This window comes from Chelon labrosus (genome assembly GCF_963514085.1).
Source record: "Chelon labrosus genome assembly, chromosome: 16".
NCBI lineage: Eukaryota > Metazoa > Chordata > Actinopteri > Mugiliformes > Mugilidae > Chelon > Chelon labrosus.
In genome coordinates, this window is record NC_140349.1 from 13,414,508 (window position 1) to 13,486,312 (window position 71,805).

At 43.1% G+C, this 71,805-nt stretch overlaps 3 protein-coding genes across 3 annotated transcripts; 2 read left to right on the top strand and 1 right to left on the bottom strand.

Moving 5' to 3' along the window:
- Positions 1-2,985: 2,985 nt before the first annotated feature.
- Positions 2,986-25,661, top strand: fam91a1 (family with sequence similarity 91 member A1). The gene is made up of 24 exons (XM_084563348.1): positions 2,986-3,261; positions 4,340-4,424; positions 4,871-5,022; positions 7,487-7,544; positions 9,540-9,607; positions 9,851-9,964; positions 11,045-11,135; positions 11,534-11,596; positions 11,802-11,908; positions 12,005-12,043; positions 14,188-14,300; positions 14,883-14,992; positions 15,481-15,593; positions 15,706-15,792; positions 15,995-16,124; positions 18,565-18,713; positions 19,274-19,408; positions 20,349-20,462; positions 21,072-21,144; positions 22,806-22,952; positions 23,377-23,478; positions 23,665-23,788; positions 23,932-24,001; positions 24,954-25,661. Exons 1-24 carry the CDS (start codon positions 3,190-3,192, stop codon positions 25,137-25,139), a joined length of 2,502 nt encoding a protein of 833 aa, XP_084419474.1. The 5' UTR covers positions 2,986-3,189; the 3' UTR covers positions 25,140-25,661.
- Positions 25,662-30,111: 4,450 nt separating this feature from the next.
- Positions 30,112-32,728, top strand: lratd2a (LRAT domain containing 2a). The gene has a single exon (XM_084563521.1). The coding sequence runs from the start codon at positions 30,708-30,710 to the stop codon at positions 31,530-31,532; it is 825 nt and encodes a 274-aa protein (XP_084419647.1). The 5' UTR covers positions 30,112-30,707; the 3' UTR covers positions 31,533-32,728.
- Positions 32,729-59,073: 26,345 nt separating this feature from the next.
- Positions 59,074-66,751, bottom strand: trib1 (tribbles pseudokinase 1). Its single transcript, XM_084562762.1, has 3 exons — positions 65,835-66,751; positions 64,720-65,012; positions 59,074-61,903 (listed from the first exon to the last, which is right to left on the bottom strand). The coding sequence occupies exons 1-3, from the start codon at positions 66,153-66,155 to the stop codon at positions 61,429-61,431; spliced, it is 1,089 nt and encodes a 362-aa protein (XP_084418888.1). The 5' UTR covers positions 66,156-66,751; the 3' UTR covers positions 59,074-61,428.
- Positions 66,752-71,805: the final 5,054 nt, after the last annotated feature.

Genomic DNA, 71,805 nt, shown 5'->3' on the forward strand with positions numbered 1-71,805 from the left:
AAGTCCAGTTAAAACATTATCCGGAGAGAAAGCGGGCAGCGTAGCCGGAGAAGGAGCATGACACAGAGAAACGTCGAGGCTCTCCGGTTAGGCGCTGTGGAGATTGCCATGAGGCCACTGTGTACATTCCTGCTGCTAAGAATAGTATCCTGGGCCAGTGTGACTCCAGCCAGGCCTCTCATGTGACACAGAGCTGTTTGGTACCCAGTTTCCAGCTTAACAGCTCTGCCAGGGTCCAGTGGAGGGAGTGTTTACAACGGCCTCTTGAGGGAGACTCATCACAGGGTCCTGACTCAGCCTTCGCTCTCCCACCCAGGCTGGTGTTTAATTTAGGTCTCCCTGAGCTCCTAAACCCTTTGTCCAGCTTCCTCTGCTGTTTACGTCCACCTCCTCATTTTTTCGTCATGTGTGTGACCTGGGATGTAGGTAAATATAGAGCAGAGCTGATAGGACGGCTTGATCAGGAGAAACAGCTGTAAGGACTGGGCTCAGTATTCATGAAGGCGTGGTGGTGTTTGTGCTGGTGCCTGGATGTGCACAACTGGAGACGACCGCTGACAGTGAATATGAAACAATGCGTGTAGCCAAGTAGCATCTAACATATTATGGACTCTACAGCTGCATATTTGTCCATAGGAAATCTCCTACTTGTCTATAACTCTGTACAGTTTGATAATAATATTTCTTTAACTACAATACACTCTTTGAAATGAGTAGTGGTTTGCAAGGAATCCCAAAAATCTCCTTCTAACCAAATCAGTTCTTCTCAGTCCAGGCTGATTCGGTAAAACCTGGTTCCTGGTAGTAACCTTGTCTTTCTTACGAACTGATTTTACTGGCAGCTTGCAAATGCAAATGGTATATGACCCTAACAATGAAAACTACTGAAAGGAAAATAGGTAAAGAATGCATATACAATGACAGAAACTAATCTTTCAAATAAAGTAAATACAAATTTATAAAATTGTTGTTTCAAGCACTTAATAAAACAAGTTTGTAGTTTTTTTATTATAGTCTTTTAGATCTGGATTAAATGTCCTGGCATGTCTTGGCATCTGCTTATGTCACGTTGAAGCTTGAAACTTTAATGATATAAGGGGTCATAAGTCATGAAGTCTGGCTGATACAGATATAGAGGCATGCAGATACGTAGATGAGAGATAAAAATGAATCAGCACAGAACATATTGTAATACTTCTAAAAAAAAGTGATTGCAGGGCATTCATAAATGAAATATTGTTTTTTGTGGCCTTTCCTTTTCCTTACAGTTATCCTTAAGTTGCTGTTTTCTGCAGCCCCTCTCTGCACTCTGTGCAGCTCAGCGGGGGTGAATTATTGTCGTGTTTGTTTAGCGACACATGACGAGGAACTGGAGTTACACGTAAGCAGATTGAATGACATAGCTGCAGGAAAGTGAGCTGTCAGCGAGTCAGACTTTGTGACACGAGAACGCACGCAGCTTCGGTGGACTACACTGATACCAGTTACTAAGTGACAGCTTCATGCTTGTAGATCTGGGTGCGTGCTATAGACTATTTTTAAAGGAAAAACTGCCTTTTAAGGTGCAGGAAAAGATTATGACTTTTTCACTTCTGTTTCACTTCTATTTCATCTTCCTGGCTCAAAATTCTCTCTGGGTACTCTGGCTTCCTCCCACCATTCAAATACATGCTAATTAAGTTAATTGTATGCATGTGAATGGTTGTCTGTTTCGCTGTGTTAACCCTGCAATAGACTGGCAACTTGTCTAGGGTTTACCCCGCCTCTTGCCCAATGACAGCTGGGACAGGCTCCAGGCCCCTCCTGCGACCCTCTACAGCAGTTACAGAAAATGAATGAATGAATGAATAACACCGGTTCTTATGGCGATACAGATCAGGACCAAATGTGTGCAGTAGTTAATCTTCACTTACACGCATATTATTTTTATTTTTGGATCAATTACATTTGATTTAGCTGTTTCACATTATATCTGCAAAAATCATGCAGGACACACACAGATCAACCAACGTTTGTTCAAGAATATTGTGCACTATTGGAAAAAGTATTGTTTCCTACATGGCCGATTAAGTAAGTTGTGCTCATTGTAACTAATCTCAGCTAGTGAAATCTAGTTTGAAGACACACATCATTTAAATTTTGCCCAGGCAGAGAAAACGGAAACGTGGAACAGAGAGGGGAGAACCAAGGGATTAAAGAAGAAGTCTGGCAATACTGTATATTTTTACTTATTGTCAATAGGTGTCAAGAAAACTGATATAAGTATTGTTTGTGAAGCTGAGCCCCAGTTAGTGATATTTCTCTGAGCCCAACAACTACCCAAAAACCATTAAAAGCGGGGCGCGCTGTTGATCTGGATAGCTCATCTTGAATCACATTTACCCAGATTTACGGTCGCATAAACGCAAAGCACTTCTAATATAACAGTCGTGCACTAAATCCTCCTTCCTGACTGCTGTAATATTCAGCTTGTCTTGAAACGGGGAAAGAAATGCTGTGATTGAACTGTGTGATCAACTGTTGAATACCACAACTGTCGTGAAGCTAATATTTAAAACAGAACTCTTCCATTAGAATGCATTTGAGTTCACTAGTGTACCTAATGAACTGGCAAATGAGTGTATGCGTTCATATAAGCACAAATACACAGTCTACTCCTGTTTTCCTCTTGGGTTCTATGTAAAAGTATGTAGCCGAGATCTGTTTTAAAGGTTTATGTCTAATGTAGGAATAATATTAAATAATAAATGAGTCATATGTTACAGGAACAGGAAAATTATGGAATAAAACATTCAATTCTATCTTTTACTCACTAAATAATAAAGACTTTAGCCTATGAGAACAATAAATACGTTTCTGAAGACATGATTTAACGTGATACTGAGGAGATTTCATAAGCACAATCGTCTCTCTCCTGTGCTCGTGCTCCATTCAGGTCCACGGTCACGCCTCAACAGGAAGTGACGAATGTGGCCACGAGCGTGACGAACGGCTTGTTCGAAAATACAACAAGGAAGTGACCGTTTATTGAAAAGGAAAATAACCACCGGATAAAACATCTCTTCCTGCCGGGGGTCGCTTCGCTCGGTCGCTGGGTGTCGGGAGGGCTGAGGTCACCGTGGACTCGCCCGGGAGCCCGTTTCTGATCGTCTCGAGGAATTCAGCTGGTAGCCAGCTAGCTAGCTAGCGATGAACACGGACGTGGAATTTCACATCAGGCAGAATTATCCGTGGAACAAGCTCCCAGCTAATGTCAAGCAGGTACCGTGTTTTAACGTTTCCTCGGGGCACGGGGAGGGGGGAGGAACACCGCGGTGTCCTGGGGGGGGGGGGGAGTTGGGGGTGAACCTGTCAATGTCACCGCGGTGCTCTCCGTCACCCCGGCAGCTGTCAGTGTCGCACGACTCGCTCCCCTCCTCTGCAGGGGATTCACCATCCAGCCGGAGCCATAGCTGACCATCACTGCTGCCTCCGCGTAGCTGCACCATCATCACATGACACGTTGTTTGATAGGTGGCGCCACACGTTATTACCGCGTGCATGTCACCTGCAAACCATATATTCACACCTTTGTGTACTATGTGGTGTGTGCTTGCTATGTGTGCATACGCATGCAGTAGCTTTATTCTGGTGTTTGGTCTGGCTGCATTAAATGTGCATCCCCAGAAAAGTTGGAAACTGCAGGGGCTGCAGATCTCCAGATACCCACTTCTTATTGTGTATCAGCTGTTTTGGTTTTATGCACCAAGTTGTTTCTCTCCAGCACTTTAACTCTACCAGTATCATGTATTCATCACAGTGTAGCTTTACTTAAATTAAGATATTAATGTTCCTCACTCTGTGTATGTAGCTGGACGTGGCACTCAAAACTGACTGGGTCTTGTAATGACACTGGCAACAAAACAGTATCTGTCATGTCATTGCTTATACCTAATCTGTTTGATATTTTGAAGTTGGTGTTAGTGCCAATATACACCCATCAGCCACAACATTAAAACCACTGACCGGAGATGTAAATAACGTTGACCGTCTTGGGACAATACAGTGTTCTGCTGGGAAACTTTTGGACGTGGCATTCTTGTGGACACAAAGGCCTTCACAATATTAGGAAGGTGGTTATAATGTTATGCCCGATTGGTGTAAATCGAGAGCACTTGATTGGTGCATCTGTGCATCTTGCGCATTTCTAAGCAACCCCGGTAAATCTGAGACCAGGGAATAACCCTGCATAGAAAAGCTGCACTTATTCCCGTAGTGAATGAGTGAGCGAATCAGGTAGTGGGAGAAAACTGTCCAATACCAAAGTAATTCTCACCTTTGTGCTTGTTTTACTCTGCAGAGTTTGGGGAACTCTCAGCGTGAGTATGAGAAACATGTGCTCCTGTACAGCATCCGCAACCAGCTGCGATTCCGCAATAACCTAGGTAAGCAAGTGTGGGCCACACAACAGCGTTTAAACACACACCTTCTAGTGTATTCACATCATGATTGTATTTAAGATTAAAATAAATAAATTAAAGTAGAATCTAGTGTAAATTGTGCATATTTTATTGACGGGTTCATTTCAGATATCACTGTGATGCATGAAACTGCAGATTACGGCGTTGATTATAATTGATCATTGCATTATCCTTAAGCATACTTGTAACGTTCAAGGCATTGATTACAGCATATTACCAGTAAAGTAATGTGTCACTGAGAATGTGTGTAATCGTCGCTAGAAAACAGCTCTTAGTAGCTGTGTAATAAAACACACTCTTGGTAATCAATTGTCCGTTTGGAGGTCTTTTTTAAATCTGCATTGATCGGGTATGGATTGACTCTGAGTGATATATGATCTGCCTGTGACCTGTGTGTGTTTACGGAGCAGTGCGCCACGTGAGGAAGGATGAGCGCAAATATTACGAGGAGCTCCTGAAGTACAGCCGAGAGCACCTGATGCTGTACCCCTACCACCTGTCTGACATCATGGTCAAAGGGCTACGAGTCACGCCGTTCTCATATTACATAGGCATCATGGAGGTGAGCAACTCATGCTGCATTGCAGAGCGGAATAGTAAATGTGGGTGTTTGATGTGGAAATGCTTAGCGTCAACCACTTTTCTGTTATCATATTCTCTGTGAGCACCTCGGCATTCAGTCATTGCTTCCATGACAATGGGCCGTGCAGACACCGAGGAACACAGCGGTAATTCTTATTGTGCAGCAGCAAAGATTTTATAATTGGTTTGGATACATCCAGTCTGTGTTCGTTTTAACTGAACAATGTCTTCAATTGTTGCATCCCTGGAAACCACTGCAGAACTGGAGGTTTCCGACAAACAAATCCAAGAAGCCATTACAATTAACAGGATTTGAGCTTTTACGGCTCCCTGCTGCTATGTGTTTTTTTTTTTTGTTCCATGGAGATTAGCTGTACCACATTATCTGGTATGCCTGAATAGAGCCACTAGAAGATTTCACTTTGTGCAGTAGTGGTGATTGGAGCTAGTATGTACAGAGGATGAATTATCTAGAATGAGGGAAGAGTGAAATTACATGATATTTGCATATCAAATACATGCGATAGCTCTAAAGTAGGTGTATTTGACAACAAGGAAGACAGATGAAGTGCGGAAAATATTCAGTAGTTCAAGAGGAGAATAAAATAGATTTCCCATGTTGATAGATTTAGCATCAGTCCGTCACTAGGTGTCAGTCAGTGTCTAGTAAAGCCTCATATAGCAGCTCAGGGAGACACAGATGACTGATCCCAGGACAAACACACCCCGAAAAAAATCTTTGCTGTTTGCTCTGCAGTCCGTTTGGGCTTCGACTGCAAGACGGCTCTCACTCACTGATAAAGAACAGTCTGTTTGAGGTTGGTGCAGCCGGGCTCACAGAGAACCAGTCTGTCAGAGAGTTTGAGCAGCCGGGTTCTCCTTGACTCCTGGCATTTCCAGTTTGATCACAAAGACCGAGGCCAGGTGTTCACACAGTGGGAAGTGTTGCTTTTCAAAAGTATGTAATTTACACATGATTGTGTGTAAGTTAGTTACCTCTGCTTGCTCGCTGATTTATTGTGTAATTTCTTTAAATAAGGCAGTTGGAAGTATTTCCATTACTTCACAACTCTGTGTTTACATACGGTGTGATACATGGAAGCCCACGTCTGACAATGTGATGAAAAAATGATCCAGTAAGTCATTATAATGAAAATCTTTCCATAATAATCATCTAGTATCTCAAAATTATGAGAAACGTTCTCAAGATATAGGGTTATCTCAAAATAATCACTGTTTTTATTCATTAATTTGAGATAATAAGTCCTTATTTTTAGTCATTTTTAAATATTGATTGATTATTTTGAGATACCATGAGATTATTTTGAGATATTGAGACATTATTTTGAGATACTATGAAATTATTTTGAGATACTATGAGATTATTTTGAGATATTGAGACATATTGAGAAACTACGAGATTATTTTGAGATACTATGAGATTATTTTGAGATATTGAGACATATTGAGAAACTACGAGATTATTTTGAGATACTATGAGATTATTTTGAGATATTGAGACATATTGAGAAACTATGAGATGGTATGAAATTATTTTGAAATATTGAGACATTATATTGCGATACTATGAGATTATTTTGAGATATTGAGACATTATTTTGAGATACTATGAAATTATTTTGAGATACTATGAGATTATTTTGACATATTGAGACATATTGAGAAACTATGAGATTATTTTGAGATACTATGAGATTATTTCGATAAACTATGAGACTATTTTGAGATATTGAGACATTATATTGAGATACGGAGTCATTATTTGAAATACTATGAGATTATTTTGAGATACTATGAGATTATTTTGAGATACTGAGACATTATATTGAGATACTATGAAATTATTTTGAGATATTGAGATTATATTGAGATGTGGAGTCATTACTTGAAATACTACGAGATTACTTTGAGATACTATGTAATTATTTGAATAAAGTTTCTCATGATGACTCGCAGGATCTTTTTTTTCATCACATTTCTTGAATATGTGTTTCCATATTGTGCCGGTGCTTGCTGCCACATTTGATTTATCTATTTTTAGCGTACTTCCCGTTTCATTAGAACAGACATGACTAACATGCTCAGGGTTCTCTCAGTTACAAACATGAAAAAAAACGCTTTAGATTTCAGCGAACTTAAAAAGGCCTTCACCCACTTTCCAACGCGTGCTAAACTAAACTTGACTGAGCTTTAATTGTGACCACTAAATTGCCAAAGGCTATTGTCAGTGTCATATTATAATAATCCGTCTCAAGCACTTAATGGAAATGGGGAGTAGAAATTAGCGCGGCTGCCGAGATCAGCTAATCCTGTTATTAATCAGAGGCAGGGGACGTACCGTAGAACTGAGAGGAAAAATGAGTTTAATTCTTCTTTCTTTTTCTCCCTTCTTTGTCTTTTTTTTTTTTTTTTTGCACCTCCAGGATATTATGAACAGCGAGAAGAGTTATGACTCCTTGCCAAACTTCACTGCTGCTGACTGTGAGTTTTTTTTTCTCAGTTCTCTCCCTCTCTCTCACACACTTTTCCGAGATCCCGTTAACCTCCCAGACTTACTGTCTCACTGTCTCTGGAGAGACGTCAGACTTTGAGAAAGGTGTGAATGAGGATCAGGAGGTCACTGATGTTCACTTCAAAATTCCTTTTAAGATCCTTAAAGGTCATTTGACTCATTCTTACTGTGTATAACTTAATCACCATCTAAGTCTAAAATAAAAATATATAATTGATAGAAAATAAATCAGTTGCTCTTTGGAGTAAGAAATGAATGAAACACATCACATATATAAAATAAATCCTTTTTCTTTGAATGCCAGCCTTTTATCCAGGAGTAGCATATGTTGTTTGTGTACCTCTTGACCGATGCGTCTGATTTTTGCAAGCCTTTTTAATTTGGTTCTGTGTTTTGCTTTCTTTTCAACTACTGGCTATTTGAATTGTCTTCAAAAGCCTTCGTGTATTTCTTTCCAATAACAAACAAATCTCATTGAGATTTGTGCTGTTTTATATTAGAAAAGGTTTTGAAACCCATTGATTTACATGACTAATGAAGAGAAGTAATTGACTTGTGTTTCCATAACCAAACCGGAGCACTCGCCCGTGGTTTTTGATCGGCTCCTATAAATCCCATTTCATGGTGAATGAATGAAAATTGCTTCTTAAAAAAAACAACAAAAAAAAAACACCTGCTGCTTTACTGTGTTACTGGCTCTCTGTGGGGCCGTGTTCCTCAGAAACGAAACCCCGAATAGGATGAGCTTAAAGCTGAACTCAAGTGCACAGGCGGTTGAAGCGTTCTTTGACTTTCTGTTGTCTAGTGGAACAGGCTTTGGCACTGGCCACTGATCGACTGAGTCCTGGCAGCACAGGACCTTCATGCTGCGGAGACAGAAGGCTGTCGGCAGGCCGTCGTAGCCGTGCTCAGAGGGGCCTCTCTCCACTAATCTCCCTGGAGGAGCTTTGGAAGAGTGTCAGGCAGAAGTGGGTGGATGGAGAGGCGGTGAGAGTGTTTGTGAAAGAGTTTCGCGTGGGTGGTTTGTGTGTTGTGTCTGAGTCTTGGTGAAACAGCAGGATGCGTATATGGGGTTCGGCCGTGTTCGGAGGCTGAACGTCCCTTACTGGTTTTTGTCTGCATTGGCAGCCGTCCCGGCACATTTTGCTCTGCCCCTTCCAGGCCCGTGCAGCACAGGCAACAGGAGGTGACTTGGTGGGATCTGGAGCCTAGATTACTCAGATGATTCAGAGAATATGTGTTGATTTAATTACAGGTAAAAATGCACAGTGGTTCTTATAATCTGTAAGTGATCTCTCTGTGCATGCTGGACGATGGATTAGCAGTGTTTTGGTTGCACTGTCTTGGCTGCAGATTTAGGACACATATTCAAAAATATTCTCATAACTCTCATATTTACCTAAATGATTCTGTCTTGTTATGACATGAGTTTAAATTTTTACTAGTGACTCTCCAATATGAGGTTAGAAATACCACAAAAAGCTAATTCACTAGCTATGCTTCCTGCTGTAAAAATCGAGAGGCATGTTAGTAGCTCAGACCAGTTACTGACTGCCCCTTCCAGGCCTGTGCAGCACAGGCAACAGGAGGTGACTTGGTGGGATCTGGAGCCTTCTCAGATCCAGATAATATCTGTTGATTTAATTACAGGTAAAAATACACAGTGATTCTTATAATCTTATAAGTGATCTCTCTGTGCACGTTGGACGATGGATTAGCAGTGTTTTAGCGCGTGTATCAGGGGATTGCCTCAGAGAAGGTGTGCGGGTATTTGTGTGGACGTAATCTCTTGGCTAAGTTCGGATGTGTAATTTCTACTAGTGATGCTCCGGTTATCCAGTATGAGGTTAAAAAATATCCCAAGAAATAAACTAATTCTCCAACTTTGTTAAATCTCAGCAGAAAAGAAATAATCCAGAGACATGACCAGTTACTGACTTGCTCTCATTCCCATCACCCCACAGGTCTCAGGCTGCTTGGCATTGGGAGAAACCAGTACATTGACCTGATGAACCAATGCCGATCCTCCAAAGTAAGATATAATTAAAACCTTCATAGTAAACAATTGGGACATTTATATAAAGCAGATCATCGGAGTCAGAAAGATTTCATGTCTGTATTTGCAATAAAACTACTGTTCATTGCACATTTATTGTAAAAGTACATGTTTTTCCAACAGCATTATAAAATATAAAAATACCTCTGTAAGAAAAACATGGACACATTTCATGGCTCCTCGGCTGATTTATTTATTTTTTCTCTCTCTCTCTTTCAGAAATTCTTCCGCAGGAAATCAGCGCGAGACCTGCTACCTGCCAAACCAGTAGAGATCTCTGTGGAGCCGTGGTGGGTGGCACAGACGGGATACATCACCGAGGACGACATAAGGGTGAGATGGAACTTTTGGCTCTTTTCTCGTCTGTGCTGATCTTTAATTTAACAATACATGTCAGGAAAACTCTAAATCGTAAATCGTACATTCCCTAAGGGGGCTTTACAATCTTTACAGCATCCTCTGCCTGTAGGCTGTTGATTGGAGACGAGGGAAGACTCTCACTCTCCCCGAAATATGAAAGAAATCTCAGGAAGGGCATCTGAGGAGAATGAATGGCACACAATAGATGCAGTTTATAATATAAACATTAGAGATGACATAATGTAAAGAGGGTGAGAACAGAATGATCCGGGAGGATTTCCAACAACAGAACAGATAAAACCTGAGCGGCTTGACCTCCTCCGTCGTCGCGAAGACCTGGAAAAGGGACAGAATACTGAAATGCAGAGGGCAGTGGAAAAAACACACAGAAGGAGAGAGACAAGAGGACAGCTAATCCTCCGGAGGACGGAGGTCCAAATAATCCGGCATAAGGCACAGAGAGAGAGAGAGAGAGAGAGAGGAGAGAGAGGTCCATCGTCCAAAAAAAACCTGAGTGAAGAAGGAGAGTGAGAGGGAGATATGCACAAAGCTTAAATAGATATTTTATTATATTATAAATGCCCTTTATACCAAAGATACAGAGAAAGGAAGGAGCAGTTTATTTTCTGCAAACTTTTATAAGCATGTATTGTATTGTATTGATTGTACTAAATGAGAGAATGATACATGCAGGATTTTAAACCCTCAGCTTTCATTGAAATTCATACTCACAACCCACCAAGCTACGTCCCATGAGCCCCTGCACTGCATGTGGAGTTCCCACATTACTAAAAATAAATGTCTATAGAGTTTCCAGCAATTCCTCTTCCCTTTCACAAGAAATATGAAAGATAAACACTGGGAAAGCTTATCACAACCACGCAGTTATGTAATAGGGATACGTATTCCTAGTGTTACTGCTACTGTGACCAAGCAATTTGTGGATGAATAAAGTTTATCTAAGTCTAAGTCTAAGTTCTTTATTTCTATTTTCCACTGGAGGTGATTTATTTTTCTTAAACTGTCATGTTTTATTATTGGGTCAAATTGCAGATCTGTTCTCAAGCGGAGAAGAAAGCCATCGATAAGATGATAGACGCTGGACCTCAGCTGGCTGGATCAATGGAGTACAACGTTGTCTTAAGTGAGTACTATAGCATACGCTAATGAGATAATAAATGGCTTTTACTCTGAATAAGAGGCGCCAGATGTTGGAGACTCAGGTCTTTCATCAGTGTCTGCTTTTGAAAGGTGGAGCGCAGGGACTGAGGTTGTGTCTGCACAGTTTAAATGTTAATCAGAGGCCGGTTGGACAGTGATGAACCTCTGCACTGGAGCGCCGGTGACTGAGTGGGAACAAATGGAATTAAATACAGGAGACGGGAGGCAATCTGAACATGAGTGGAGGTTTAATTGAGTTCCTATTGGGTGGAAAAGTTTGTGTCATAAGATTAGTTTAGTTGAACGTAGCCATTGGCAATTAGATCGACTGTGCTTCCAAAATGTATTCATTCATTTATTTATGTATTTATTTAACCACAGGCTTGTACAATCGGGGCTTCATCTACCTGGATGTTCCCATATCGGATGACAGCTGCATCTCAGGTACACCATTGTGTCATGTCACGTTGACTAAACACTGTATGTACATAAACACTGTATGTACATACATTAAGCGTGGGAACAGCGGTACTGTAATGGACTGGCACTCATCTGAATGAATCGCCCCGCTAGTGCCATTACAGATACATACAGGATTAAACAAAAGATTGCTCGTGTTGAAATGTTTGCCTCCATCTCTATCTTTCAGTGCCCCCGCTGGAAGGTTTCGTCATGAACCGCGTCCAGGGCGATTACTTTGAAACGCTCCTCTACAAAATCTTCGTGTCCATTGACGAGCAGACGAACGTAGCGGAGGTAGGCTTTAGAAATGTCTCCCATTATACTCGCCACAGTTTGTGTGTTTTTATTGATGAACTAAACCATGTTGTTTTTTTCCTCTGTGCCTCTCAGCTGGCGAACGTGTTGGAGATTGACTTGGACTTGGTGAAGGTGGGTGTCCACTTCCTCCTGCTCAGTCTATACATTACAATAGGACCCTCACACTGAGGTACACGTTTTTCATTCACACATGTGGGAAATAAGGACTCCCTTTCAGAACCAACTCTGACAAAATGAGGAGGTAATTTTCTCTGCTTTCACTGTGGCTTTGAAGAGACTTTCAGATAAACTTCCTGCCTGTCTGTGGGTTTAAAGCAGCGTGGAGACTGAATGAAAGAAAGGGAGCGGCCTTAATGTTTTGGAAAATAGGCATTTTCTGTCCAAATGCGTGATATTATTACTTTTCTGTGCTCGCGTTTTGTCACATAAATATCTATTATATCTTTTTATAAAAGTAGCTCATTGGCATTTCTGTGTTTTTTTTTTTGTTTTTTTTTTTGTCCTTGGCATTTGAAATGAAACTGAGAGCGAGGCGGGGAAAAACGGCGGGATATTATGTCGCCAACAAGTAGATATTTCAGCACAGTTTGGATACATACTCACCCAGATATATACTTGAGGGCTGCGACACACGCATCGTTTCAGATTAGATCCATCATACCGCAAAGCCGAGTGGCACCGTTCCACTCGAATTGGTGCTCGGGTTTGACCCAGTTTCCCCCAGTTTTCTATTCACTCGCTGTCAGACTCGGAGCCAAACTCCCTTGCAGCGTTATGACCTCCGGTGTGAAGAGCTGAACTCCTCCCTGTCCCTCGGTCTCATCTCATTCCCGTCGCTGAAAAGCAGCACTTAAGAGGAGTGGGCGAAGGCGGCGGAGGCAGCGGTTCTCCAGCAGAAACCCTGTAACTTCAGAGATGATTGAAGCGTCTGAGAGGTTTCCTTTGTGCCGAACTTTTCCCATCATGAGTCGAGCTGAACTTTCTCTTGCGCGTTGACGCCTTCATGGTCATTTGAAAGAAATTTCCACACGATGCTTCTTTTGATATGATAAGAGGACGACTAGTTGACCCCTGCTTTCACCTCCGGGTCACTAAGGTGCGGAAAGCAATCAAGCCCACTATCCTCGTCTGAGGTGGTCTGAATAAAACATTTAACAGCGTGGCAGATTGACGACTATATAAACGAAGGAAATAATGAAAAGGAAGGACGGCTGTTACTGGGAAGTACTGTGTTACTTGACTGGTTGAGTCAGCAGACAGTAATGACTTTTAATAATACATCCTATCGGGCATTATAAGATTTATTTTTCACACTGTGTGAATAAAATATTTGTTAAGCTGGCTGTTCATTGTATTGTGAAGTCATACATTAAATCGGAAATACTAGAAACTTGTTTAATTCCCATTAATACATGACTACTTAAACATAAATAAATCAGATAACTGTGAGCGGTCAAACTAAATTAGTAATTAGTAAAATCCTACAAGACACTTTTTCCGTTGTCATAGCTTTCGCTCATTGTCCACTTAAAGCAGACATGTCAAACTCAAGGCCCGTGGGACAATTGTATCTGTCCCGCAAGATAATATTTTATATCTATCAGCATTGGCCCGCAGGTATCTTGGGTGCGCACCATTAATACTACAAATCCCAGACTGCATTGCAATAGCTGAACTTTTGGCATCAGGCAGGTACGTCAGTCAGCTCCCCCTCCCAGCTTTATTGACAATCTCATCAGTCTCATTGTTGCCTCGTTTTATTCTGGCATCAATTCAAAGCGATAACAGCGAATTCCAATTTCAAACGGCTCGCTGAAGGAAACATTTTCACTCCCAGACTACTCATGAACAAACTGACTGCATTGCTTTTTATCAGCGTTTCTGAACTGGCAGACGTGACACACACCCTACTGAATGCAGAAAAAGCTCAAAAAGTGAGAGGCCTCTTACCTTGTTTAATCAATGAGCTTGGTTTAATTCTAAATTCTTTATTATGGCTTGTAAAAAGTTAAATCCGTATTTTTGTATGAATGATTTCTGGTAATACATCTGAAAAGACCAATTATGTCTCATTTTAAATAAACATCCATTCTGGTTGGCCTGTGATTTGGACCCAGTTCTTAATGTCTAGGTGGGAGACAGGTTGATGATATGTATTTAGTATCTTGTCTTCTTGACTAATGATGTGTATACATACTGTATATTTTATGAGGGGTGAATCATCGTTTGACTGTCTTTCTCCTGTGTTTTCCCAGAATGCAGTGTCCATGTACTGTCGCCTCGGCTTCGCTGTAAAGAAAGGCCCGGTGTTCAGCTCCGAGCAGCTCCACCCCACCTGGAAGAACGCCCCATCTGTTAACAGACTCAAGTATGTGCCGCCATCCGTTCATCAATCAGTTACATCCCACCTGAACTAGTTATTGTCGTTTTCTTTTTTATTATATTTGAAGACACCGTTGTTATAAATAAGCCCTCAAAGAAAATTAACATAATTAAAGGGACAGCCTCAAGGAGCGCCTTTTTCGTCATCTTTGACGCCATCTATGGCTGTAAATGGTAATTGCAGGAGTGTTTTTGAACCTCACTTAACAGACATCCACACTGTTGACTGTGTGACATCGCCAGTCAATTATACATTAGCTATGACTACTATCTCTAGCAGAAATATAACTTCTGTTTGAGGGAACATGCTGCGATTTTGAGCGGGAGTGTCTCCACAGACACCCAGTTCAAAAAACAAAACACCATTTTATTACCTCATTTAGTGACAGATAGTGACTTTAGAAACTTACACTGACTTGAAAGTCTTCCCGATCGCCACTTAAACTTTATAAATAAAGATTCAACCTGTCACAACAGAAACAAACTTCTGACATCATCCACAACCACAAAACGTTCAGTTAATTGTTTGGCAGTGGTGACGGCACCGTGACTCTGTACTCTGTTGCAGGAGCACCATGGACCCCCAGAAGATGCTGCTGTCCTGGGAGCAGGGCAGTCCTGTCATGGAGGGAGGCTCCTCAGCCACAGACACAGACACCACTAGTCTGGAAGATCAAGGTCCGTCTGTCCACACAAACACACACACACACACATATACAAACCAGCAGGCGAATTCCACGGTGTATGCAAATAAACACACATGCTGATTTGCGCACACAGAGCACTTTATAAATGTGACTTCAGAAGTTTGAAGCTAGAGTGCTAATTAATCCCTAAGAAAGCTCAGTCAGGCTTCTGAAAGTCATTCTCACTTTAATTGGTGTTTATCTAAAATTGTCTCATTTTTGGTCTAATTTTAATTTTGGTATGCAGTTTAAGCTGCCAATGTTGAGTAGATAAAGATGAGATATAATCATAGTGACTGTTGAGCGGCATTCACATGTAAATCAGTTTAAATTAAACCGAGAGAATACGTGATTTGGGCTGGTCTTTGTGAGCAGTAAAAGTTCTTAACAACACAAGCTAATATCTTTCAATTTAAGAAGACTAATTGACAATTAGTTGTGCTGTTACGTTAGTGTTTCTCTTCTTTTTTTTTCCCACAGCAGACACAGCCAGTGTCAGCAGTCTGAGCATCCCCGCTGCACCCACTAAGAGGATCGCCTTCCTGTTCGACTCCACCCTCACAGCCTTCCTCATGATGGGCAACTTGTCTCCGGTTAGTGACTACAGCACACTTAAAGTTAGAGGTCTCGGATCAGGGTTATCAGACTCATTTTATTCTCAAGAAAAAACATAAAATAAATGTCTGTGTTTCGTCGCACAATCAGAACCTGAAGAGCCACGCAGTGACCATGTTTGAGGTGGGTAAGCTGTCTGACGAGACTCTCGACAGCTTCCTGGCAGAGTTGGAGAAGGTGAGAACTGAAAATATAAAGTTTTATTTGTGTCATCCATTAGAACCTTTGCTCGAAAGAAGGAACACTGAGTTACTGTTCTTTAAACACTAAAAGAACAGTAACTCAGTGTAACAAATGATGTGAACATGCTCACATGAAAGTCACGTACAGCCGCACAAACTGCCAGCTGTAACATCTCAACTTGTTTTGTTCCTCTCAGGTGGAGAGCACAGCCGAGGGCGAGGCCCAGCGTTACTTTGACCACGCTCTGACCTTGAAAAACACCATTCTCTTCCTGCGCTACAACAAAGAACTGACTCAGGACCAGGGACCTGATATCCCAAATATAGGTAATTATGCAGCTACGCCGCTTATTCCCCTTTTGTGTAACCGCTATTAGCCTATATGTGTTCATTCATGTGGTGAACAACACTGTTATGAAGCTGGCATGCTGGATGTAGGTTCTCACTGCCCTCCCTCCCTTCCTTTCACAGCAATCTAAAAAAAATAGAAACTCATATTTTTGGCTACTCTCTGCACACAGTTCTCTTTGTATTGTAACTGCGTGTTTATTTTGTAGTTTTCTATCAGTAGTTGAGGTCATCTGAAGCCATTCAAAATCTCTGTACGTGATAGCAGACTGAGTGGGAGATGGAGGTCGGTGGTGCAGGCTAATTCAAAGAGGAATGTGCTTGTTCGTGTGCAAAAGAGATGCACAAAAGACACGTACGTCCGCACAGAGCACACGTTTACTTTAATCATTATATATTAATTATATTAGTATGTGCTAGTAGTTTTGTTGTCGTTCGTGGCCGTGCACATATGTGAATGCGTGCCGTAGCTCTTTGACCTTCTCCTCCGATTTCAACTTATTCTGATTTGTCATTACAGCCGTTGCTGCAAACCACTTCTGTGAAAGACTTAACCTTGTTGTGTGGTCTTAGAAAATCAATAAATATTTTTTTTAGGTTGGATCTCTTCTGGAAGCTACGAAGAAAAAGTGGATCCTCTGTTTGTGCAGACTGTATCATGGTGTCACTCGCTACTGTCTGTCGTGGCCTCTCCTGTGTCTGCATAGTTCCTCTTAAATATACTCGTTTTAAATGACCGAACACAGCGGCATACTGTGATGAGTGCAGAGTAAGCCTGTTTTGTCCAGTCCGTGCCTCTCAAGGGGGAGCGGCAGAGAATATGTCCTCCAACTCAGACAAAGCAAATCTCCATGTTGCTACTGTTGCGCTACCAGATGCTCGTTTGTATGGTTTGGCTCCATGCCTCTCTTCTGATTGTCTTATCTTTCAGTCCTCCTCAAGCTGCTGCTTTTCTGCTGAGGAGTGAGCGTCTGGCTAAAGCTAAACTAAGCTACTAATGACACAAGAGTCTAATGGCGACTGCTCATTTAGGAAGTGAAGAAGACATGTCTCACCAACAGAAATCCATTTAGTATACTTCACTTATTTTCCCCCAGATTTATTTATTTTGCTTCTTGAGTAAAATATTATAGAAAGTTGAATTTGGATTGGCATTTTCCTGCACAGAGGCATGGAGTAAATTATGGCCTTGACCACGGAGATAAATTACTGTTTTTCAACAAAGCACTCAAACTTGATCTTGTCAACGTGAAGCAGTACGAGAAAGCAACTGCTCGTCTCTGCTTTGTGGGGTAAATATAGTCGGCCCTTGCATCATACATCTGTGAAATATTTTAATTATTACTGTCAGCAGTTCATAGACAGCACTTGTCTCTTATAAACTCAGCAGAAGGCAAGACGTGATTATTAAATCCAAGGATGCCAAGCTGACACTTGTGTCCTTTGAGAGGGCGTTCTTCACGTCACATATCGGAGACACACTTTTCTTGACGCCACAACTCAGGAAGAATCTTTACTTCTGGATTTGAGCCACTGTTCCTCAGCTACGTTACTGTCTGATACATTCATGATGACCATGAAGGATCTATATTTGTCATTTGTTTCATTGAAATGGACTTATCCCTACTTTGCTTAAATTTAGATGAGGATGTACACGGATCAGGCATAACTTTATGGCCACCTTCCTAATATTGTGTAGGTCTCCCTCGTGCCACCAAAACAGTTGTGACTCATCAGAGAATGGAGATAGGTCTTCTGAGGGTGTCCTGTGGTGTCTGGAAACAAAATGTTGTTAGTGGGGGCCTTTTGGTCCTATGGATTAAGGGGAGGGGATCTTTACGGATCAGGCCTGTTCCAGTGCATCCCACAGATATTTGATCAGTTAGGGATCTAGTGAATTTGGAGGCCAGGTCAACACCTTGTGCCGTTCTTCATGTATTTTTAGTTGTTCCTAAACTGCTTTTGTGTGTCTGTGTCAGGCTGCATCCTGCTGGGGATGGCTGCTGCCATTAAGGAGTGTTATTGCTATGGGGTGGGGGTGTCTGGTCTGGTCTAGGTGGGTGGTACATGTCTAATTAACATCCACATGAATGCCAGGTCCAAAGGTTTCCCAGCAGAACATTTTATTGTCACAAGATGGTCAATGTTATTTACTTTTCCTGTCAGTGGTCATAATGTTGTGGCTGATCAGTGAAAGTTGGTCTATTGTTGGTCAGGTAAATATACAGCAGATAGATAGCTTAACTTAAAAAAAAAGGGAGAATGTAAAGAGGAGGAAACGGTAAGACGGAAAGTGAGAGCCACTTTAAAAGAGACGGAGCAGTTCAAATTGCATCCATCTGGCTTAATCATTTGTTCGTGGTTCCTTAGTCTGTTCTGAAAAGAAGTTGTGACTTTTCCTTGTTTTTCCCCTCGCTAGGTTTCCCTTTGGACATGTTGCGCTGTGAAAGCCTGCTGGGTCTGGACCAGGCCACCTGCAGCCGTGTCCTCAACAAGAACTACAAACTGCTGGTGTCAATGGCACCGCTCAGCAACGAGATCAGACCCATCAGCAGCTGCACGCCTCAGGTATGACGCCTGGTGGGGCTGCGTGTTGTGCGTGTCTAAAAGTGTGTTTAAGGCAGGTAATGTGTCTGTGCTCGGTTTGCTGGTGTTTGTCTTCTCTCCCAGTGTACACATTTGCGTGCCCAGAGTGATTTGCGACCGTGTGTGTGCTTTGTGAGTGCTCATCAGTTGCCCCAACAACAAGGCAACACAAAGAAGAGAGAGAGAGAGAGAGGGAGGAAGGGACTCGAGGCTCATGAGTAATTCCTGTGCCTGGAAGCGCTCCAGCTTTCTAGCTGAGCTCAGAGGGACAGAAGGAAAGACGTTAAACTCTTGTTGTGCCGTTCACGCTGTTGCTTATTCTCTCACTGCTGCGACGCAGTCAAGTGGAATGCCATGAGTTCTGCTGTTTGTTTTCTGCTCGCATCTCTAATAGCAGCTTCAGTTTCTCGTGTGACAGAAGAAGAGCAGACACAGCTACTCTCATGTGTGAACTGAGATGGAAAACCATGCAAGTGTACATGTGCATGCATTATCTCACCCTTGCGTATGTACACATGTGTGTATTTGCTTTCTCCTTGCAGCACATTGGCCCAGCCATCCCCGAGGTGAGCTCCATCTGGTTCAAGCTCTACGTGTACAACGTGACCGGCCAGGGCCCGCCGTCTCTGCTGCTCTCCAAAGGCTCCAGGCTCCGCAAACTGCCGGACATTTTCCAGGTTAGCGCAAACTAATGATTAATCCGGTGCGGAAGCTAAAAGCGAAGGTACACGGTTGAATGAGTCAAAGTGTACCGCAGGTAGAAGAAAGCTCTTTGAAGTCCGATAAGAAAGGCCACACAGCAGCAGGGCCGGGGTAATTTTTCATTCATCTCTGTCGTCCTTTCAAAGTTTTGACCTTGCCGTCAGTTAGACGGGCAGGTAATCAGAGCACTGGCTGCCTCCTTCGTCCTCGTCAACCTTCATGTCTTGGCGACGCACCTGGTGCATCACAGGCGTACTTCACCTTGCACCTGCAATTTCCTCCTCTGAGGCTTCCTGGTGGGCTTGGAATTTTTTTTATTATCCTGGGAATGTGAGACGAGAAACAAAAAGGGAATTGATGCAGCGAATCTCCAGGGGGGAGAGTGTTATTACTGTTATTATTATTCTAATGTATCACTGTATGAGAACAATTGTCCTGTATTTTTCTGTTCATTTGAACAGTTTCCTCTACAACTTCCAAAGCTGTAGGAAAAACCACACTCTTCAGACCTTCATTGCTTTCAGAGCAGAAAATAATTAACCAAACAGAAGAGGAAAAAAATGACTTTCATCCATGCAAATTCCTTGGCATATAAAATCGGCGGCATGGTGGAACTTTAATTACTTTAATCCGTTAATGTTGGCATAGTGGGAGGTTGACAAGATGACATGTCAATTGGAGTAAAGAAAGGTTTCTCTCCTTCTTTTTTTTCTTTCTTCACCTCAGTGTGTTTTTTTCCTAATCTTTTACTTTGGCTGACATTTACCAGTGATTTTGTCTACCCTATTTATTTTAATTTATAAAGCTTTATGTTCTGAGAAAATGACAATATAAACTAAAATAAATGTGAGTCGAGTTATTATTATTGGCTGTGGAAGGATGCAGAGCTGAACAGTTATTTTTTTTTCTCCTCAGGTGTACGACAGGTTGTTGATCACTTCCTGGGGTCACGACCCCGGAGTCGTCCCCACGTCCAACGTGCTGACAATGCTGAACGATGCCCTCACGCACTCTGCTGTTCTCATACAGGTAAACTCACACATGCGGGCGGGAGTTTGTCTGTCGGGGCTTTCAGAATTATCTTAAACCCCTTTCGAACGTGATTATCGTTACGAGTGGGGAGTTGGGAGACGAAGTATTCCCCGAGGTCATTTAGCTCATCTTTGTGAATGTGGAATAGGGTTTGTAGTACATGAACACTTTAGAGGATCAACTGGAACAGAAATTAAAAGAAAAAACCTAATCCATGTGAAGCTTCTCAAACACGTTTTCTTCAGTAAAGTAATCCTGTGGTAGTTGTAGATTTACATCCAGGGGTACATCCATAAAAAAGTACTGGTAAGAGCTAATTTAGCATACGTTTAATTGCACAACATGTGTACAAAAATGGGAGGCTAAAGGCTTTCTGCATGTCATTCCCTGGCTTTCTTACTCATCTATCTACCTAAGAAAGGCCAATAGTCTTTTTAAAAAAAAGAAAGAATAGCTTTTTGACATTTATTTTACCTTGTGGTTGTTTCTGGCTCTGTAACGTTGTCTAATTACTCATATTTATACTGTGAAATCACTGTGTTTAAGTATGAACCATGGGCCGTATGTGCCGTCGATGATATAAACGTATGCGTTTGTAACGCTCAGGGTCATGGCATGCACGGCCACGGAGAAACAGTTCACATCCCGTTCCCTTTTGATGAGGAGGACCTGAAGGGAGGTAAGAAACTGTCTGTACATCACTCCAAACAAAACACTGAAAAGTGAATATGGCACTTGATAATGGATGTTTATTGACATAGGACAGGGATCTTAAATGATAAGTAGGCAAAATATGTTTTTTTCTTAGGTGAGAACATGAAACGATGATTCTTCTTCATTGTCACAAAGCATTTTTGAGAAAGCATAGATTAGATCCGCAAATTAGAAGGGCTGGGGGATGGATGGCGACAATCCTGTGATCAGTGTTAGTGAACTGTGCGCATGGACGCTAAATAAAATGATCTGCGTTAACATGCCCCAAAACTTAAAGGCCCTGCCCTCTGTGGAGTGTTGAATACACCTGAAATACAACAGTAGAAGAAGAAGAAGGAGCAGTGTTTTCCCCAACTTTAGTGGCAACACTGAATTCATTAAATAGGAGAAGATGTATAAGACTGAATTGGGTTTTCAACACCAGTCCCTTCATCGATTCCAGTTTTATTCATCTTCATCTTCAACTCGTCGTTTTTGATAACGCCTGGTTTCTGTCCCTCCCAGACACTTGTCACATCACCAGATGTTTACCGTACACTGGGGCAAACATGCAGACATTATTATCTAATTGACTTGATTCTCAAAGGTTTACACCACCCATCTCGATTTGAATGAAAATTGCTTCCAGTCAGGCCCGATGGAGACAGTCTGTTCTGATCGATGTGGTTGTGTGGTACTAGTGTCCACAGGAGACACTGTCCTTGACTTTCCATGCTTCCATTCTTTTAGCTGAGAAGAACTACCTTTACCGACATATAAACATTTCATAAACGCACTAATGAGCCCACGTAGGAAGTCAGATGTCTATTGATGTAGCTGTCAGTTGTCCCCGCATCCATCCATCCACCCATTTTCTGCTTCTCATGTGGAGTTGTGTCGTAGAGGCCTCGGGCTAAGCAAATTTAGTCCAGATGCCTCCCCAGCTGTGTTTCTCCGGCTCCTCCGTGCGTTTCCGAACCAGATGAGACGTATAATCTCTCCAGCATGTTCTGGGTCTACCTCTGCGTCCCACACCAGTCAGAGGTGCCCAGAAAACCTCCTGCGGAAGAAGCCAAATCCTGATCAGAAGCAACAACAACAGTCTCAAGTGGCTCCTTGAGACGCAGAGGAGCAGCAGCTCTTTTCTTGACGTTTGAGCTCCTTAACCCTCTCCGAGTCAGTTTAGCTCCCAACTGTGGATAATAAACATTTAAAAAGGACATAAATAAACACTTAACACATCCTTATAACTGCTCAGAGTGGCACGTCCATATAGGGATTATAAATTATAACTGTAGGGGTTAAAGTGGCTACATAACATTAAAAATAAAGTATACTAGTGATGACAGGAGTGTTGTCAGTGTCAGGATGTGTACAAATAATTATGTCAAGCTGTGATCCTCCTCTGCCGACTCAAGTATTCAGTGTTTTTGGCTTCAAGGGTTTTAACTCGTCAAACATCATAAGAAGGATTTGAATTCTCTGAAATCCTGTCTGGCTTTACAGTAACATCTGAGTCTCATCCCCTTAATACGTTCTTTCCAGAATAAAACAACCTTTGGGAAAACGTCATTCACGCAGCTTTGTCTTTGCAGTCTCGTCCATCGTTCACGATCTCATTCCACTTGTGTTCTCCTCCCCGTGCAGAGTTCTCCTACTCCAACATGTGCGTGCACAAGGCGCTGCAGAAGCTGAAGGAGTTCGTGGACCTGGAGCACCAGTGTGGCTACATCACCATGCTCAACTCCAACAACCGGCACCGCCGCAGGCCCAGCGACAGCACTGAGTGCAGAGGTGAGAGGGGACGGAGGAGACACGGGTGGATTAGTGACGATGTCCTCGTCTGTGATGGCCATCGACACCGATGGCGCAAATTGGATAAATATCGCTCACGGTCCAGTTTAATTATGCTGTTTGTCTGCGTAATTGTTTCTTTTATTGCGATAGCCTTTGCTAATGGACGTGGATCGAACAGTCTTAGCCTTTACCTTGAGACTGGACCTTGATGTTGATCAGGCGTAGGTTTTATTTAACGCACGTGTTTATATTTGCAATGCTGCACGAATTAACCTCCAATATATATCCTGCACACGGTGTGAAAACAATTTACAAATATGGACTTTAATTGAAGCCTTTTCCCAGCTGTAATCTGACTGTGATCGGTCTCCTAGAAACAATCCCTCAGTGCTTTAATGCAGATTTGTTGCCTCTCCTCAAGGAGACACTCATCTCGGTGGAGGCCTGGACACCAACGGCAGCACTGAGTCCTTTGAGCTTGTGACAGAAGAGAACAACGGGGAAAGCAAAGTAAAGACAGACAGTAGGTGTACTTCTTTGGTTAATGCATTATTTATTTTTTCCACTGGAAAATCTTCAAGCAGAACTCAATCAGACGTGTGTGAGTCGGCAGAGAGAGACTCGAAACCGGGACGTCCTTCTCGCTGTCTGGTGTTTTAACATATGTCCCGCCTGTTCCTCCTGTCTCCATCCAATCTCTTTGTTTCAGTCCTTTCATCTGAAGACGAGTGGGTCCCTCTTGAACTGTGCTTCGGCATGCCCCTCTTCAGCTCCGAGCTCAACCGCAAAGTGTGTCGAAAGATCGCCTCGCACAAACTGTTCAGCAACGAGAGGTGAAACGAACAAACAAAAACCCACAATAAAAATATGTCACGTCAGTTTAGTTTGAACCACTGAGAGGAGTGTAGGTGTGTGTTGCAACCGTGGTAGATTCAATCTTTTTTTTTTGTTTGTTTGTTTGTTTGTTTGGTTTCAGCCTTCAAGAGCTGCTGTACTCCAGCCGGAAGCTTTCGCTCAAGGTGCTGAGCTTCGTTCAGTCATTCCAGGTAAAAGCGCTCTGCCGTTCGTTGAGTTCGACACTGATTAGAATAGACGTTGATAGTAATTTAAGCATTTATCATTTGATTTTTGAGATTTGGGGCTACTTTGCTTCCATAACGTGTCTCCTTTCAGACTGGTGGAGATAAAATGTCCAAATTACAAATGCAACTCTTTATTTTAATGCATTTTATCTGTTCATCCATCCAGAAATTCATAAATTTGTATAATTACTAATTGGTTCTTATTTTATTAAATAATATCAGACTTTTCTATTCATAAAGTCTTTCACAAAACAAAAACTAGGGAAGTTTAATTGTGATATCTATTAGTTAAAATAGTAATAATCCAATAAAAACATACTGAATCTTTAAATACTGTTTTTTCTCATATCTCCGCTACACTAGCACCAAACTTTACTGTATATTCTGAAGGTTTTTAAAGACGTTCGTTCATATATTATTTATAGCTTCAACACTTTATTCCAAAACAACATGGCAAAAATCCCTTCAGCACAAAAAAAAGCTCACATTTAACCTGAAAACTAAAAATATTCACGTTTAAACATAAAATTTCAGAAAATCTCAAAAGTAATAAACAATAATTTAAGTAATCAACTGAGGAAGTTTTGTTATTCCCATGTAATCTGGATTAGACAGGGAAAAAAGCTACAAATTTGGTATTTTAGAATAAAATAGAGTGATAATATTTAAGCTGTGATCTAGAAGAGAAAAGATTTTCCAATAACAATCTGAAAACACTTATCAGCGACCTTCACTGCTCATTTCATCTGTTTTAAACCAGCAGTAGTTAAATCGTTTTATTTCTATTTAGTAGACCTCCCCAGACAGGAACTATTTAACTTCCTAACTCATCCTTTTTATAGAAACATATCCTTGTCCCGCATGTCCTCCTCCCCGCCTTGTGTCCTGATCTGTAATCTCTGCCCCGTGTTCGCAGGACGGCATCCAGCCCTGCGACCTGGACAACGGCGTGTCGAACCCTCTCAGCCAGCCGCCGGCGGAGTCCGGCGTCCCCCTGCCCGCCCTCAACCTCCTCTTCAAGGACGGGCAGCTGAGGGAATGGAGCGGGCGGGCCCCTCCTCCTCTGGACATCTCAGCCCTGCAGAAAGACCAGCCCACATAAACCAAAACTTCCGGATTCGACGGAACCGGCGTCTCGACGGAACGGACCACCCTCTTTTGCAGCGTCACGCCTCGCCGAGGAGATCCCTCTCCGTGGTCCGGCCGCGCGTCTTCATCTCCGATCACAAGGAAACGCCCTCATAAGCATTCTCGTCCGTCAGTATCAAGTCAAGGAAAAATAAGCCCTGTCAGCACTTTGTCATTAACCTACTGTATGAGGAATCATCCTTGCCAACACTAGTACCAACCCCCCCTTTTTTTCGCTGTCTCCCCCTGTGATTCCTCGTATCCGTAGCAAGGCAGTGTTATCTCTTAGAGTGGTGCTATTATCACAATATATAACATAACAGATGCAGGTAAAGAGCATTGAACCTGGAAGACCGTTTAACTGGAAACGGAAGCTTTCCACCCTCCGACCCATGGGTGTTTTGTGATCCTTTCAGATCAGAGTGTGAAGTGGTTGATATTGTGTAGATGTTCTAAAAAAATGACCCTCAGAATAAACATGGAAGTGTTGAACAGATTTCTTCAGGAATCATTTTAACATTATGCATAATCTAGGACCAGAGTCTCTGGACTTGCTGGGTAGTGACACAGACCCCGCCGACCTCCCCGTGTTGTCTCATGTTTAGTGATCTGATGCATGATACTGTCGCACAACTCGTACCATAACGGATACAAAAAAAAATAATTCCTTGTAATCGATATTGGGGGCATTTATTATTTGCACTGTGCAGCAGGATTCCTCCAAACCTGTGGTTGAAGTAATGTCGTAATTTTTATTTTTTATTTTTATTTTTTTTTTTTAAAATTGTTGGATCAATTGCAGCAGTGTGCACGTGATTTTAAAGTTACCAGAAGGAAGCATTTTTTTTTTTTCTTGTGGAAATGGTTAAAATTGACTGGGCATCTCAGACTCTGCTGTTTTTTTTTTTAATCATTTATTGTAATTTTTTCACACCAAAGATCATTTCATCTTCTCTTCATTATGATTTTTTTTTTTTTTACTTTTTTGCTGTCTTTTATCTTGCTGCCTTATTTCGCCAGCCAATCAGAGCTCAGCTGATTTGCTTTAGCTTTTTTTTTTTTTTTAATCGTTAGTTTCATTGCATGCATTTGATTGAGCGCATATAACTAATAAAAGCACTGGGTCACAAACCGCCGACCTCCATCCCATGATCTAGCGAGTCCACTAGAATAATAAAACGTTTAGATGTGTGTGTTTGACCCACGCCTGCAGCCTGCCAGCACCTCTCCCTCTCTCCCTCTCTCTCTGGATCATCTCCAGCTTGGCCGGCCCGCCACGCTCTCCAAGGGATTCTGTTTACGCCATGTTTTGAAGGAAGGGTTGGACTGTGGAGGGGAGGGGGTGGAGGGAAATGCTAATTCTTTGCTCAACTTCTCAGAGATTCAGTGGCCCCCCAAAAAGTGTCTGAAAGCCCGTCATGAATTTTCTAGCGTGGCTCTGAAAATACTTTTATTGAATTTAAAATGAAAACCCCTTAGAGTTTTTTTGTTTTTCTTTTTGTTTGTTTACAGGAATCTCCCCCTCAGAAGTTTTTGACCCACTTGTGGTAGCTGTTTCTTAAAACGTGACGCTCGGATAGAAAAAAGAAAAGAAAAAACAACAAAAAAAGCGGTCCTGTTGAAGCATGATGACTGTGTAGAAACTGTCGTGTGTGTGTTGTGTGTGTGTGTGCGTGCGTATCGTACACCTCAGTGGTGTGTTTTTAACACGCGCCTACCTTTCACAATAAGAGCCCCCCCCCCCCCCAGTCCTGCCTGCCTGTCTGTTCTCTCTAACCGCAGTTACTCAATTCATCCCAACAACCCCCCGTCCCCTTTGTCCTTCCACAGGTATACGCCCACCAGTGTTTAAAATGCTAGTTTTATATGTCCGCCTATATTTTAGGAAATCTTTGTTGTAGCTTGTTTAATGGGATTGTGAATATTATTATTGACTTGAGTTAACAATAACCGATGATGCTCTTAAATGGGTTTTAAAAAAAAAAAAAAAACAGACATTCCTTCACTTTGCCCCTCTTCTCCAGATACATATTATTACAAATAAATATGTAAAAAGTATATGAAAATATAAATAAATATGTAATAAGAGCAAACTCTTTCTGTTCTTCCTGAAAATGTCTTGTTGTGTTTTTTTTCCTGATCAGATCTGTTCCTTTGTGTCCAGGCTCTGACTTGCAGCCAATCACATTACGTGACGGTAGGCCGCTAGATGTTTTCCCGGCCAGGTGGAACAGATGGTGCACTAGACGTAGCGGCAGCCGTAGCTCTGTCCATCTGCCTCGAGCGTGCACTTTTCCCAGATATCCTTGCAGATTTGAACGGACGCTGAGCTGAAAAGCACAAACGGTGTGTGATGCGCGCTTCGTGAAGCCTCTGACTATCTATGAAAAGCCCTCGTTTTTGGGATGAAGATTAAGGCGTCAGCCTGTGGCTTGCTGTGCCCCCACCGGACAGGTGGAGCCCTGCCTAATTGACTATGTCTCCCAGGCCTCCCTGCTCCAGTAATTTCCCAGCGCCGCAAATTACAGTGTGTTACCGGAGGGGGGGCACCAGGGGCGTAAACTGGGTCATGCCACCCGAGGATAAGGCGCTCCAAGACGCGGTCAAATAGGCCGCGATGTAAAACCTCGCGCTCTGAAAAGATGTATCTGCTGAAATCATTCTGCACGTTTGTTAAATTTGACTCCCATCACATGCACAGTCGGCCTGGGACAGCTGCGGGGCTTCGTGCTGAAATAAGAGCAGAGCCGGGGAGGAGAAGAAGAAAGCACATTCACAGTATACGTGCGTGAACTTGAGCCAAAGCTGATGAAAGGACAGCGAATGGTGAAATTATGCCGCCTTCTTACTACACAACACGCCGCTGCTTTGTCATCTCAAGTGAAAGTAGAATCTTTCTTTGAATCTTGTTGCATCATTATCAGGTCAGTTCGTGGTGCTGCAGCTTATATCTCCCGCTGCTGGGTCTCTAAGAGGCAAACTTTCATTGAACTCACCTAGACTCTATAAGCGTACAAGCCTGCGCCGGCAAAGAAGGCAAAAGCCAAAACTAAATCTAGTCTGCAGCGTGTTGTAACAGTCTGAGGAGGAACGTGAACGCCTGTACCAGCTTTCAGGATAATCCAGCGAACGGCTTTTGAAACATTTCACTCAAAAGCACAAGTGTGGAACAGATATCAGCCACCTTGATTATTAAGACACATCATGTGGAAGCCATGGATGTCAGAACAAAGCTTCGCAATACAAACAAATGTCCCACTTCGTCAGATAAGTTTAAAATGTAACCCGGTGCTGCTGCTGATTTCGACACGTGTACGCTGACGATGCAGTCTTATTTGTGTTTTCGCTCACAAAGGACAGCTGCAGCCAAAGCAACAGATTGCACACAGGAGGTGGCACGTCGGCTCGACACTTCCTGTCTAACGCTTGACATTAAAAAAAACCTCTCTACGTGCTACTCAACGGGAAGTCTCCAGATCACAATCACTTTTCAAGTGAGCGTGTGAAATGAACTTGAGGCGTCTCTTGGAATTGTTTTGTTGTCTCTCATAAGGTTTAACAAACGCACAAAGAAGAAGCGTCAGCTAGAACCTTTATGGCAAATCAGACATTGCTTACCATTTCATACGTATCAGAAGGAAGGTGCAGAACTAAACCCACTGGAACTCACCCCCTGCCAGTTTAAAGCAGATTCAGGATTTTCAAGTCTGTACAGAACTGCACCCATAACGTCAACTTCCTGTGCTCATGTTAAATATGTTTTAAACTTGTCTGTCACGAGCTGCTGCTGCTGCATTGATCAGAAACGGTAAAAGCTACTTCAATGACCTCTCACTGAAACCATCGAGGGACTGGTGTTGAAATTTAGCTCAGGCCATCTACACACACTCGATCTTTTTTCCCCATCTCAATGAACTAACGAATAAATAAATAACCCTGCACAAAGAAATCTGATACTGGCTCAATAATCAGCCTGGACTGAACACCGTTACAGATCTATAACACCAAGAAAGCTCGGCCCTTTTAATTAACCTGATAGTCTAAGGAGTGGCGGCTAGCCGCGGCCTTCCCGCGTGTTTACACTAAACGAACCTTGGTAATCACTCCTTCCGTTCAGCATCCAGCTCAGAACTGGGGTCAAGCTCCGGCTCATCCGACTCACTCACAGCGTCTGTATCTCTGGTTTAACACATGCTTCCTTTCACAGCCTGTCAAACCTGCTCACACCCTCCCACTCACAGCAATACCTTTTCTCCGGGACAGGTGTTTTCACACAGAGGGTGGTGCAACAGCATGTGCCATTTTTTTTATTTTTTTTTATTTTATTTTGTGGGGGCTTACACCGAGCAGCACACTCCCCTCGCCTGTGGGAGAAAGCGGAGAGAAAATAGCCCATAACTGAGAGCGAGCCCAGGCAGACCAGGAGTCCCTACAGACGTAATGGAGACATTATGGTCCCACCAGGAGATGGAGAGGGACAATATGACTGTGCAGCTTCAGTTCGTTCAGGGACAGCTGGTCAAGACAGTGGAAATGCTCACAGATGCTGCTGGATCCCTCTGTGTCCTCGCCACTGCAGATAACCATCTAGTAGAGAAGGATTCATTCCACAACAGCTTTTGATCACAGATGTAAAATCAATAGATAAATGGGATTGGCTGCAATTTTCCATTTTATGTAAGTTTTATGGACATTAAAGAAGTCTAAGTCTAAATAAAATAAAAATTAAAACACAAAAATATCCAAAAAAATAATAATTGTAAAAAAAAGCTGCATGTGGACAATAAATAAAAAAAAAAACACAAAAAAAAATATTACAAAAAAATAAAATAAAATGTAACAAAATACTTAAATAAATATAAATGTTTTTTTTGTTTTTATCTTCTATTCTGGGCATTAAATTAATAATAAAAATAAATAAATACGCGTAGAACTTTTCAGCCAAAAGCAGCATTCATTTCAAGCCGATATTAAAAGTGCACTGCTGGAAATATTACGCGCACTTCCGCTTTAAAAGAGGAGCTGTGTGCGGAGAGTGGCTGTTGATGCCGAGCTGCAGATCCGCCTGCTCGACGCCGGTCGGCTGGATGTGTGCAGCACAGAGCGCAGGCTGCCTGCCGCCAGGACGGTGCACTAGTTTGTGCGCGGCGTAGGTGAACACAACCAGAAGCTCTGCGTCTCGAGGATTTGGATTTCAGCTGTCGGTGTTTCCGTGTATATGTGTGTCAGCCGGCTGTACGGACGGAACTTTACGCAAGGGAAACAGCAGGTGAGTCTGCGAGGCTACACCTGAGGGATATTTCCGCTGAAACCAGTTTTGCGTTCTCCTCCCAACTCCACTTGTTGATGGGGCGCTGAGAGGTTGTCGGATCGCTCACGAAACGGAGATAATCTTATGCGTAATTTGGATCGAACCCTGTCCGACGGCGGCTGGGCGAAGGAAGGAAGTTTGTGGCAGATGGTGGGGATGTTTGGCCACCGGTAACTGCTCTTTCGTGGTATCAGATCGCGTTACACGAGCTGCCGCCAGGTGAGCAGCGGCATGGGGAACCAGATGGACAGGCCGTCACATTTAAGTTACGCAGAAGTTCCCACCGTGGACCCGAACGGCGTGGACACGGAGGACGGTTCACGGATCGGCGTCTCTTATATTTTTTCTAACGACGACGACGAGTTGGAGGATGGCTGCGCCGTCGATGGCACGGATAAAGACCCGAATCAGGAAGAGAAGCAGTACGACAAGCGCGACGAGGTGGAGTGCGCCGTCTACTACAGAGATGAATGCATTTACGAGAAGAGCCTCAAGTCTGCCAACCTGGAGGTTTACTCTCCAGAGAACCTACTAAACAAATGCAAAGCGGGCGACTTGGTGGAGTTTGTGGCTACGGGTCAGTACCCGCACTGGGCTGTGTATGTGGGGGACTTCCAGGTTGTGCACCTGCACAGAGCTGAGGTTAAAAACAGCTTTTTGACAGACGCGAGTCAGGGGAGGAGGTGCCGGATCGTGAACGACTTGTACAAATTCAAAGCTCTCGGTCCGGGCGTGGTGGTGCAGAACGCGATGGAGCAGGTGGGCTTGAAGGACCGAGAGCTGAGCTGGAGAAACTCCGAGGGCTTCGCAGCCTGGTGCAGGTTCGGCAAGAGGGAGTTCAAAATGGGCGGGGAGATACGGATAGGCAAGCAGCCGTACAGGCTGAAAATATTCATGTCGGACAAACATTCCCACGTGCTGGAGTTTCAGAGTTTGGAGGACATGATCATGGAGAAGAGGAGGAACGACCATCTGGGCAGGACAGCCGTGTTGAAGGAGCTGACCACTCACTTGAGCAGCGCTGAGGAGATCAAGAGTGACCCCGGAGCTGAATGACCTCTGCCTCTTTTCATGCTCTTCAAAACGCTTTGACACTAGAGTAGCCTTTACTGAACATAAGCTGTGTCCTACTTCAATCTATAGCAAGCCTTCACTCATTTACTTTAGTTTTAATTGGAGAACCACGTGTCATGATGTCTACTTGAATGTTGTCCGTTTAATTATGAACGTGCGGTTCATGTTTTCATGGGTTTATAATGATGTTACTGCCTTAAAGCCACCATCCTCAACATCCTCTGTTGCTAAATGGCCTTAGCAATTATGAATTCAATTATCCGGGATAAATTGAATTGATGAACTTGTAGCTCCTACATGCCCCTCCAGTCACAGAATGTATAGTTTTCTATAAAAGCTTCACACGTCCGTCTCAAACCGTCAGGACTCTGTGCGCAGAGTGAATGTTTCTCTTGTTTCTGGTGTGTCTCGTCACTTGACCCTTTGTGTGGTTTTTAAGCCTCTGCTCGTCCAAAGCGTCAGAGCTGCTGGCTGCGAACAGGCCCGGCTTCTCTCCCTGCCTTTTAAACTCTCACACACCAGCACATGATCCGGAAGACGACGTGGTGGAGCTTGTCTGTGTGTCACTGCTCAAAGTATGTGTTAACTGTACGCAAAAGTTTTAAGTAAACCATGAATTATTGTCTCTTTTTGAAAACGAGTCTTCGTGTTTATACTGTTACACTGAAGCATCAGGGTGAGAGAGCCTCCGGGGACACGGCACCGTTATTGGTTCAGTTAACTCTGAATATATTTGCTGCATACTTCATGGTTTCCTTTTGTCATGCGTATGTCTCAAAGTATTTCCTGAAGATTGTATCTTGAAAGTCAGAGCTGTGTTTTGTTTTTGTTTTTTTAGCAAGTAGTCTGTTAACACTAGAAGACTGTGAAGTATCTTTTTTCTTTTTTAAAAACATTTTTCATGGCTATACCCAAAATGTTCTGTCAGAAATTTCAAGGCAAATATTTATTTAGTCTTTATTTGTCTCTCTGTTACCAAGCAGTCGAGTTTTCAGTCTGAAATCAGGTCAAACATCAGTTTCCTGCCTCGTCTCACAGGCCCGTGCACAGTCAAGTTTTATAAAAGGTTTATAAGTTATAAATAACGGCATTAAAGTTTAAGCCACTAATAAGAAGAAGTGTGTAACTGATCACTTAAAACTTATAAATCCTTTATAAAGATACACGTGTACGTTCATCTGTATGGCTCATTATTTGTGGCATATTATGGGCTAGCTTCGCCATTCCTCTAGGTGTTTGGGCTCACTTTTAATAGAGGTGTCACCATGGTAACCTAAGCTGCAGGGATAATCTGCTCTGCACCAGTTCAGACTATCAGAATGTTTAATGCCTGCGTCCTCATTAATCAACTCGGGCGCCACAATTTGTGATGATTCCAGCGGCCGACAGCCGGGGAGGGAGCACAAAAAAAAGTGGATTAATAATTAACAAAAGGTGCCCAAAGCAGCGTTCTTACCCAGGAGTCCTACGTCGTCACGGCCCTGCCTAGATAATCCAGAGACGGGCAGCGTGACTGTATTCAGCTGAAAGCAACAAGTAGTAAATCAGAGAACTCCTCTGTTATTGTTTCTACTGGAGCTAAACTGATTATTTTTTTCGACCATCTGCCCACTTTCGTGTTAAAGTACCCAAATAGCAGGTGGCAAGTTGACCATAAATATAAAAAAAACTCAATTTGTTTCTGGAAATAATTTCCACTGCATAATTTTAGTCGGTTTTGCAGATAGTAAACCAAACTGTTTTCACTGCCGCCCCGAAGAACACGATGAAACATTGTCACAGAGTTTTTTATTTTTATTTTTTTTACAGCCTCAGTGAGATGATACAACACAATGGAAAGACTGCTCGTGGTGCCTCCATGATGGCTGTGATCGCCTGTAATGAGCCGTTTTCTCCCAAGTAACTCTCTCGGCATCGGAATCGGTTGCTCTTAATTGTTTTTGTTTTGCACATATTCATTTATTCTAATAGTTTATCATCCCCCGAGAGAATTGGAAATGTTGCTCCGAGGCGAAAATTGATTTTTCCAGAACTGAGCTTCTAATGTAAGCTGAAATGAGATGGGATAAAAAAAAATTTTTTACCGAGTCCAAACTGTGTATAAACTGATGTGGCGAGAATGATTGATTGCTGTGCTGGCCTTCATCGTGTCATAGACTCACATTCTGCATGTCTTCACCTCTTAATGCCCTAGTTTTCAATGCAAAGTGACTGATTCATCCTTCTATATGTCTGCTACCTAAGCTGAAGGTTCCATACCTTCTGTATTAGGTTCTTTATCCGTCACGTGTTGCATTTTTCCCAGTGGTTGCTCTCATGTTCCTCGTAGCACCGTAATCAAATTAAGACACGGTAAACCCTCCTTAGGGCCTTGTCAAGCTCAGCCGTTCCTGAGTATATTAGACACTTTTATATCGAACCAAGAGCCATTTAACAAGGCAAGAGTGCAGCTGAGCAGATGTTACTGCTGTAGCTACAAAGAGGCAATATCCTCTTGTGTGGAAATGATGGAACAGCCTTCATGCGGAGTCGCAATGCAGATACTTTAGCTCAGAATTACTCCTGGTTGGCTTGTTTGGAACAGGAGACGGGTCTCGTTATCGTGTTTTTGTTTCTTCAGTTTGGTTTCAGGCTCCTGGCTGTATTAAGACAAGGGTTAGAACAACATTTGTTTTTGCTTGTGACCCCTTAGAATGAGGCAATGTCTAGATTGTGGCCTCAGCGTGGACACGGGAGGTATGAGGAGATTTCCTCCCAGGCTTAATCCAAAAGCCTTAAGTGAAAGCATGCAGCGTTTCTGTCTAGAATTAAATCCTAAAAACCTCATGTTATTAAAATGGGAAATAACCACAGGTATAAATTTAATATGTTTCCAACAAGACAGTGTTTTTAAAGCTGGAAATACGTACACAGGGGTATTTTTACCTTACTTTTTTAAGACTTTCAGCTATAAACGCCCATAGATTTAGTGTTACTCAACCAAATATGACTCTGAAGTTATCTGACCAGGGCATTCTTGTGGTATGTAGTCACGCTATGTACGTCAGTCACAGTCAAAACTTTGGGCCCTCATCCTCCAGAACAGCCTTTTCAGAGATAAGTTTATCAGATGTGTAAAAGAGGGATTTGTGTGGGATGTGTTTGTTGTCTTACTGGTTGGGTTTCTTATACTTTTATAGACAGATGCTTTGTAAATAAACTTTATTTCCTAAAGCTTTTCCTTAGACCTGTTGGAGGCTAAATGCATATGTCCCTGCAGTGCTGGTACAGACTGCACAGCCCCTAAATAATATCACCAAGTGTGTTTTATTTTTATACGCACCCCTCTCCTTGTAGTAGATGGGAAGTCCGCACTGCTCTCACAGTGAAGCAGCAGTCACGCAGAATTAACTGTCTCCGTGGCCGTTTCTCTTGATGGGATGTGAAAGCTCGGATGTACTAGCCGAGGCAATTCAAATCAACTGTCAGACCTTGCCTACAGGTACCTCCGGCTGCCTCTGCCTCCGTGTAGGTTTAGTTTCCATAGGATACAGATGGACTGATGAGATTAGTTTCAATTATAAGAGCGACGCGTAGACTTCATGCTCCGCTGAAATGAAATCTGAGATGTTTGCCGTTGGTGGAGAGCGGATGAGGAACGCGAATGCGGCAGTTTGACGAGCCGTGCTTTCGTAAAAACAATATGCTTCCTGTCTGTTTACGGCCTTCGTGCGTCAATCCCACATGCTGATTCATATTAACACATTAACAGCTCAAATTAGAAGTTCAAGATCCGTGTTTGGCGGCTCCTCGCTCATTGTCACCACGCAGGGGTTTAGGTTAGAAAAAAGGGAAGTGGTTCATTTTCAGTATGTTCTCCAAAAAAAAGTCTGGCAAATCATACAGTTTGATTCTGAACGTATCATTAATAAATTGTTTTATGCCAAAGTAACTCATCTTGCAGCTCAACGTCATGTTTTTAAGGGTAAGGTTGTTCAGATGAGTGAGAAAAAAAAGGATTTAGTTGCATATAAACATATATTTTTTGGAGGCGAACATAGTGATTGAAAACAACATACTCATTTTACATCTATAAGACAAAGCTCGTGGCCTGACTACAGATATTTGTGACTTTGTTTTCAGTCAAAAGATCCCATTTAAAAGAACAGTTTGACATTTTTAGGTTTACCTTTGCTCAGAGCTTTTGGGAGTTTTGCATTTGCTACGCTACGCTAGCTGACTGCTAGTTTCCAGACCACTCCTAATATACACAAAAAACTATAATCTTTCTCTGGCGTTTTTGAAACTAAAATATAATATGTGTCACAACCTTTTCACTGGATTTCCAATCATCACTTTAGATTTCAGTGCCTCCAAATACAGCCAGCTTCTTTTCCCACTACATGACCATGTACAAATACACAAATTTCCAGAAGAAAAACAACAAAAGCACCAATTTAGGGCACTAAATGGGGGCCCACCTGGGTCTCTTTCCTCTTCAATAGTGAATAAGCTCATTAAAAAGTTTAAACATGCATGTGAACACCGAAACACTTAAATGTTTAAGTATTCAAGTCCTGTTTTCTTTGCCGCACGACCTGTTTGGACAAACAGAAAGGACGCTGTGAAAATGCTGGTTGATTACACCTGCCATGCTGTGAGTGAGTAATAACCAGCCACAATGGCAACAGCAGCGGCTCTTTGTGCGTCCGAGTCATTCCAGGAAATCTCAAACATTGCCTCGAGGACGTTTATTATGCTGTGATGTCATTCTTGGAAGACTACTGGAAGAAAAAGAAAATGACTACACAGCGCGTTAGCCGAAAATACACTGTAATGCAATGAAGCAAAAGAAAATGATTAATCGCTGGCACTGTGAATAATGAGAGATTTGAGGGGCAGGCATTCTATGGCGGAGCCAATGAACAAGAGAGCAAAACAAGGCCGTGGAACCTTTTCTGAAGAGCAGCTAATGTGGCCACAAGTGGCAATTAGTGGATGATGGTAAACGCTAAGATATAATGGGACAGTAGCAAAAATACAAAAGACGCTTGGTGTTTCTTGGGGTCCTCAAAGGGGGCGGCCGTACAGTTTTCTTGGCCATTTTATAATATGTCTGAGTAAAATGCTGAAATTCCCAATGGCCTCATCCTGTCATCGTGCCTTTGCATCTCCTACATTTAGCTAGCTGTTAGCTTGATAAACTGTTAGTCTCATGCTCTCATGACTTAAGACTTTTTTTGTGTACACGGCTTCTCGTGTCGTAACCAAAAGCTCCACAGTTCCATTTGAGGCCAGAAAATCTTCCTGGAAAATGACTGCTTGGTTTATGGCACAAAGGAAGTGCGTCCCTGAAAGCTACCATTAGCTTGTTGCCAAGAGGGTGATGTAACAACACTTGGGTAAACTGTATCTTGCAAAAAAAGAATGATATGTTTTAGGAGATGGGGTGCCCATCGGATGGCCTTTCACTCGATGGAAAGAGTTAAAACAGACATTATTTGTCATTATTATTATCGGGTCAGTAAGTAACAGAACCAACTTTTCCTCTGCCTTTATCACTGCACTGAAATCAAGGGAGCTAATTGCTAATGCTAGTGCCAAAGCTAACATCCAGATGTTTGTTTCTTCTGCTCCTGAATCAAACATGACATCTTTGCTTTTCATTGATTTTCCATATAAACGACTACCTTTACCCTGCACCGATTTTTCATTTGGCAAAATCATAAAACAACATGATAGCAGTCCAGTTCACTTGCCCAACACATACTAGACAATTTCCATCTGCTTTCATGCCTATGTTAATAATGAATGAATGAATACACTACAGTAGTTCTCCTAATGGTTTCTTCTGATTCACCTGGACGCCAACCACTTCTTTAGTGTCTTGTTTGTGTGAAGCAGTATTATATACAGTAGGCAATAATCAAGACAGTTGTCATATTCTGCGACCATGCCTTTTCTTCTCTCAATTGATGTCAGTCTTTATGTGCATAGTGTGTGCTTTGTGACAGCTGTGCAAACATTAATCGGAACCGCTACAGGCGGAAGGTCGATGAGCTGTCTGTTGTAGCTTTAACTCAGTAATGTGAATTGAGCAGCAATATCCAGCTATTTGCTAGTGGTGGCTCAACGGTCAAGATCCATCCATTAGAAGCTTTGCCCGACGGAGTAATTTAAACAATAAAAGAACACCAACTCAGTATAACAAATGATGTGAACATGCTCACATTAAAGTCATGTACAGCCACACAAACTGTCAGTGGGACTCTCAGAAGTTTGGGAGTCATCGTGTCACTGTTGGGCCCCTGAGCGAGGCACTCAACACTATCGGTCGCTCTCTCTGTGCCGTGATCCCAGCTTCTTAACAAAACTAGCAAATGCAGATATAATAGTGTACACCGATCAGCCACAACATTAAAACCACTCACAGGACAAGTAAATAACATTGATCATCTTGTGACAATAAAATGTTCTGCTGGGAAACTTCTGAACCCATCATTCGCGTGGTTGTTACTTAGACATGTACCACCCACCTAGACCAGAAAAGGCACCCCCACCCCATAGCAATGACACTTTTTGATGGCAGCAGCCATCCCCAGCAGGATGCAGCCTGACACAGGCACACACACAAAGATGGTTTAGGAACAACTAAAAAAAATAAAAAAACATGAAAAACAGCACAAGGTGTTGACCTGGCCTCCAAATTCACTAGATCCCAGACTGATTAAGTATCTGTGGGGTGAACTGGAACAAGCCTGATCCACAGAGGCCCCTCCTCTCAACCCATAGGACCCAAAGACCCCGACTAACAACATTCTGTTGCCAGACACCACAGGACACCCTCAGAAGGCCCATGTCCATTCTCTGATGAGTCTGATGACCGTTTTGGAGGCACAAGCAAGACCTGCACAATGTTAGGAAGGCGGTCATAATGTTATGCCTGATCAGTGTATATGCTACAGGTAACACCAGGCCAAAAGTAAGAAACTCACTTTAAGTATGTTGAACTCAGTGTAACTTATGAGTTGAACTTTTTTAAGAGGATGTTTGCCTGAATTCATCTTCCACAAAAATCTCTCTTTAAAGGCAAATCTTTACATTTCTGAGGACGGTGTCATTTTTCACAGCTGTCTATGAATACATAACAGAAAACACTTGCTGCTTCTCTCACTCAGTTTTTCCATATCCATCACCGGGAAGGCTGCCAGAGTATTTTGCCCAAAATGTTGCCAGGAGCTGAAGCCTTTCATTTGTGGTCCGCAGTCGAGTGGCACAGCTGAGTGGCTTGAGACGCGGGAGAGACAGGTGGCTTCATTGTCTGCGTGGGCTTTGTTTATTTCCTCTCTTGTCCTGGTCTTTCCCATGGCGACGCTCGCTGGCAGCGACTCTCTGAGCGGGTCGTTTTTTTGGAGGTGGCAAGTCTTTGTGTTGACTGGGGGGGGAATCCAAGTCATGTTAATTGAGTTGTTTTAAATGGTCTCAGCTGGCTTCAGGGCATTCTGCATCAAGTAAGTAAACACTGGCTACTAAAGTCATGCTAAGATAAAGCTTTTACCTGTACTGCTCCGGCTAACATGATCTCTCTCACAGGTTTATTGAACACCGATATATAAATTGTGGTTCTAAAAAAACGCTTTGCAGTGTGATGTGATGCTGCTAAATCAGAATTTGCATGTAGTAACCCAACAGTGAAGTCTCTCCTGCGTTAACGCACCATTAAGCCGCTAAATTGGAGGACACAAGGGCAGAGTGTGCGAGTCAAAGGACGCGGTAAGCCAAAAATTTTCTTCTTTATCGCCCCCTTATCTGTTTGCACAGCTGCATAGGCAGCCAGCTTTGAAAAGTAAGGACAAACATCCCGCAAACAAATTAAACTCGACTAGAAACTCCTTTCTACAGCTTGATGGTTATTCCATTGAATGTGGCAATAACGTCATATCTGAGGTTTAATTACTAAGCGGTTCTTTCACATTACTCAATGCGTATGCCAACTTTTTGCCTTAATTATCCTCGTTGACAGATTCTTCCATTCACTCAATACGTCTTCATCATTCTGCCAAGCCATGTGTAAAATTGTGCCAGACAAAGATTAGCTGGTAATTCTTTTACTAACGTGTAAGTACAAGCTCATCTAGCATAAGCCTCCACTCATGCAGCCGGTGCTGAATAGCACTTAAGATGAATCAAAGCTTTGAGTCATTCCCTGATTCTTTTTTTTTCTTCCATAAATGCCAGACTGCGTGAGGTGAAGGTGGATTTGGAGTGCTGTTTCTTCCAGAAAAAGAAATCTCTCAACAGAGTGGACTAAACTTATTTATCAGCGAGTGAATCATGTATAAATATGCAATGCGTATCTGACAGATCTTGGGAACATTATCGCAGCTGATATGTGCTCGTCTGGCTGCATCCCTGCATTTAGATCCTCATTACTTGACTTCCTCTGCACAGTCTGTGTTGGTTTAGATCCCTTCTGGCTGCAGTGGTCCCACTGTCTAAAATAATCAGCCCATTTCAGAGTCTTCGGAGGCTGCTTAAAGTAAAGCTTACAAGGAAGAATGAGTCGCAGCGCTCCAAAAAATCGATTTGCATTCTGCCTCTCCTCCGCGTGCTTCTACAATTTCCGCTTAACAAACAAATTAACAGCAACTTTCGCGAGGCGGCCTGAGTAATTACTCGCGACGCTCTTGAAAGCACGGAAAATTGTGCCGCACCACAGAGCCAATTTTCACATTAATTATGAATGGATGTGACTCGTTGTAATGACTGTCATCTGCTTGCAGTCATATTCAAACAAAAGGTAATTCTCACCTCGCCTTTCTAGTTAAATCAGCTGACTTTTGGCCATTTGCACATGAGATGGTGGCAATCTGTCTGTTTTTAAACGATATATAAAGATATAATCAAAATAAAAAATAAAAAATAGCTCCTCTGCAAATGTGATCTGGGGTTTTTTCAAGGATATTGCCTAACTACTACCTCGCTCTTCGTACTTTCTGTTTTATAGGAGTGGAGCAGGTGATGCAAATAGGCCATAATGACTTATTCCCCGGAGCCCCTCGCTGAAACAGAGCATATTGGTCATATAATTTTGATGGCCGGTGGAGTGCAGGAGACGGGTAGATTGTTGAGCGACAGCTTTTCTCTGCCAGGGCGCTGCAGACAGCTGAGGGCATGCTCTAACTGGCACACGCCATCTGTCTGGAGATTTTGGGACCGCTGTGTTGCTCCAAATGCGTGTCACTGTCGTTTTCATCGCGGAATGAGTGTGGGGCGCCAATCGATCAAGCTGAGAAGCTGATCTTGGGTTGTTGTTAATTTTTCACTTCAGCAGCTGTGGCCAGGGTTCAGGGAAACTGAGAAGAGGAGTGAAGACTTCAGATAGAAAGAACGAAAGAGATTTGAATTTTAGGGCTGATAATCAGCCGGGACTTGGACGCCTCCTGTGACTTAATCAGCTTCAGGAGGTAGGCCGTCTCATCTCTCCCCACAGAGGTAAGGGCTGTGTCTCACCTGTCTCTTTAGAGAGACCATTTGTTCAGATACGGTGTCAGTACGCTGAGCTTCCTCTGCTAATGATTCCACAGGCGGTTGAGGTGCTGTCACTAACAGCTTTGCCAAAAGAGAGAATTGACTCCTCTGGTACGGTACATCACTCTGCAGACTTCTGACTGCGAAGAGGTCAGCCAGCATGCTCCATGACATATCAGTATTCATGAAATTTCAATCTATCCTCTACCCCCACCGACTCTCTCTTCCTTGATCTCTAGATGTGTCGGGGGAGCACATTAGACCAAACGAGCATCTAAGTACTAATCTCTGCTCATTTACATAAATGTGTGGCTTCCAGATGCCAGGAGTATGACTAGTAGGGGGGACAGCTGGCCGAGTGAACTCTGACCTGTTAACTCTGTGTCCCCATATTAGAAATGCCATTCATTTAGACCTGCTACTTTACTACAGTAAAACAGATACAATCAATTAAAAAAATGATTAAATTCCAGTGTTGACCATGAATTATAGTGAAAAACTCACAGAGAATTAAGATAATCTTTTATTCTTACCTCTTCTTCTTACACCGATCAGGCATAACATTATGACCACCTTCCTAATATTGTGTAGGTGTCCTTGGTACTTACAAAACAGCTGTGTCTCATCAGAGAATGGACATGGGCCTTCTGAGGGTGTCCTTTGGTGTCTGGCAACAGAATGTTGATAGTGGGGGCCTTTGGGTCCTATGGGTTGAGAGGAGGGGCCTCTGTGGATCATCCCACAGATACTTGATCAGTTTGGGATCTAGGGAATTTGTGTCTGTGTCAGGCTGCATCCTGCTGGGGATGGTTGCTGCCATCAAGGAGTGTCATTGCTATGGGGTGGGGGTGCCTGGTCTGGTCTAGGTGGGTGGTACATGTCTAAATAACATCCACATGAATGAATGCCAGGTCCAAAGGTTTCCCAGCAGAACATTGTATTGTCACAAGATGGTCAATGTTATTTACATCTCCTGTGAGAGGTTTTAATGTTGTGGTCGATCGGTGTACAGATTCCTATACGTCATTGTTTGGATTTTGTGCCCTCCAGTTGGTGGCTGCTCTTTTTATTGACCCTGAAAACCTTCTTTACAGTAGCCTGACAAAAGTCACTTATGGATTTAAAAGTTTCTGGAACTCTTTGATGGTGACTACCTGCGTGAAAGTTCACGAAAAACTACGTACAATTAAAGATTTTTTTTATGTTAGCATTCACACAACAAATAGGAACTTTTGTTGCATTTTTTTAAGGCTAGAATTAGGAGCATTTCTTTAAACTGTGGTTGTCTTTGCTGCATTTATGCGTTCAACCTGTCACCGTACTCGTGTCGCTAGAGGTTCCTCTTGTGCCTAGAAAACACTGCACCCACTGCAGTGTTCTTTCATTTCTCAGCTCCCGCAGTGCGAATAAACATGAAAGTTCTACGACTGTTCTAGGAACTGTTAAAAAAGGATGGAGAACAAAAACAGCTAAAACTTTCAAATAGACAGGACGGTGATGACGATGATTCGGGACGAAACATGGAGCGAAACTTCATTATTTCTTAATCCAAACTGTGTTGAGAGAGAGAGGTAAGGGAGAAATTGATTAAGACACAGCTTTAGATTTGTGCCTCCGGTGCTCACCATGTGGTCCAGCTCCTGCTCTCCAGTTGTTGCCAGGCGAGTGCAGAAACCTTCAAACACAGCACTAACCCAAGGCTGGTACGATGGAGAAAATTAGTGTGTCAACCAAGCTTTACCTGGGGAAAAAAATAAAAATAAATCTTTATCTGAAGGTCCACGCTGACATCATAAATGATACATGTGATGAAAGTAAAATCTGAGATTGCATTTAGAAGAAAATAATGTAATATTTTAGTGTTTAATTTTGCATTCTATCAGCTCTTCAGTGCGCCACAATATTCAGACGATCCGCAGCTTTTAATGGACACTGATGCTTTCCCAAGTCAAGCCAGGTAACAAAATCTGATAATTTGATTGTTTAAACACCCAAAGCATGAAAAAAGTTTTGTGTTTACTGTGAAAGCCCCGAAATTAAGATGCACATTATAAAACGGCGGCAAAACGAGAAGTAAAGCGAATTGCACTGTAATCTTCGTACTCATCAAGTGAAAAGAACTGGAGCAAATCTAAAGAACCCCCCGTTAACCCAGAAAATCAATTCTCTGTGGTATTTGCCGAGAGTGCTGCGCGCTTCCCAGGTAAGTTCGCTCTTTATTTGTATTCACAGTGTGGGTAAAGCCGAGAATAATGAGCTCGCACTCATGAGGTGCTTTCTCATCGCTCTCTGCCTGGCGGGTCAGCCAAACAAGAGGAAATTCCAACGGTACAAGAGGCTTGATTACGATAATAGCGGCGGCGCGCAAGACAAAGGGGTGAAGTCATTTGCTTGGGGGAGCGCAAGGCTTGAGAGTCTTATTCTGATTAACGCAGGGGTGTTTTAGCAGCATGTAATATCAGGAATGTTAATAACAAACCAAAGAGTCACGCTACGCTGCGATTTGAGAAACATCAAGTAGCCCAAACCTGAAGTGCATGTTGTTGTTTGATTCAGTGTTTCAAACTGACTAAAAATTTGGCACTGGATGTACATCATGTTAAACTTATATACTGAGGCTTTTTGTTTAAAGTGGGAGGTAAACTTTTAACTGTAAATCAGCTTTCTCTATTCTTCACCTCAGGGGAATACTTGGCGCCATATCTATCAAAAAAACGCAAGGTTCCTGCAGGGTCGCTGAGTTATGCAATCAGGTGTCTGGAAGAAAAAGCACATGTCCTGCTATTGTTTGCCGTGTTGATACTGCTGCGTTTTATTCACGCAATTTGGTTTTTATTTCAGTTTGATGCGAAGCAGTTTGCAGTTTTAGTTTTGTTTAAGAGCTGCCCTATAAATAAACCTTGTTACGTTAACGTTGCCCTCGCGCTGACATATATCTACCTGCAGACATTCATCACATTCAGCGTCTCTTTGCCACAGGAGGCTGCATTCATGGCTCACAGCTCAGCAAGATTGAGCCCGAGCTCTCAGGCCCAGCAGGAGGCTGGATGTGAACCCTATCATTAGGGAGAAAATGTCACTGTGTGTGTGTGTGTTTGTGCAAAGAGTACATCGGGGTGTATTTTTTAGGGGTCGTCCAGAACTATGCCACGACGGCAGCTTACCTGTCCTTGCCCGCCTGAGGCTTGTGCCGTACTGGATGCAGCGCAAGAATAAGCCTCGCATCCTCCGCGCCTGCACTGCAACCCATCAGCCTCTCACTTCGGCAGCAGGCGTATGTGTCAACGGCGAGAAGGTCCCTATGTTTGCAGAGGTCAAAGTCATCTGTCAAACCGGCGAGACGGCTGGCTGGCTCCGCGGAGGTAATTGGTAGCATTGCTGCCTTATAGGAGAAGCTTGACAAAAATCTTTCCGTGTGTCTGGGAGGTTCATTCAGGGAGCACAGGCTTTTTCCTCCTCTGACATCCGGCAACGCTGACAAGCAAACACACACAAACCGAGTGAGACAAACGAGACAAACAGCCGTGATCGCACATAACAGCAATCAGAGGCGGTTGACACTTTGTCCTCCCAGATGGAAAAAGCACAATATACAAGAAGCTTTTACTGTATCTGCTACCGAAGCGGCCAGAGAAGTCATCACTTGCGATGTAAATTGTGGCTGTAATGAAGCGTGTTTAAAGGAATCAGACCTGCAATTTCCCTCGATATGTGTTTGACTGAAGAGGTGGCTTGAAATGTGACATATTTGTGTCTTAGAAATCACCCCTGGAGATGTTTTAGCTCCGGGCCAGGGATAACTTCCAATCACATTTTCAGGCCAATTTTATGGTTGCCAGGATACAGGGCCTTCATATAAGGAGCAGTCCCAGTCAGACTTTATGAATAGACAGCTGAGGCAAGTGGTGAAAAATCAGGGAGCTAGTTAACCATCTTCCCTCTTATTCCCCCTTTTTAACTCCCCTCAGGAGGCCGTGATCCAGACAGCTGTGTCCGTTTCCTCGTCAATTAGTGTGATATCGAAATGGGTAGCAATGAAATTAAGCGGAATGTTGGCCAAGGTAGAAATGACCAGTATATGGTGAGGTTACCACCTTTAATAAAACACATTTTTATGTAAGAAAATTGCCTTTCCCCCCTCAGGTCTTCATACCATTTTGATGTCTTTGAGCTCATTGTGTTGGTGCGGCAGTCCACAGCTATGGTGAAGCTTTTTATAGGCCCCAAATGAGCATGCGGATCGGTCACATTCAGAGCTCACGTTCTACTTTCAGTGCTAAACAGTCACCGTGACAACATTGAACCTGGCACGTCTTTCAGGAGAGCAAAACACGTCCAAAAGGAGAGTAAATACTGAACTTGGTCAGGCACGTAACACTGAATAAATGCTGACATTGTTCTTTCTGTACTCTTGTCTAAAATGGCAAATGTTTGCAGGAGCATTCATGATAACTAAGACGAGAATACGTTAGTGTTGTGTTTTCAGGTTACTTCGCTGCCCTCAAAAGGCCAAAACAGTCACATTTTACTGCTTTAATGCAACGTAAGACAGAAACCCTGCATCGTTATTATATACAGAAATATATACCTACCCTGTCTAGTCACTGGAACAGTTATGTACTTTAATACTAAGCCAACTTGTATGGCTCACTTTTCCAGTTAGACCTCTTCTCCACAGAAGAACTTTTCTCAGCAGTAAAATATCCTCGGGGTGTACACGGAGACTCTTGTTCATCTTGCCCATTTAAAGTTCCTCTAAATGGCATCTTACACCAAGGGCCAGTGACTTCCAAGGAATTGCTCTCCTAAATGGTAGTAAACCCAGTCGAGGTCATAACGCTGCTAATTAAACGCAGGTCTCTTTGTTGTCTCTTAGCGGGGGGGCTTTTGGCCTGCGGCATTGAATCAAGGTTTTCTCAACGTCCGTCTTCACATCACCCTGTCCCCCTGCTGTCTCTCAAAACGAGCTAATCATTTGCACCTCGGCTTAAAGACGCAGTTACAGAGTTGCCCAATCCATCGCTTAGATTGTGCTTAAATGAAACTAATTAAAAGTTGAGAGTGGCCACCAATGGTGTTTAAAATGAGTGAGTATTTTGTGATGCTGGGATCTTAAGCGGTAGATACAGCAGCTGTTAAATTAGAGGAGATCCCTTCAGACAGAGGGATGTCAATGTGTCAGGTAGCTCTGCTGAGAAGGTTCACTCCCGTGGTCTCTGCAGAACTCTTTCAGGTTATAATCTTTTTTCTTATGGCTTTACTTGACATACAAACTGGCATCAAAATGCACACAACGCAGACATATATCAGGTTTGAACCCTGCAGACACGTCGTTAAGCTCTGCTCCTGACAGATACAACAATGAGAATTTCATTTTGACTTCTGTGTGATTGAAGATCTGCCCTGCCTGTTTTGATTTTGCTCGGCAGGCAGGCGCCGGGCTGCAAGGTGAGGATGGGGCTCAGAGGGCCAGAGCGGCTCCATGAGATGGCTCGGAGAGGTGCGACCTTCAGGCAAGTGTGGGCAACACTTCAATAAACAACTCTGACGCTCTCCTCGTGCCGTCTCATTCCCTCTTTTATGGTTCAGTGGAGAGTGATTCCAGGGGAGAGAGAGAGAGACAATGGGAGGGATGAGGAAATGGAAGGGAAAAGGGAAGTAACAAAGAGTAAACACAGATCACTCAAGGAGATGGATAAAAAAATTTAATGGAAGGATAACAAAAGCTGGAGTCAATGCGTTGATTAAATGATCAGAAAAGAAGAGGGACCTGCAGAAAATTGGAGATGTGTATGTCCATGCAATATTTAAAATGCAGTATTTAATAGAAAAATATTAAAACTAATTCTGTGTTTGCATAGGTTCTGAGATGTAAATCCATAAAACATGTAAAACTGTTTCCAGAACGAATATCCTGATATGGGGAACTGCACTACTAATGAAAATAATGCCAAATTTTAAAGCAACTATACCACAGACCACAAGCAGAAATGACCCAAGTGATAATGGGGAAGTAGGTCTCACTCTCATTAAACTGGGATAGAAAGGACCCATTTACTAAACCCATTTTTAAGGAAAAAAAAATATACTTAATGGAAATAAACAGGGCCCTGCAATTGAACCTTGGGGTACACCACAGCAGTAGCACACAGGTTTAAAGGTTAACCCTGAATGCTGACTACCTGATCCAGGTGTAAACAATGGTGGGCTCCATCAATCATAATACGGCGGACAGTACCAAGTAGTTTGTGCTCTTGGAGAAGCTGAACTAGTAGTGTGATGCATCCTAAAAGCATAACATTAGAAGATATTTTTTTTCCCCAGGAACTAAAAAATAACATTTCATTAAGACGGCAAGTTACTTCCTTGTAGCTTGAATGAAGACATGCCTGGACGAGGACGGGAGAGAGAAAACCTTAGAGAGCATCAGAGTGGGTGAGTAAGAAGGAAGTTGAAGCGATTTCTAGAAGGGGAATCACAGTGCGGCGCCCGGGAGACCGATTAACACCACGCGTACATGTGGTCCACTCATGGTGACCATAGGGACAGCTGAGTTGAACAAGAAACAAGTGGCTTTATTCTCACCTTCAAGGCAGGTTTTCATCATGTCTCCACCGCCCTGTTTACACTGCGGAGGAAGGTTAAGTTGAGTGCTTCACAATGACTGGATAATTTGGCACTTGCGTTGTGCTTTCCCTTTATGAATCATCTCATCAGTTCCTGTTTTTTTGCCTTGAGGATTGACTTGCTTTAACCTGCCTCGACAAATGGAAAATCACTGATAACATTAGTGGCCAGCATACAGTTTACATGTATTAAACTTTGGTTTTCTGAGCCACAAACAGGAGGAGGAGAGCACTTTGATAATGGCTTTGTAAGCTCTCTGACGTGCTGAGATGCTCTCCAGCGCAAACGTAATTACGGCCTGACAGCGGGCAGAGGCCCTCACAAAGGCTCGATAATCAGAGGCTGGTGATCGGAGCATGCAGCTCATGACCAAGAAAAGCAGTGGCGCTGAAAAGTAATTAAAGTCGCCCGTAGCGTGGAGCCATGCAAACTGCACTCCCAGCTTGCTCCAACACTCCTTCTTGACTGCTCACTCTTCTATTATTCTCTCTTTCCTTTTTCTATCCTCTCTCACGTCCTGCTGCTCCACTTCTTGCCTCCCTCCCAACCTTCGGTTATCTTCCTCTGAGCTCCCGTCTGGCTTTTCTCTCCCTCTGTCCATCATTCCTCCAGCCTGGGAGTGTTTTTATTCTCCTCTCCATCCATCACCTGCTGATTCATGAACGTAGCAGCTACCTGTTATGTGCAAAAGCAGCGAATAAATCAACCACGGGATGCTTCAGCCCTCCTCAAAGCACACACACATTCCAAAACTGAGTCTACATTCAAATGTAATATATAGCACCAATGCCCAAGGCCTTATAAATGCACACATGCTTATTGTTTCTTTTCATGTATAATCTTTGCATTATGCACAATTTGTCGGCTCATGTAGATCCCTCAAACGTGTGACCAACTTTTCTTTTAAAGGCGTCTATCTAATATCCTATTCGCTGGGCGTGCTCCTTAGCTAATCACCAGCTAAGCCTTTGTGCTATGCAAAGAAGTGAAAGATTACCCCTTTCACTGCTCCCCCTGTTCATAACCCCCCTGGCTCAACCATGGGGAGCTAAGAGTAAATGGAGAAAAAAGGGGGGAGGTCATTGCGCAAGTATGTGGACTGGTGACCTAATCCCTTCTTCAGCTTCTCATTTTTGGCACGGTTCGGGCGCCGTATGCAACCCGCCGTCTCGGCCGGCACAGTATGGAGCCAATACTTACTCGATTAAGTGCTCACAGTCTCTCCCACTTAAGGACAAGCCAACTAGTCCATGAACATTGACGCAAAATGGTCACGAGCTTATGTGTATTTATTCTCTCCCCTGATGATGAATAAAGTGCAGTTCCATTAGACACAGCATGCTTGTCCATATAGTCATAAGCACAGACACATTAAGTGTAAACCGAGTGATTTATAGAGGAAAGTTTCAGCTTGGTTTTACTTACCTGGTTCACCATCCTAGCTTTCAGTTGATAAAAACTTGCAGCACCTGCTTAGCACCCGACAGGAGGCAATTAACCAACAAGGTGTTGGAAGTAGTGGAACATTCATCAGAGAAAGAGACAGATATTTTCCATAACAGTTAGTAGAGCTAAAGGACAGTGAGTATATGGGACTTAAAGGAAGGAAAGGATCATGTTGCTCTTTATCTGCGTGACGAGGGAATTAGCAGTTGTCTGCCAAGCCATCTTAAAAGGGGATGGTAAATTATGTTTTGCTCACAAATTTATCAGTTTTAGGTTTAAAGAATCAAATATAAAGCCTCTTAATGTGTGCAGTGGTTTTGATATTATTATTTTGTAACATTAACATAGTTTCAAATCAACCACGTGTCCTGGATGCACACAGGTGCCGCCAAGCTGCACTGCTCTGCACTTATCCACTTCCTGCTGCTGAGCTAACTACTGTACGTACGCACAGCTTCCTCTCAGGCATGCAGTTCTGGACCCGCAAGCCGGACAAGGGTTAATGCTGCTGCTAAGTACAACTGATCCGCGCAGTTCCTATGAAGTACAATGGGACCTATGTGTTGGAATTCTAATCCACGGGCTGGACGTGAACAGCAAGTTGGCTAATGGGCACTTGTAGAGAATACGAATCATTACAAAGCTCAGTGGCATGAAAGGCTGCAGCCATGGCCACTGTATACTCGTTTAGTTAACACAGCACTGTGCGGCAGACCAAATCCCCCCTACACTGTGCTCTTTGTTTAATTTTCAGCTAATCTCTTTGGCCAATGCAAGAATTTTTTATTTTTTTTTAACTCTGCCATCAGTTAGGGAAGCCGCTGATTTATCATTTTTAGAGGGAGGTTATGGACTAAGCAGCTTATACAGTATGCACCCCCTTATGTAGCAAACAAACTCACAAATCTCAATGAAATGGAAATGTAAGATCACTCTTCAAAACCAGGTTTCAAATTCTTCACTATTTATGTTACATTTGTTTGGCTTTTGTGTTTTGGTCACTCTTTTTACCTTCCTACAAGAAATAATCAGCACCTGACTGGGCCAAATTCCAATTCATAGCATGGAGGATGAAAAACACAATGTCGCTTAATTTCTATTCTCCTCACAGACAATCTGTAGGTCTGTAGCAGAGAAATTGCCGGCGATTGTGCTGAGGCTCTCAGGTTTGTGGGAGGAAGCCAAAAAGTCGGTAGAAACTGTGCCTTTTGAACGAGACAGCCCTGAAAGCACCAAGATACCCATGTGTCCCTTGAAGCATGAGTGACGTGCATGAAAGGGTATTTTTGAGCGAAAGTGCAGATGGCTTCATTTCAGATTCTCCACAGAGGACAGATGTACTCGAGGAGAGAAGAGGAGTGCAACGTTTTGTTTTTAAATCATTGTTTTCTGTCTTAATTTCACCCTTTATTTAAAGTCCGCAGTTTACACAGAGCAGGAAACAGTTGCTTACGGAGGTTATTTTGAGCATATATGAGGACCAAACTGCCTTTTTACATTTGGTCCACAGCTTCCAAGATTTATTCAAATCCTTTCTTACCGTCTCGTGCATGCTGGGACTGGTTTGGTTTTGACCTGGAGTTACGAAAATTGTGCACCGTGTCAGAATTAAAAATATCCAGAACTGTCGTCAAGGTTTCATGAGTGACATGGAGCTTTCAGGGACCACTCCAGTGCACCCCATTGTCCCCATTAGCGGCAGCCATGAGTCAGTGATGTCAGTGTCAACACTGCAGCCTGAGTGCACAGAGCTGGTGACGGTACAATACATTTCCCGGAAACCGTGGTGGAACATACAATGGAACTCCCGACTGAAATTACATGCAGGCTATTTCCTATTCTGCTGCGGCTTTTACAGATAAATGGATGTAATGGTGAGCTCATGTGTGATGTAGAACGGGTGGTGTATATTTGGTACTTCAAATTGATCTTTTCTCTTTCAGCGGACTCACTTACCTGCATGGGAGACATTTATTCTACTCAAACCAGTGCAGACAATCCCCGGCGTCCTATGGTGGAATAGATACGGGAAAAAAGAAGGATGGAAATGGGTGTGAATGAATGTCACTTGTATTGTTTTCAGTCAAAGCAAGACCAGCTACTGTATGTGTTTATGTTAAACAGAGGAAACTGACTCTGAATATGTTTAGACTGACAAGTGTGAATAAGTTAAAGTGTTAAAATGTTTCATTAAATACATCTAAGCATTTACGTGGATCTCATCCATTGATTTAGCCATTTTGTGGCTACAGTGAGTTGTTCACAAAATGCTCATGCAGATATAGGATGTTGATTTGAATGGTGGTCCCACTGACAACCACTTAAAGGTGTTTTTATTCTATTTGGTTAATTTGATGGAGGCCAGAAAAAGGAGGATTGGTACCACAGATAGACGGTTGAGTTTTTGTTGGAATGCATTTTAAGACCCCGTAAAACCTCAAATCTGAGGTTGTTTCATGCTACTTTTCCTCAAATAAAAATATGCATGGGAATGCATGAATTTGTCTCTGTGTATTGTTTGGGCAACGACAACAAATGTGATAAAAATCAGTGATCAGATTTCCCTTAGTTTTGCAGACTTCCTCCGAAGCATTGTTTCTATTCAGTAACATTTACATGTTATTTGTAAAGTAGGAAGCATTCTACTTTAATCTGCTAAATGCACATTTTTGCACTAACATTCACATAGTTATTTATGCCAATTCTCTTGCTACAGCACAGCAGATGATTTTTAATGTTAAATGAAAGAAAACAAAGAACAACGCCCTCTTCTGGACTTTTGTTGTTACTGATGTGGTCTAACAAGTTATTATTGTGTCCACAAAGCAGTCTGACATGAGTGTTTATCCATAAAACTGAAGCTGAAACTTTTTTTTAAACTTGTTGCCATATTTATTTTTCAAATTTAAATAGAAATTCTTCGCATTTTAAACAAGAAGAAAATTTTCCATCCATATGACGGGAGACCTCTTCTGGTCTAAAGTACAGTATTGCAGAATACAAGGTGAATGCACACACCTGAAGCCTTGATCAGATGTGTGAATCCTTTATGTAGTACAGTAAATTATTTTCACTGGATATAATTTATCTATGACTTTATCTGATCTGAATAGTACATAACCAGTAATACAGTACAGCATTTCTATCCTCAATATTGTATTTTTCCTCTGCTGAATGACTTTTAATTCACATTTTTCTCAAAGCAATACACCTTTCTGAATCGGTGAGCTACTCCTCAAACAGACAGGTCTTAGTACTGGGCGCACACGAAAGAGAACTGATCTTATGGTGTGCCACACAAATATTGTAGCTCCAATAATATTTTCTACTTCTTTATTGGAGAAAATACTCCAAAAATAAATCTCATGAACTGATATCAACACTGGAAATAATTATTTAACTATCAATATATATATTTTTAAAAAAATATAAAATAATATAACTATAAATATATTAACTTTACTCATAATAATTTCTGCAAAATTAAAATTGACCCATTGACAGAGACGCTTCCGGTTGTGATGAAAAGGTCAAAGTTCAATTGGGCGCGAGGGGGCGCACGCGCTTTCTGTTATCGAAGTGGACAGCAACAGTTTACGGTAAGCTAGCTCGCTACAGGAGCTAGCATTAGACTTAAAGATTAGAAACACGGACATTTCACGACAAGTAAAGCTCATAAGACGAGTTTTTCTTTTCTCGAGAAAGAAAAAAAGTGAGAAAGTGAAATGCCGTCGGGGAAAACTTGGACGTCTCTTCCAGGTGAAGCTCCTCCATCATCCATCCTGCTGCTCTGCAACTGAACCCACCCATCCAGATGCTGCTGTTATGGAGAGACGAACCTGTTTGACAAAGAGCTACAGGTAGGAGATGATACCCAGCTACAGTTTAGCTAAGTATGATGTGATGCACTTGCATGGTTATGTTTATTGCGACGAAGAGTGCCACAGCTCCTATGTTTGACATCTTTGCCTCCTTATTCATACATCAGTAAACCAGAAGCTTTCAGTACAGTGTATGCACCAAACTGACGAATACTCTGAGTTGTGTTTTAATTAGAACTTAAATGTGAGTAAAATAACTGTTATGGTTGATGTAAATATCCCACAAGCCCACTTTTTATCATCTTTGATTTTATAATTCCTAGACAGCATTTTAAATACTCTAAAGCAGACGTCCCCAAACCTTTTGACTCATCAGCCTGGTCTAATGGAAGTAAATGGAAAATAATGACCATTGCAACGCTCCATTATCATTCGTCTTGTTTCCCTGCAACCAGAAGGCCCCATCCCTGGGGGATGGGAGATGGGAGATGGCGACACCCGTAGCATATTGTCTCCTGTCCAGTTTATTCCCTACTTTATTTTTTGTTCATCACATAAGTGTCATTAAGCAAGACACTGAACCCCAAGTTGATCCCGGTGCTTCGTACTGGTGTGTCGATGTCCGTGTGCGCTTGTGTGAACAAATGGGTGTCACTGTTTTGTGTGTCATTGCGACTCAAAGTGCTTGAGTACCAATAGATAAAAAAAATACAATAAAATTTATTTCACCTTGAAATTGAATTTTTTTTGTGGCCGTCTTCAGATTGCCAGCAGAGACACTATGACAAACATTTATTTTTAAAACTTGAGTGGTTGAACTTCTTACGACAGGCTAGCTTGAGTCTCTCCCAAAATCCCAGCTGATGTTGAGAGTGGGCTTCTGTCCACTCGCCGTCCACACAGTTGCCGTCGGACTTTGAATGCAGACGCTTTATTTGCCAACTTGAAGAAAGCTGTTGCAGATTAAGTTAAGATTAAGTGCCATCCATTTCTTGTATTGTGCTGGCAGAGGTGATTTGTGAGCCCTCCTGTGGTGAGGGAAGGTGCAGCACAGACAGACCGTGCGTGGAGTTCATTTTAGTTATCGCACTCATTTTTTTTTTAATATTATAATCTTAAAATTTTTGTCAATGTATTTATTATTCAGGGGCTCCGTTTTGTAGCAAGTACTATTACAGTCTGCTACCAGGCTCTAGAGATAGATGTTTCAACATCAGGCAGACAGAGCAAAAGATTATCAGCAAGCAGAAACAGCTTCTGTGCTTTTTCTCCAACTTAATATTTGACTGTATATTTCAGAGCCACTCTTGTATTAATTATCATCTCCGGGTATGATTTGTGTCTCAGAAACGAGTGACCTCACAATGCACTGAAGCAAAGCTCTTGAGATCAGTTGCCTTAAGCGTCAGAATTTAGCCGTGGAAGGACTTAAAGCTAACAAGCGATTCAAGCTTTATAAGCTTTTGTACTAATTAAATTCACTGTTATTTATATAGAGTCAATAACAATCGAAACTATCTTCAGACGGTGTACAAAACCTGGAGCCTGAACCCCCCCAGAGCAAGCACTGAGATAAAAGTCAGGTTTTACAGGAACAAACCTTGAGCAGAGCCCAGCTCATATGGGGTTAGCCATCTGCTTAAAGCCGGCTGGGTACAGGGAAAAGATGGAGGTGGGACAGAAAAGAGGGGAGAATAAGAGAGTCATAAGCATCAAGGTAAAGCATGCAGCATATGCCACCTAAAGCCATGTCAACGGCATATTTTAAAATGCTTTTTCTGTTTATTTGTTCAAATAGAAACCAATCATGACGATAACTCATAGTCCCCAGGGGCCACTTTCCTTGAAATACCTTCGTCAGATAAACTCTCCTCATGCTCCCTCTCTCTGCGCCTAAGAGCCGGTTGACCCAGACAACATCCAAGACTCATTTACCTCCAGTGGAGGCTCACGCTGTCACAGAAGGATGAAGATTATGCTTTTCCACGTTTTCCTGGAAAGTGCACTTTGCTAGAGCTGCAAGGACAGCGACTGTTGCCACTTCTGTTTAATTTGCTGATTATATTTGCAATTTAAAGCACCCTATGGAGCTTGTGACCACTAGAAGCTATGGAGCAGTGTTTATATGGCCAGGGAATCCATTATCCGCATTTTTCGAATGAAGTAGCCTGAACCTTTTTTAAGGAACTAAAAGGTTCCTTCGGGCCATTGGTTGGCTGCATTTATCCATTTTGAGATAAGGCAGTTTAGTCCACCAAATAGGCTACCGCTACATCCTTTTTGCTTGTGACTTTACGACAACTGTACACCAATCTTGTCCAGTAGGTGGCGATCATATGGAAGACTATAATCATGAACTGCCGCAAGCCCTACCCCTGAAGTTCCTGTGTCTTTGAAAAGTAAAACTCTCATAAAAGGGAATATTTGTCTTGGTTTATCCATTTAACATCACAAAATAGTGAAAATCTCTCCAGATCCCATGGTGATAAGTTTTAAAGATAAGATAAGCAGTAAGATAAGAGCAGCAAATCAACACATCGTACTGGAAAATGTTGCTTATTTTGTTTTCGTTGCTCTACATTTTAAATACTTGATTTCAGCTCAAAGAATTAGAAAACATCTGTCGTACTGTCTGTACATTTGAATATACGCTGACCAGGCATAACATTATAATCACCTTCCTAATATTGTGTAGGTCTCCCTTGTGCCTCCAAAACAGTTCTGACTCATCAGAGAATGAACATGGTCCTTCTGAGGGTGTCCTGTGGTGTCTGGCAACAGAATGTTGTTAGTGGGGGCCTTTGGGTCCTATGGGTTGAGGGGAGGGGATCTTTACGGATCAGGTTGTTTCTGTGCATCATACAGATACTTGATCAGTTTGGGATCTAGTGAATTTGGAGGCCAGGTCAACACATTGTGCTGTTTTTCATGTTTTTTTGAGTTGTTAAACTGTTTTTGTTTGTGTCTATGGGGTGGGGGTGCCTGGTCTGGTCTAGGTGGGTGGTACATGTCTGAGGAACATCCACATGAATGCCAGGTCCAAAAGTTTCCCGGCAGAACATTGAATCGTCACAAGATGGTGAATGTTATTTACTTCTCCTGTGAGAGGTTTTAATGTTGTGGCCATTGTAACTGATGATGAGACACCAATTAAGGGCATGATTATTAAAGTGCCAGCAAGTTTTCTTTTATAAAACACAGAGGATTGTTCAGTTGTTGTACCCAACAACAAGGATGTGAGATTTACTCAGTGTGTCATATCCGTCCTGACACACAGCTGTAGTTTACTGTGTCTCCACAAGATCGCAGCAGAGATCCTAACTTGACTTTATTTTTGTCCACATAACATTCCAGGTATACCTGTGTGATTTAGAGATGAAAGGGGAACATACCAGCCCTGTTGTAAGCCTTCTCTCTCCGCTGAACTATGATCAACACAATACCTCACATTCCTTAAGGGATTTGTGTTATGAAATAAATCAGGCCAAAGAATCATTTAAACAGAGGAGTCGGTTTCCATTGCATCAGTGGAGCGGTCGCCCGAGCCAACGAGTTCCAGGAAGAAGAAGAAGAATTCTTTCTCTCATCTGAGCGGAGTGGAGACGGTAGCAGGTGCTTTACTGTCGACTCTCAGATCTGCTTCTTCACTTCCTTGTGTGGCTCATCGGAGACAAACAGGGAACCCTGACACCTTTGTTATTTACTCTGTTTTCCGGTATGCTCCACATGGAAACTCCAGAACAAACCACATAGCTTTCACTTTAAATGCTGAAACCCCCCACAGTGATATTTATTTAAACACTGACTGTGTCATTACAGCCATTAAACATAGCCTCAAGATAGTTTCCAAACATCTCCAGAAACACCACTGTTGCTGTAGTTTTTCATTCATTAAATGAGGGCATGGAGGTTCAAGGACGTATCTGTTTACGCCTTGGTGTGTTTGTGAGAGACACCCAGCGAAGAGGTTGTCGTCATAAGGAAGTTTGTGACTCTCTTGTTTAAAGGATTATGTGGTTGGGAAACTTTAATGATCCCGGATCAAGAGGACGATGAAGTTTACACTTGTGGCCAAGGGACCAACACCTAATCTCCATTTACAGTTCATCACAAAACACTTTCTGTAACCGGAACTCTCAGTAACTTGCTTTCTCGCCAAAGAAAATGTTTGTATGCTAATTATAGCTACTACTAGTGTGTTATCTTAGCCTGAAACAAAAACTGTGAACGAGGAAACTGTTTTCTGAAAGTAACAACCTCAACCAGGAGCAAAGCTCAGAAGTTCAAAGGGTGTATTTTGTATTTTAAATCTTACAAAAACCAAAGTCTGTGAGGGGAGGGTATGTGCCCAGCTCTCAGCATCAGGCTAAATTCACATTAATACATATTGCTTCAAAAGGCGTAGCTTTTGCTACATGTACGCCTAGCATCTACACTAGTCTGGCATTTTAGGACTTGTTCTAATTTAGTTATGTTTTAGTCTGGACGTTCAGAGACATTTGAAAACACTTCCACAGGTTGTAACCCAGTGCCAACTCCTGGGACACCCTGGATTGCTTCTTAATTAGGTCTTATGCCTGGGAAGGTCATTTAGTCATGATATAATAAAAAATAAATATATAAAAATTATTAGAACTGAAGATGCTACTTGGTTGCAGTGGTGAATTGTCTTCAGGAAAACACAACAAATCCGGTTTTGGATAGGTTGGGTCTTGTGCTCTTTCATTGTTCATTACGGCCCATCATGGAACCCTTTTGTGGAAGATGTCAGCCTTTACTACTAGGTGTTACTTCAACATGGGTATGAAGTACAGACATCTCTGTCTATGCTAGCAGCTGTTGTGCATTTAGATTGTGCAGTTTATCATGCGACTACTGTTTACATGCGTATCCGGCGGTGTTATCAATCCCATATAGAGCGCTGTATTGCCATGTTTTCAGCTGTATTGTATGAACGGGTTGGGTAGCTGGAGGTTGTTTTTGTTTCAGAACAAAAAAAAAAAACATACTAATATATCGCTATGAAGGGGTATTCTGCTGCCCTTACGCTACGTTCCCAAGAGCAGTGAGAGAGCGACAAACTACCATACATTTTCAATGGAAGCTGACGTCCAACACTTGTCACTATGTGTTGGGCAAGACACACAACATGAAGGTTAAGCTGGATACAACTTTTCTGTTGCTCCTCTGACTCTGTGACGCCTCAGCCAATCCCATACTGTTGCTTCACCTGTTGCCGTGTTATATTTACAGCCAATGCCTGTTCTAAACCTCCCAGTGTCAATGACGTCACCAAGTGCTTGAATGACACTTCAACACAGACTAAGCAACAATGCTTTCAACGGTGACCAAGTTGTAGCTTTTGTTGTTCATAGTGTGAAGGCCGTTTATTTCCACCTGCTTCATGTTTTCATAGCTAACCTAAGCAGCCAGATTCATATTAAGTATACATATTAATCTTGTTATTAGACTCTCAACATGACTGTGAGCCTATTTCCCAGACTAAGCTACCTGTGAATGCGCCTGTGAATGCACAAATAAACAACTTTTTCACACACCTTTAACACAACCAAATCCCTTCTCAAACACACCCTTTCCCCTCACACACACACACACACACATTTCTCCAGATATTCATTACTTGACCTAATACTAGCCTACTTTTTAGGGGCCCTACTGTCATTCCCAGAGGAGCCCGGCTCTGATGTGTTAGGCAATCGTTGCCTTGGCAGTTTCCCAGCAGCTGAGACACTTCAGCTACCCTGTTGATACCTAATCTGACTCTTGTGCTCACAGGCACACACACACACACACAGAGAGTCAGGTATGCACAAGAACACACACACATGCGCAAAGCTTACGCAAGCCCCGGCCAGCCATGCCTAGGGTAGTCATAACACATGGAGGGTGGAGACATGCCAAGCTCTCATAGGTCAAACAAATGATTCACAAGCACAAGTGGACTGGATATGAAAGAAAACATGTATTTGACTTTAAATTGTGCTGTAGTACAGTGTTTGATGAGTTGACCCGGAGTTCCACTGGTTACCGCTCGGGCGGAAGAAAACGGAATGAGAGCAGCTCCCCCTTGTGTATTCCAGGAAAAGACACTGGCCCAGTATTGACATTTGTGTTTTTGAGGAGTTAAATGTTACATTACACAAAGGTCAGAGAAGAGTAAACGGTTAGAGGGAGAGGGAGTTTTTCCTCTTGCAAGGATGAAATTGAAAGCGCTGAGGGGGAAGAGAAAATGTATTGTTCTCACATTGATGAAGAGCTGTGGGGGAAAATTCTTGCAGGGGGAACCTTTGAGGCACGCAGGCGAGCCAGGCCGAGCAGGTGTTTGTGCGTTTGAAACCCGAGCGGCAGTAATGACCGCAAAAACAAGCCGTGTGAAATATGAAAAAATGTGATCTTTATTCAACAACTCCACACATATTTAAAATATACATATTTACACATTTTGTACAACGAGTATAACTCTTGTGTATAACCTGTGCGGACTAACAAAAGCCTCTAGGTTGTGTCACAAATACATAATTCACAGTGCAATATGAAGATTGTGCACCCGTGTCAGTTTACTCTACACGTCACATGAACGCGTGACTCACTCTACATGTATGAACTAGAAATTAAATCATAAATTACTTTACTGTGAGGAACATTTCAGATTGTCACAAGTCTCTCTTTAGGAAATAGTTAAAGAGCAGTTTTGTTAGCTGACTGCGTGACCCTAAAATTAAATGCACAGCACTTCTTAGATATGCCAGATTTAGTACCATTGGCAGCATTATTGATTCAGAACGAAACAGATGTCTGAGGACCAGTAATAGCTGAAACTCTCCGTCGGCTTGTCACACCACAAAGCATATTTTAAACTGTGGTACATCATGTCACTGACTATGAGCACCAGTCTCCATGGATCCACAGCTTTCAACAGAATTTAAAAAACAAAACCAAAAAAAAAAAACCGAAAGGAAAAGGGGAAAAAATAAAAAGTACCATTAAAGCGGTGGAACCGTCTGAACAGATTCTTCCAGCCAAGGTCAGGGCCATTCTCTACAGACACGCTCGAGTGTTGAGTCATCAACAGACAACCAACATCAAATATCGCCTGACTGCGACTGATTCAGAGTCATTCAGTTTATGAAACACAGTGATACGGGCACAACACTCGGCGGCACGGCTCGGCTTTGTTAGCTTGACATAATGTTCCAGCAGAGATGAACAAAACAGGTTCAACTGCTCAGCTGAGAAAGTCGTCTTCTTTTTTTTTTTTCTTTTTTCCTGTAACGTGTTTCTTTCCGATTTCGTATGTCTTTAAGTAGATATTTGACACATTTCCTAAAATCTACAAACATTGTTAGACTGAGTTAAAAATCAGTGTATTTTTTACTTCTGCAACTTCCCCGTGTTGCCTTCAGGTGTAAGAATGATCCAAACATCTCTGTTGCTGCCCAGGCATGTGACCAAGTCCTTAAAACCAGAGTAGCTCCCAGCATTTTATATTAAACCAGAGGCCTTAGTGTTAGGTTTTGCTGTGGCTAATTGCACACAGACAGGATTGTTTGCAAGGTCAGATCAAATGCTTTCTGTTTGAAACCCTGATATATTAGATATTTAGCTTTGCGTATGCTTTATAAATGGTGGATAGTTTAGTTTCAACAGCTACAAATTAGAAAATCACGGAGGTCTACCTATCTCTGTTGGCCATTTACAAGGACATGTGTTAGCCAAGTGTCACTGTTAGTTGCTGAGTACGCGTGACAAGCTTTTCCCATTTTTCTGCAAGTCTTACACCAGTAACACCCTGCCTTTCTCAACCTTCTGTGCATGGTGTGAGATTTGTAAATGCTCTCCGTTTGCGGAGACGTTGCCAGATTGGCAGTGAGACACCTTCGTAGTGTCCCGCTGAGTATGACACATCAGTCCCCTGCTAACCGTCTTTCTCACTTTGTGTCTGCCTCAAGACGTCAAGCTCGTGTTTGGCCTTCCTCGAGTTGATCGGTGAGTCAGCTGGCGAGGCCTGCAGCCTGGTCAGAGAGTGAGAGGAACAACATCCCGGTCTCCTCGCCTCCCGTTCAAGATGCATCTAATGCTTCACGAATCCCCATGAGTTCAAGCCGAGAGCAAGCACTGATGACTGGTGTTTGCCAGGGGTTAAATGACTGTGATACACTTATTTTTAGCGTAATCTGGCAAATTCTGAGTCACTGTTATTTCTTTTAGCACCAAATAATTTCTAACACACACACAGAAACACAATGAACGATCATTGTGACCAATGCCCTTAGCAAGTAACATGTATACGACAACAAAATACAGTACAGTAAGTTTTGTAGAAAGCTTGAGGGTGTATGTACACACAACAGTACACAAATGGGTTTCTAAAAAGTGCCAATGTAAAAAAACAACAAGAATGAATCCCTCACATAGCAAATGCTGTTTTGGTCCCTTAGACTGAATTGAGTCCGTCAGCAGAACAGATCGTCATCTTCTTCCACGTCAAATGATGGCACCATTTGTTCCACCGAGCTCACTTCCTGTTCACCCAGCGCCACTTCCTGGGACGACGGTGGCAGGTGGAACCACGGGTGAGCGAGCAGTTCGGCCGCCGTGAGTCTCTCCCAGGGTTCTTTCCTCAGCAGGCTTTGGAGCAGACACTTGGCCTTGGGTGACAAGCCTTCTGGCAAACAGCACTGGCCTCTGCGAATTTTGGAAAACAGTGTTGCCGGGTCCGGGTCGTGAAAGGGGTAGCGGCCAACCAGCATGGTGTACAGCATGACCCCGAGGCTCCACATGTCGGCCATCTTGCCGGAGTAAGGCGTGGAGCCGCTGAGGATCTCTGGGCTGACGTAGGCGGGGCAGCCGTGTGTGTCTGACATAGAGTCGTCGGTGGGGTCTTCCAGGACGCGGCAGTCCTCGAGGCTTTCTAGTCTCACCTGTGTCCTGTGAGGAAAAAGTCAAAATAAGGTCAGGACATTTGGCACGACATTTAAGAGCACAGGAAATGAGGAAAAATGTTTATTTTTGTACATGAGTGAATCTGTTCTCTTGTATTTCCTCTTTAAACGTCTATCCCACAACTGCAGCTGCGGTAAACAACTTGCACCATGAGCTAGGACAAAATCTGAGAGCATCCTTCCCTAATCTGCACAACAGACAGATGGACAGACGGAGATTAACACAACACACACCAGTGAACTTAACATGACCTAAGTAGTCAAGTCAAAAGTTTATTTCTAGCACACCATAGTGATTCCCGTTTAAGAAGCAGAGCTGCCTAAGCAAATTTCCAGTGACTTCCTGGCACTCACATGGCTCCATAAACACACATATAAATATACTACTCCAACACCCCCCCCCCCCCTCCTCCTTCGTACTCACACACACACAATGCTATATTTAGCCATGTTAATGACAGGACGTACATTTAGTCCTGCACCAGAGCCACTGAGATTGTGAGAGCGTACTTGTAGAATGACATATTTACCAGTGCTCACAAAATGACTGATTGCGCAAAGGTAGAGCACATAATGGGAAACGTTTGACGTCTCCAAGCGCAAAAGAAAAAAAAGTGACGGCATTAGCTAAGCAGTGTGTTTAATTAAAAATGAATATGTGATTGACATTGATGGAGGGGGTTGGTAACACACAAACGCACATTGGAAGCGTTCTGCTTTATCGCACATTCAGGCGGTTGACTCTGGGAGACACTTCAGTTGTCAGACAGAGTGACGGTTGGAGAGAAGGAGATAGCCGCAGAGAGGATGAAAAGCGTCACGGCCACTAGGACCCGAGACTGAAAGCGAATGATATTTAAACACCAAGATAGTGGAGGAGATAAGTCGCGGAGAGATGGAGACAGAAAAGGAAACAGAACAGAAAGAGTTAGAGGGGTGGAGAGAGTGACTCATCCTTCTGTTGAGAGTACATATCCTCCTCCTCTCTCTCTCTCTCTCTCTTTCTCGAGCCGGGGCTATCTGCACCTGGGTCCCACACTTGCGGCGCCAGCCATCCCATAATTACCCTCAAATGGCTGTTGCCACATCAGTGACGCACGGGAAGGCTGGCCCGACAGCGAAGCTCTGCATGCCTCGCAGTGCTAGTCACCTTCCCTAAACTGGCTTTTCCAACTGCACTGTGTGTGTGTGTGCGTGTGTGAATGAAGATAGCATTTGTCAAATTGTTGTGACTTTCTCCGGCTCGGGTGCTGCATTGTTGGCCAGGACGCCGCATGGCAGTTTGTGCGACGGGGCCTCGAGAGGTGTCTGATCGCGAATTTGCAGGAATGTATGACGGAATAAATGAGGTCACACCGAGCTGCAACAGTTCGAGGAGACTTGTGCTGATGCCCGCCTGTGATTGGACGAGAGCAGCGCGCACGGAACAGATTCCATTATGTCACGCAGACATTTAATGTCATCAGCAGAACCTGCAGGTTTGTTTTGAGAGTCACAGCAGTGTCTGTTTTAGCGGCGCTGCAGCTGTGTTGCCAGCACACCGTAAAAAGGAAGTCTTTGTTTAAAAAGAAGCTGTCATCCCACTACTTTAAGGGTCAAGTGGGTCTTGTGGGTCGATCTACCAGCGTTAATGTCGCAGTGCCGTCACTGCCTGCGCCGAGTCGCAGGCGCCGAGACATTTAAACTCGCGGCGGATCGTAGCTCTGAATGTCTGATCGGCGTGCGTGCAAACATGCATGTACGGAGACACACACACACACACACACAGAGAAAAAGCTATGCAGCCCCCCTCCTCTCCCCCCCCCCCTGCACATATATGCTGTGACTCATCGCTCTGCAGCCGTATAGCTATCAGAGGGACGCAACCAACTTCAACTTCTCTCACTGGCTGTCTGCTCTCATTCATCCACTGTGACCCTGCAAGCCCAGAGGTCATGGCTGGAGAATGTTACTGTTGAAAAGTCTCCATAAAAAAAGGGCCTTTGGAAAGCCGAAAAAGGGGGGGGGGGGTTGTGTGGGATCAGCGGGCGCTTACAGGAAAGACACTGACGCAAGGGGCAAAGAGGCGACAAATAGTTTTGTAAGCAGGGGTTTTGTGTGTCTTCCTGAGCAGAATGTAGCACTCGGAGACGCAGGCATTAAGGCATATATATGTGTGTGTGCGCGTGTGGGTGTGTGTGGGTGTGAGCGCGTGGGAGCCGGTTCAAACGGATAGCGCTTTGAACTCCTCTTTCACGGATGAAAGTGCGTTTGAATGAAACCTTGTTGGAGGCATCAGTCGTTCTGCAGCACAGCTATGATGTAATTTATTAATAAATAATGAGCAATAAATATATTCCAAGTTATCGACCGCAGAAGGGTATGATTGTCTCATTCAGCAGCCTCGTCTCGCGGCCCTGCCAAAATACCACCCACCGCATTCTCGCGTGCACTCACACACGCGCAACACACATGCAAAGCAAACACACAACATGCATACAAAGAGACACGTCGAGAGTGAGAAAGGGAGACAGACAGAGAGGGCGAAAAATCTGGGAATCTAAGCAGTCTGCCTCCACAAGTACAGAACCTCCTACTCTATCTGTGCCCACACCGATATCTGCACACATGGCCTGTGTGTGTATCAGCTGCTGCCATGTTTGCTCCGTGTCTTCGCTGGCATGTGCTGCCAGACTGCAGGGATTTAACTTTAAGAGCGTCCGGATAAAGTTAATTCATGCCTTAGCCGGGTGGCACCGAGAATACTGAACGTGAGCAGGTGGACGGCTCGCACATCGAGGTTTCAGGCGTTTAGAAACGTACCTTTTTTCATCTGCAAAGACGAACTTGCGCAGTTTGAGGTCACCCAGCACGATGCCCGTCTGGTGGCAGTGCGCCACGGCCTGGGCCACCTGACGGAAGAGCCTGCAGGCGTGCTCCTCGTCCAGCCGGCGGCAGCTCTTCACCAGGGTGTGCATGTCCCCGAAATCCTTGTCCAGGAACACGTAGGCCTTGCGTTCGCCGAGGATGATGTCCCCGATGCCGGCCACGTTCTTGTGGGCTGGTAGAACCCCGTAGGCTCTGATCTTTTCCTGGTACACCCCCATATCAAACACCTGGAAGAAAGATGGGAGTGGAGGAAGAGGAGGGAGGGGGGACGCAAGGGAGGAAGTTGAGAATACAGAAGGAGAGGAGGCAGCGGGGTCAGTGTCTTCTTAATGATCATTTGAGGAAACAGCCATGCAAATTTGGCAGCTAGATAACGAGAAAAAAAAAAAAAGAAAAAAAAAAGGCATATGCTTTGATTCCAGCTCTATACACTGCTTTTGCAAGAGCATGTCAAATGAATCACCCAAGCGTAAAGCGATTAACTCCATTAATGAACAAAGCCAAGCGCCTGCAGGTCTATCATGCAAAATAAACACACGGATCTGGAACAACGGAGAGCCTCATGTCCTTATCTAGACAGATCCTTCACATGATTGTCCCTTTCTTTCTTTCTTTTTTTTTTTTTTTTTTCTGTGCCACACATGTTTGCATTTTTGTGAGTCACAGCGTGGCGTATTGCAGTGACGCGTATGCAAATGAGCCCAGTTGACAGACACACTGTGAAGCCATAGCGCCGAGGATAGGTGCACTTCAATAGGTGGGCTGTCTCTCCACAACCAACACAGCGCGAGGCTACAAGCCACTGTCTGGGCTATCCTGCTTTAGTAAACAGATTTAAAACCGAGCCTTATATAGCTGAGTGTTTGAACATCATTAAGCAACGCTGTTGTGACACATTTCGCGTGAGAATGACATTTGGTGGAGAAAAAAAAAAAAAAAAAAAAAGTCAGCTAAATACGGATGACATGTCAGACGGGCTGTTGAGCAACGCGGCGTCTTGAAACATCATTCATTCAAAGAAAATTGCACAACGACTGGATTGCGCATACCTTACACAGTAGCTCATCGCCAGTATCGGTGTTCATCGCGCTGTGCATGCTGTCCCGGTCCGACAGAGGTAGAAGCAGGAACGGTCCTATCCTGGACGGTCCCTGGTGGGTCGGCGGGATTGGGGTAGAGACGGGGCTGACGGGGGAGCCGGGAGAGGTGCCGAGGAGACCCTGCGCGTCCCCAGCCTCGGCGCTGAGCCTGGCGCATTTAGCCGGCGGCTGGTCGTCCGAGTCCAGCCGCTTGTGCGCGGCTCTCCCGGTGCGGATGCAGGTTGCCGGGCTGCTCCACTGCAAGTTCATCCTGATGTGCCGATTCACCATTAAAGCCGAAAAAAGAAAAAAGAAAAAAAAAAGATTTTCTTTTCCTTTACGTGTCCTTTCCCGTGATGATTAAAATAAACTACAAACTCTGCGCTCCATTCCTCCGTGTGAGATTCATAAGCGAAACTTCAGCAGGTTCTCGGACCTTCGGGTGATAATCCAACGCCTCCTGGAGAGCAAATGCTCGTGGCTCTGAGGTGTGTGTAGTCTAATTTTTGTTGAGAAAATCCCGATCCCTTAGAACCCAGAGTGGGGGGAGAGAGAGAGTGAGGGAAAGAGAGAGAAGGAGAGACGCCTCACACTCAGAGAGAGGCTGAGAGTGAGTGAGCTCCAGTGATGTTGAGCTCTGAGCTCAAACACTCCGCCCGACCAGTCCAGCCTCCTGGTGACACAACCATTGAGCAATCCTGTAACGGCACCGACTCCAGCTCAGCCTCGGCGGCTCTGATGACACAGCCCCACTGTATTACCTTTCACAGCAGACGACGCAGGCATATGGTTCAGACATTATCCTTGCATGTTTGTCATGAATCTCCACATTCCTGCCCTCTGAGATTTTTTTGCTGATACAAAGGAACCTGAGCGACTGTTTTTAGGAATGAAGAAATCATCTGTTAGTTATCAGGGCTGCCCCATCTCGCATGCACATGCTTTAGACAATAATTAACAATCTTTAAAACTGACTCAGTCCTTCCTTAATGTTCAGCTTTATTACTAGTTGTAACCGTTTCTCCACAGACCTCCTGCGCCGCACCTGAACCGTTTGCTGTCCAAATGTTAGGCCTCCGGTGTGAACTAGCCCGTACAAAGCTCCAGTGTAAAAGCCCTAACTCTGGCTTTAACATCACCATGATATTTTCCCATGCTGAGCCTGTCTGTTATGTGGATATGACTCACCCCCATAAAGCAGTAGTGGTGCCGGGCTATAAGCAGTCACATAAAATATGCTAGCGTGGCTCCGTAAACAACATCATAGCAGATGGGATCCCACTGATCTCAACTTAAAACTACTTGTGCGCCAAATGCGACTAACAAGAAAGTCAATTCTGCGAAGCCGGTGTGAGAATTAAGCAATATTCTTGAAAAATATAATCAGTGAACTGTGGACTGTGACAGCAGAAGAGCTAGAAATTCAAGAGTGGAGTACAGTAAATAGGTCAGCTCAAAAGCATTCCTGTAATGAGGAGTCCTGAGATGAGCTTACGGTATGAAGCAATTATAAATGTGCATGTTTGTGTGTGTGTGTGTGTGTGTGTTCGTCGGGGTGTGTACACACGCGTGACCATGCGCGTGTTGCGCAAGAGTTCTCTTTTTTTTTTTTTCACTGCTTTATGTTGAACAAGCACAGTGGCTGCAGTTAAGCGTTCACTGAAACACAGAGCACCAGCTGGCCTGTGTGTGTGTGTGTGTGTGTGTGTGTGTGTGTGTGCGTGTGTGCACTATCACTGCTTTCACCCCTATGCCTGCCATTCAGAAGCGTGCCGTTCCGGACTACCTCTTTTCGCATTTCTAGCACGGCTCCAATCCGCGAGAGGTCGTGCACTTAACCAGGTCGCAGCAGTTGGGCTCAGCTTGACTCGCGGCGTTCACGCCAACCTGTTTCTGCAGGCTGTCCAAACATGGACGAGCTGCAGATTCCATAAGAATGATGGCTGTTATTTTTAGGCTGTGCATTCTTTCTTTGTGCAGTGGTCGTTCCTACGAGGAAAAAAAAAAAAAAAAAAAGGTGACTCACCATCTGATTGATGTGTGTGTGTCTCTGTGAGTGAGTGTGTTTGTCATGCAGCAGAGCCGGCACTGGAACAGGTTTCCCCTCTCTCTCTCTGTCTCTCTCTCCCCCTCCCTCCCTCTCTCTCTCTTTGCGGTCCCTTATTCTCTTTTCGAGAAGTTCAAAAAAACAGGATGAGGAGTCACTGTGGGAATGGGCGGCAGCGGTCCTGAAGGCCAAAAGGTTTATTGTTATCAGATAATAGCGTGGACCCGGTGTGTCAGCACATCAAAGTCATGATGTTTAGAGCTTTGTTTGTGTATGACGCAGTCCTTAGGTGTGCACTGGAAAAACTGAGTGACTTGTGTTGGCTGTGATTAAAGAGGTCGTTTGCATGTGTGTGTCTGTGTGATATGACTTTTTTTTTATCAGTGCATCTGCGAGTTTATGTTGAAATCATGTTACTATTTCACAATCTATATCATGTTGCTAAACAGCAGGTTGTAACATTATAAAACTGGTCAGCCAGTGTCTTCCTCATGGGCCTGCGTTACGTGTGTATATGCAGTGTGTAGCTTGTGCAGGAGTGTGGCTGAGTCCCCATACCAGTGAGCTGGAAGAGAAAACAGTATTCAGGGCATGCTCTCCCTTGTTATAATTAGCTGAGTCACTCACCGCTGGCAGCAGTAAGAGAGGCTGGGAATTGATCTGCTCTGAGAATAGTTCATGTCTGATCTGGCTGACAGCCAGCCATCACTGTGAATTATTCTTCATTTAAGCTAATCTGTCACAAGCCAGACGCACACATGCAGACGTTCGAATAGAGCGGGGCAGCAGGGCTGGACAAAAATCAGGACTCGCAAACCTTCTTAAGGTAATATCTTGATCTAGTAAAACCTCAGTGAAATAGCTTTTAACTTATCCTCACCACAGCCTCATATTATTCATTGTTTTGTGTTGATACTGGAAATACCTCAGAATAAGCTGAACCAAGCAAATAATAATTAAAAAAAAAAAAAAGAACAATGCAATCTGTCACAAAAATATGCTACCAGCGGAAATTTTTTGAGCTTCCACGGAAGAAACAGAAATGACTTTGCTCTATTGATGCATCAAATTACGATCCGTTCACGTGATAGAGGAGAGAAAGAAAAGAAAACAAACAAACCCAAAACTTCAAAATAGTCTAAGTTGAGATGCGCACAGTATTTAAAGACACTTAAACCTACTTCTAACCCCAAACAGTAAATAGATTACTTATATAACCTAATTTTGTTGGGTTCAAATGAAGCAATTGCAGAAATTCCAACAAGAACAATGTGACACGAACACAGTCACAGCCAAGACGGTAAAACCACCAACAGCATGCACAGCCTCAAAAATGCCCAATCTGAACCAGCTAAATGGTATTCAGCCATTACAGCATAATTTAATTATAGCATAGTTTCATTATTTATTTATAAAATGTACACATGAATAGGTATCCTGGAGGTGGACCCTAATCTAGGTGCACTATAATGCAAACATTTCACCTCTGCAGTTGCAACGAACAGCAAATCAGCCTTTCTTCGACAAAGTAGCTGCTGTACAAGTCCGTGTCATATGTCAAGTATTATAATTACAGCGGAACTTTAAACCCATTGAGCACCCAAAAAGGGTCACTTGAGGATAACAGGAAGTAGGGGTAATGTATGCAACAGGACAACAGAGCAGTAATGCCAGTAGAGGATCTTCCTCTATTGGTATTACACCGTTACTGTTGTGTCTCTAGCCTGCTGGGCCTGGTGCGCATTCAGCTATATGTGTGCAATAAAAATTATGCAATTTCTGCCTCAAGTACAAAAATGTACGTCTTATGTTGCAAGTGTGCAGCGCCCCGCTGTTGTACTGTATATCTTGACATAAGCTCCTAGGCTGTGAACTTCATGAACTCGAACCTCGAGGTCTCATCCAGAATTAGTCAGCAGCCCACAATAACCATCTCTACCGAGCATGCCTTATATTTTTACAACCTAGACTGACCTCAAGGACGATCAATCAGACCAGGAGCTGAGATAGAGATTGTTTCATGTGGAGGACCTCCAGACTGTAGTCTGGCCAACAATTTCTGCCTTCTTTTGCTAGTTATCCCAATCTGTCCGTCATTATTCCTTTGATCTGTTGAGCCGAGACAGTGCTAGATTAGACTGAATGTCTTCTTGGCAACGCGGATATTTGTGCCTTTCAAGAAGCCGTTTGATTTAATTCTTTCAGTTTTTACAATATAACGTGTTCCAGTTTTACAGCACACGGCCTTTAATCGTTTTACACTGGAACACACACCTACACATTGTTCCCCGTTGATTGAAAACATTTGTTCTCACACAGGGGAGTTGTCATATTTGCACATACTCAGCACAAAGACTTCCCCAAAGGTCTTCTGAGAAGCTGTAAAGCGTTAACTGACTACTAACTACAATTCTCCATCTACTGTCGGCAGCATGTTCACGTGAAGTGGCTGTGTTGAGAGCCTGCTTCTTTTTTAGCAGAACCAAACTTCTTCTGTGAAGAAATTCTAAAAATGTTTTTTTCTTTTTTTGGATCATGTTGACAGTGCCAATTCTTGTCAAGCTTAATGATTTGCAATGCATGAGTAAATGCTTTGTCATCTTTAGTGTGGTTTCAACATGCAGACAGTTCCTTTTACATGGTTTTTATATATTCATATACGGTATATGTTTTAAGAGTCTTTTTTTTTTCAAATTCCCACCTGAATTTTTAACATTAAATGGCATTTGTACGCTCATGAATGGTATTAATATCTGGAGACCATAATTGCTGTAGAGATGGGTGACTATGAGAAAATAACAACGTTGCGTTCTGTTGGCAGACTCTGGATGTCAGTAGGAAATTTAAACTCAACAGGAGCAAGAGGTAGATCATCAAAAAAAGTGCAAGCCTCCCAAATAAAAAAACCATAGTAACAACGGCTGCTGTAGGTGTGCAGCTTATGTTTAGCCTTGAATGTGAACGTTTACTTCAGACTGTGGGAAAAGCTAGACAGTGACTCTAATAGAGTGTCCAGTGTGTGGTCCCACCACGGCGCAGAACTCCCTCTTTCCCATCTTCCAGTATAGTTAACTTAAACTAGACTTATTAATAACTTATCAGCATCTGCCAAGTCTTGTTTTGAGCACTGATACTAGTGTCAAGATTGATTCGAAACCGGATCCATCTGACCACCAGCATTACCATATGAAGAAATGGAACTAGCTACTGTGACGTCAGCTGTTTGTTTGTGGACTGTCATTTTGAAGCCTCAATCTTGGCTTTTAGACTTATGCAATCTTGTTTTTCTCGAGCCAGAAGTGACAAGAGGGTAGAACTGGAAAGGAGCGAGGGCTGGATCTGACTGAGAACCCAGCACCCATACTGTACCGACTTGTTAGTCACAAATTAGGCAAGCCCTTCTGAAAGGTACACTGGTTTGTTGTCTATTTTAAACTAGAATACACCATAATTTACTAAATGAACATCATGCAGTAATGAGGAAGAGTAGAACCTAGTGATTGAGATCATAAACTTCCTTGAAAAATGTTCACAGAAGTGTAATTTTTGGAAAGAATGCGAGTTTAAGGCACTTGCACATTAACTTTGCCTGAGGCTAAATTTACCTTTTTTTTTTTTATAGAGTGAAGGGATATTACCTAATATTAGCCCACACAACAGCTCATTCTTGCTTGGAACAGATGCTATAATTATCGGGAACTCTGCTGAAGGTATTAACACCACGCCTCCAAAGGAAATTCCCTCATTTAGTGACTGTAGTAGAGATAAATCTAACACCTATAATGTAACGTTAAGGCGACACTGTAGTCCTTCATTCATTTTCCGTAACCGCTCGGAGCTATCCCATCTGTCACTGGGCGGGGTACACCTTACCACAAACAACCATTCGTGCTC

Excerpts from the sequence above, each read along its gene's own strand:
- fam91a1 (XM_084563348.1), top strand. The coding sequence starts at position 3,190 with ATGAACACGGACGTGGAATTTCACATCAGGCAGAATTATCCGTGGAAC. Across the intron at positions 12,044-14,187 it reads TTGACTTGGACTTGGTGAAG|AATGCAGTGTCCATGTACTG; the intron begins GTGGGTGTCCAC and ends GTGTTTTCCCAG. Across the intron at positions 16,125-18,564 it reads ACCTGATATCCCAAATATAG|GTTTCCCTTTGGACATGTTG; the intron begins GTAATTATGCAG and ends TCCCCTCGCTAG.
- lratd2a (XM_084563521.1), top strand. The coding sequence starts at position 30,708 with ATGGGGAACCAGATGGACAGGCCGTCACATTTAAGTTACGCAGAAGTT.
- trib1 (XM_084562762.1), bottom strand. The coding sequence starts at position 66,155 with ATGGTGAATCGGCACATCAGGATGAACTTGCAGTGGAGCAGCCCGGCA. Across the intron at positions 65,013-65,834 it reads GCGATGAGCTACTGTGTAAG|GTGTTTGATATGGGGGTGTA; the intron begins GTATGCGCAATC and ends TCTTTCTTCCAG. Across the intron at positions 61,904-64,719 it reads GTCTTTGCAGATGAAAAAAG|GACACAGGTGAGACTAGAAA; the intron begins GTACGTTTCTAA and ends TTTTCCTCACAG.